Here is a 72,089-nt window from a genome sequence, read left to right on the forward strand (position 1 = left end):
GTTCCCCACCTCTTCGCCAAAAAAAAAAAAAAGCACTGCACAAGCATGAGGCAGCCAGCCAGGCAAGATGTCAGAAAACACATATTCTGCCCTATTCTGCAACATTTGGGGTGGGTGGGATAAAAAAGAAATGTGGAATGAGTGGCTGCAGTTGTTCCCTCCACAAACCCCACATGCATGAGGTGCACAGCCTGGCAAGTGAAGGACAAAGCTCCCCCTTATCCCTACTCTCCCATTCTGCCATAAGAAAAACCCTTAAAAAAGGAAGAGGCAAAATGGAAACAGTGGCCTTAAAGGGGTTGCCAGACAGCTGGTAGCCTGCATTCAGCTTGATGGGTCGTAAGTTGGGGAGGCTTAGTCTAAATGATTTTCCCAGTACAGATATTGCACTGGACAGTAACAAGACACAGGACTTCACAAGGACTTCATTCATCCATTCCTACCTTCTGGGGAACTGCTTGGAAACAGTCCCAGAAATCCATAGTAGTGGCCAAAGTATCCCACCATTTGAAGCTACTGAAATATGTAAGTCAATCAAAGCAATAAAAAGCCATACAGTAGCCCAAGACAAGCCCATTTGAAACAGGACAAAAGGAGAACCTGAAAGCAGATTAACAACATGAAGTGATATCCCAACAAGCTGGAAGGTAGAAAGTCCAAAAAGTCATTGTTATGCTGCTCCTAAACCAAAAGTAATTCTTCATTCAAAACTGTTCAGAATTGTTATATGCTTTGTGCAATCTCCAAAAAAGAATTCTCTTTAATGGAAATACTACAAATCAAGCTACAGTTACTACAAAATTATATCCTTGAAATTTATTTGAAAAATCTTATTAAAAGTGATACAAGTTAATATATGATAAAAATTACTGCAAGAAAACATTTCTGGCAGGTACTGTTGTGCTTCACCTTTTTGTTTTTAGGCATACTAAATGTAGCTCAATTGCTTTATCTACTAAAATAAGATCATGCCCATAGCAACTCTTCCCATGCCAGATGTGCAAGTGTTTTTCAGAATAGTACAATAATACTTGCATATAAAGTAATGAATTACAGTCCCAACTGATTATTTACATATTTTTCAGTGCTGGAAAATGAATCGCTCATGTACAGGATGTACATTAAAGTAAAAGTACTAATTATTACTAATTACAACTTGTGAAAATGAACATAAATAGCAAAAGTACATACTTTATTTTAAAGTATCCCAGTGTACCAAGAACATTTCTGTACAATTCATACAGAAGGGATTTTTTCCCCCAAAGTTACAGGAAGTAGTACAGCGCTCTCTAAAATTGGGAGACTTCAATTCATGACAATTCTTTACCTGCAGCTAATTACCTTGATTAGACCAATACTTGAAGTAATAAGTCTTTCATATGCCTTCCATGTTTGCAATACAATGAAACCACAAATTGTGTCTTGCCAACCCCTACTTAAAATATTAAGGGAAATGTAGGATGAGCTTATTCTACAGATCTTTTTGTATATCTCAGCATCAAGCTTGAAAAAGTTCCTCTTAACTTCAGAGTTTTCAAGTCATTTTTGGAAGCAAAATGGCAGAGAAAAATGGGCTCTTAATCACCACCAGTATTTAAAATGGATATCTATAAGCTATGCAAGAAGACAGGCTGATCGGTAACATGTGAAAAATACTGTTCTCTTAAATTGTGTATCTATGCAAAGACTATAGAGAACAAATACCAGCCCAATTCTTCATACAGAAGGAGTTCTGCTTTATACTGATGGACACTTTGTTGTATTAAGGTAAGCAATCTGTACTGAGGATGAAAAAGAATACATGATCCAAAAACAATCACCAGAGTTCCTTTCAGTATTATTCACTGATGCCAGATTTATCAATACTTTGAATATTGACTATTATTTAGCTATGTTCTAAACTAAGATTGCTCCAGGCAGGAGGAATTACATAGTGAAAGATAAATAGACTAAAAATGACACAATATACATTGATTTTTAAAGTCTGGCTGTCACCAAAAGTTAGTATTAATCTTACATGCCCTCATATTAGGTTAAAAACCTGCAACATAAGAAGAGTGTGCACACGCTCATTGCTCGTGGCAAATGTGCACATCATATAAAAGGCAAAGGAAATTACTAGTTCAGTAAACTCAGATCACACTGCTTTTAAAAAATGTAATCATTGGTAATTTTTAATGATGGCATAGCTTCATTAACATTTTGATCTAAACGATGATATCCAACTGTTCTGGAACAAAGTCCATCTCGCCATCTTCTGCTCTGGACCAACAAGATAATCTGGAAAGAAAGCAACAGTTAACTAACTACAAAGAAATACTAATGTGGTTTAAAAAAGAATTTTTTATTAATTTTATTTTCCACATTTGTCAGTCTTTGGAAATCATCACAACAACTGCCTTCACCAAATGTTCATACTAACATCTAACCTTGCCCAAACTACACCTTTGCAGCTTTTTGCCTACAATTATAAAATAAGTAGCAAATTGCCTGTCATTGGTTGTATCCAAAGTTAGTCCTACTCCAAGTAGACCCAGTGAAATTAATGGACATTACTAACTTAGGTATGAGGTTATCATACTTTGGAAACATAATGAGAAGACATGATTCACTAGAAAAGATAATAATGTTGGGGGAAACAGAAGGGAGTAGAAAAAGAGGAAGGCCAAACAAGAGATGGCTTGATTCCATAAAGGAAGCCACAGACCTGAACTTACAAGATCTGAACAGGGTGGTTCATGACAGATGCTCTTGGAGGTCGCTGATTCATAGGGTCACCGTAAGTCGTAACTGACTTGAAGGTATACAACAACAAAACTTAGGCTCATCGATTTCAGTGGGTCCAGTTGAGTTGGACTAACCTTGGATACAACCTATTGTCACTGACTGTGTTTAGTTTTTCCTAAAGAACTCAGTGGCAGCCACACACTTCTATTGCAGAAACTAAAGAGCTTTTTAATTTCAGACATAGTTGAGACAGCATCAAAACCTGATCCGTGATCTGACTGAGTGTAACCTGAAACCCCAGAAAGATTTCTGTCATGCTGGGCTTCTAGTTCATACTCCTTATAGAAGAGAATAATACACTGCAATGGAAAACCAAGCACATTCATGTAAAAGAAAATGAGTGGGCAGTATGAGAATGAATTTTGGTACCTTATGTGAGCAGTCTCGCTGCCACATTTTGCACCAGCTGCGGCTTCTGGACCAATGCCAAGTGTAGTCCCACATAAAGTGCACTACAGTAATCCAATCTGGAGGTTACCAATGCACAGACAATAGTGGTCAGGCTATCCCGGTCCAGAAATGGCCACTGCCTTACCAGCTGAAGCTGGTGAAAGATATTCCCAGGGGACTCTCGCAACGAAGATGGATCCAGGAGCACCCCCAGACTAGGGACCTGCTCTTTCAGAGGGAGTATGACCCCATCCAAAGCAGGCAACTGACCAATTATTTGAACTGGGGAACTACCAACCCACAGTGTCTCCATCTTGGTAGGACTGAGAGTTTATTGGCCCTCAACCAGCCCACCACTAAGTCCAGGCAGTGGTCCAGGGCTTGCACGGCTTCTCCCAATTCAGATGTTACAGAGAAATAGAGCTGGATATCATCAGTGTACTGCTGACACCTTGCCCCAAATCTCCTGATGACTGCTCCCAAGGGCTTCATATAGATGTTAAACAGCATGGGAGACAAGATGGTACACTGCAGCACAACTGCCAGGGAGCCAAAATACAATCACCGAATGCTATTCTCTGAAAATGACCCTGGAGATAGGATCGGAACCACTGTAAAACAGTGCCTCCAACACCCATCTCACCAAGTCGGCCCAGAAGGATACCATGGTCAATGGTATCAAAAGCAGCCAAGAGATCAAGTAAGAATAACAGGGTCACACTCCCCCTGTCCTTCCCCCGAAAAAGGTCATCCATTAGAGAGACTAAGGCCAATTCAGTCCCATAACCAGGCCTGAATCCAGACTGGAATGGGTCAAGATAATCTGTTTCATCCAAGAGTACTTGCAACTGCTGCACCACACCCTCTCAATCACCTTCCGTAAGAAGAGGGTATTTGCGACTGGGCAGTAGTTGTCGCAAACCAATGGGTCCAGGGTGGGCTTCTATAGGAACGGGCGAATCACCGCCTCTTTCAGGGTGAATGGAACCACTCCCTCCCGCAACGATACGTTAACCACACCCTGGATCCACTCGGTCAAATCCCCTCAGCAAGCTTTAATAAGCCAAGATGGGCAAGGGTCGAGAGGGCATGTTGTGGTCGCATCGTTGCAAGCACCTTGTCCACATCATCAGGCTGCATCATCTGAAACCATTCCCAAGAAGTTGCAGCAGATGTTGCACTGGACATCTCATTGGAGACTACAGCAGATGTGGATGAAGCATCAAGTTTGCTACAGAGGCAAGCAACTTTACCCTCAAAGGGCCTTGCAAACAATTCACAGTGGGCCTCTGAAGGGTCTAAGACTCCATTTCCTGGAGTTGATGTCAACAGACCCCTGAGAACGGAAAAGCTCCACTGGACAGCTACTTGAGGATGCAATGGAGGCAGAGAAGTGGGCCTTCTTTGCCACCCTCACCGCCTCACAATAGGCATGGTTATATTTTACTCATGCCCGATCAGCCTCAAGCACATATTTCGCCACTTGTGCTCTAGCCGTCATCCAGCCTGTTTCATTGTCCTTAGCTCACTGGTGTACCAGGGTGCAAAGCAGGCTCCACAATGCCGGAGAGGGCACTCGGGGACAACCGTGTCAAGAGCCTGACACGCCTCGCTGTTCCACAGCGTGACAAGGGCTTCAACAGGGTCACCTGCTCTATCTACTGGGAACTCCCCCAGGGCATTCAGGAATCCAGTGGATTCCATTAATCTCCAGGGATGGACCATCTTAATCTGACCACCACCCCTGCAGGGATCAGCGCCATAAGTCTAAACTTCACCAGGAAGTGGTCTGACCATGACAATGGGGTGACATCCACACACACCCTATCTCCACACCACCCATCTGGAGCAAAAACCAAGTAGAGGGTGTGCCCTGGCCTATGTGTTGGGCCGGTGACAAGACAGCCCCACGGTCATCATGGAGGCCATGAAGTCCCAAGCCAAAACACAACAGGCAGCCTCAGCATGGACACTGAAATCACCGAGGACTATTGTTCCGGGCTCCTCCAATACCACAGCCAAGACGGCCTCCACCAGCTTGGTCACAGAAGCTGCCAGGCAGCAGGGTGGATGGTACACCAGCAGCAATCCTAGTTTACTGTCTCCTTGGCTCAACACCAGGTACAGGCCCTCACAGCCAGCTCCAAGACAGAGTGGTTTCCTGATGACAGAGATGGAAGTTCTGTAGACCACAGCAACTCCTCCCCCTTCCCCCCCATCCTTGCAGCCTGTGCTGGTGTTGTACCGAGTATCCAGGTGGGCAAAGCTGGGTCAGATCAACTCCTCCCAGCTCACCCACCCAGTTCTCGGTAATGCACACCAAATCGGCACCTTCATCCATGATCAAATCACGGATGAGTGTAATCTTATTGTGTACCGATCTAGCATTAAACAACAGCACACACATGCCAGTAGGCACAGCAGATGAGCAACAAGGAACCCGTCCATGAGAGGATGGAAGCAGAGAACTCTAGAAGAAAGTAGTGTCACCTCAGTCGTATTACATTAGATAAGGAATCCAATGAAGACAATAAGGGGAAAATAAATTAAAAGAACAAATTTCCACACAGTGTGTGGAAGAGAAGATATTTACATTCTTCAGAACATTAAGCATTTTTATGACTGAATAAAATGCACTAGCACATCTACTGCTATGTGTGTTTTATTCAGTCTTACGTCATTCTTTTCCGTTTACTTACACTGTCAAATCTGCTTTGCAATTTTTGTAAAACTTATCATAAGTGTCATGTCACAAAGGGTTAATTATGGGCAGATTAACATCTGCTTATATTTACAAATCCAGGAGTCAACTTAATTATCTCAATATTCTGCACTGGACTCCATCTTCATTTGAGATTCTCATCTTTGCAACCCTACATTTCCAAAGGAGCTGTATTCATTCTGCCTAGCACTTACCTCCAAGCACCATCAAGAATATAAAAAGATTTCTGATGCTATTCAAATATTACCTTTGTTATTTGCAAAATAAAGTATAAATGCCAGCATAATGGTATAGTCCACATTGTTTTAACAGTTTTAAACACAGCCTACCTTTCTTTTATTGTGATATGTGATGTAAACAACAGCTACCAAAAAGGCAACAATAACCAGGTGAAAAAAGAAATGGCTATCTTCTTCCGATTCTGAGACAGTGGTATCCATCTCATCAGGAAATGATTTCTTATTTTCATAACTGTGCATATTTGCCACCTTTTCCGTAAATTCTGAAATGGTTTGATCATCTTGGTCTTCAGATGACATTCCATATGGTCCATAATATTCACCAGGTTCTATAGTTCCTTTCACTATTGGTAGGAAACTAGACAGTATGCCTTTGTCCGTAATGCCATCTTCATTAATATTTGTGTCTTCTGAAGCATCAATAACTATTTGTGAAGTAGGAGTCACAGAAGCTGGTACAGAAGATGAAGCTAGCTTATCTTTTGCTATGGTCGGCCCAGGTGCTACAGAAACATTGATTTTCAGAGATGTTGAGGGTATATCTTCTTTTGTTGTATTTGTCATACCGGCTTTTTGAATAACGGATGTTACATTATGAGTTTCAGAGTTATCAGTTATTTTCTCAGTTGGATCAGTCTCAAGCGTAGTGCCTAAGAAGAGGCAATAAAATCAGAATAATATGAAGTTTTCAACAAATATTCTTGCTGTATATCTTGATTTTATAAAGACTGCCAATAATAACATAGTATAAGGCTGTGGGCAAAACCCATCACCAATTATTACTTCAAATGTTGATATAATACACTGGGCAATGTTTAATTATGCCTGCCCACTTGCACAACAGAAATCCACTTCAGCAACAAGACTTTCAGTTTCTCTTCCCCTCCAGTCCCCTTGTGTGCTCCCAGAATCTGTTCCAGAGGGTATCCCAACTCTCCAGAGCAGATTTTGGGAGGGGAGGGGGGGTGCAGTGGGAAGAAGAGGAAAGAGAAGCTCGGTTGCACAAGTGGACACCTGCTCATGCCACACTAGATATCACTCTTTGGGGAGGAACAAAACAGAATCAACAAACTATTTTTCTTCACAAACATTTTGAAAATAAGGCCCTGTATCAAAACACAAGGTCTGGAAATTTTAAACTTCAGAACCTTGTAAAGTTCTTTTAAAAGGTTTTTTTTACAATGGAAATATATGTAGAGATCATGAAACATATTTCCAGCAATCCAGTGGCACACTAATTTGTGAGATGAATATACAAGGCAATATCTGTTGCTGCACAATCCTGATTTTTGCACACAGCATTCCAATAACTTTCAGTACAGGACAAGCCAAGACAGTAGCTCTGTTACTGTCCACATTGGGTAATATCCAATTGTGGTAGCCCACTCATGCAACAGCCATTCCGCTATCATAAACCTCATTCTTAATGTGATACAACAGCCAAATGCAATGGAAAGCTTGTGCCTGAAAAAGATGTTGCACAACTAGAGTGCAACTGCTATTATTATTCACAAATAGGCAAAATCCTTGAGGTTTAAGAACATACCTATAGCCAACACATATTTCTATCAAACTTTAATAAGCAGAGAAATTGGGCGGCTATAGAGAATGCCCTAGGGGAGCAGGAGACCTGACCTCCTCTCTGATATATTGGACTGCCCTACAAATTTGTCAAAATGCAAACACAATTTGGGTTGGTCTTTCACAGTCCAATCCACTTGTTGTGTAGCTTGGAAGAATTTGGTAACATGTGCCTCTGAGCATATGGTGCGAGGTGGCAACACCTGCCATCTCCAAAGATGGAGAATTACATTTTTATATGTTTGTTGGTGTTCTTCCTTTGCTTCTATTCTGTTACTACTCTTTCTACAGAGAATCTAACCTAGAAAATTATATTTCTCTCATTATTCATCCTAGAAATCTGTGTCAAATTTATTTTTATTAATTTCAAAGCCTTTTTATTGGTCAGTGTCATATGATGGTGAAGACAGCCTTTTGTGTTTCAAACTGGAGGTTATGCTCTATTTCTATTTTGGGTGCCTTAACAGTGGAATCTTAACCTGCAGTTTGATGTAAAATCAGACTGATTACAATATGTTGCTACTTAAGCAATGACTCTAGCTGTTGGAAAAAACAAACTTGGCTTGCCCAAGGTGCATGTTTTCAGATTGCTATGCTTAAACCACTCCACTTAAGGAAAGGTGGGCATGGTCAATTAAAAACATAGAGCACACCTAGAATTTTGCTAGAATATATTTCATCTCCCACTGTTTTATTTTGTGCAAATTGAGACATTCCTCATGTCCATTGGAAACTATTATGCAGAACAGTCGGTGCCATTATTCCACAATTGTTTTTGGAGCTTTTTTTTAGTGTTGCAAAGTGTTGCTGTACTTTACGTATTCACAGAAACAGAAGCTAAAGGGAATGATTTACTACAGGAAACTTCACTAAAATTGTAAATTAAATCAAACATATTTAAAGTGACTATCTGAACTATAGAGATTGTTTTAATATTGTTGCTTCCTCTCTGCTAAAACAAGATCAGCACAGCACATGCCTTGTTTCTGTTATTTGGGCTGATTGCAGATGTTTGTCATACCCCCTTCAGATGAGTCCTCAGAGGAGGAACAGGAGGAAGACTGGAGGGCAGCAGACCCAGGAGAGGGAACAAGCGAATCTCCGAGGATGCATCTCCAGCTCTCCCTCATCTGGAGAGTGTAAGTCCCTCAGTCAGATTCAGGGAGTGAACAGGAGGCTCCCCTCCCCCCTGCGGAGTGAAGATGCCCGCAAGTAATGCAACAACACTGCCAGTCTACCATTTAAGACAGCAAGCTCTTGGGAGCTGGAGGGCTGATTACCTACACCTGTCCTAGGGAGTGGGATTTAAAAGGCAGCTCTTGACTTCAGTGGGCTGCTGACTATGTCGGCTGTAACATCCACACTACACCCAGATTTCAGAACCCAGCCCCCTGGAGTGATCTCTTGTCTAACTGGATCCGGAATTCCCCCCGTGACTTTGCTTCTTGGACACTGACTCGGTATGTGCACTTGGAAAGACTCCTCTGATCTTCCTTCATCTCGTCTCTGTTATCTTCCTGGCCTTGGCAGATTTACAACCCAGCGAGCTGCCGGCTAATGACTTTATGGCTCAGCTTTCACCCTGTCGAAGCTGATGATGTTGCCACCACTCACCATATGCTCAGAGGCACATGTTACCAAATTCTTCCTAACTACACAGCAAGTGGATTGGACTGTGAAAGACCAACCCAAATTGTGTTTGCATTTTGACAAATTTGTAAGGCAGTCCAATATCTCAGAGAGGAGGTCAGGTCTCCTGCTCCCCTGGGGCATTCACTGTAGTTGCCCAATTTCCCTGCTTTTTAACTTTTGATAGAAATATGTGTTGGCTATAGGTACATTCTTAAACCGCAAGGGTTTTTGTCTACTAGTGAATTTCTCTGCTTTTTAATCTGGGAGGTAAGAAATGGAGTCCTGTGCAAGTTTGCTGAAAATGGATTGATCATTTGTATGCTTTTTGGGTTAACTGGGATTTACTCCTATGCAATCATGCTTAGGATAGGTAAAATTGACGATGGGGAGGGAGGCCTGGAGTGGGCAGGGGAAGAGGAAGAAGGAAGAGGGGAGGAGAGGAGAGGAAGAAGGGAGGAGAAGGGTGAAGAGAGGGGAAGGAGGGAAAAGACAGGTCTGATCATTTGCATGCTTACTGAGTTCAGTGGGATTTACTCCTGTGCAATCGTGGCTAGGATAGGTAAAACTGACCATGGGGGAGGAGGAGGGGGAAGAGTAGAGGAAAGGAAGAAGGGGGGAGAGGGGAACAGAAGTAGTGGGACGGGATTGGAAGAGAGGATTGGAAGGGGAGGGGTGAAAGAAGGGGGAGGGAAGCTGCAAAAGAAAGGTGGTGGGAGGGCAGAGGAGGAGAACGCAGGTTTGATCATTTGCATGCTTATAGAGTTCAATGGGATTTACTCCCATGCAATTATTCTTTAAAATGAAATGGACTGCCTTCAAGTCAATTCCAACTTATGGCGAGCCTATGAATAGGGTTTTCATGGTAAGTGGTATTCAGAGGTGGTTTTACCATTGCCTTCCTCTGAGGCTGAGAGGCAGAGACTGGCCCAAGGTCACCCAGTGAGCTTCATGGCTGTATGGGGATTTGGACCCTGGTCTCCCAGGTCATAGTCCTAGGATGGGTAAAACTGACCATGGGGGAGGAGGAAGGGGAGTGGGGAGGGGGAGTGGGGAGGGGAAGTGAGGAATGAAAGAAGGGGAAGGGGAAAGAGGAAGGGGATAGGGAGGAGGGGAGGGCAAGTTTGATCATTTGCATGCTTTTTGAGTTCAGTGGGATTTACTCCTGTGCAATCATGGATAGGTGAAACTGACCTGGGGGAGGGCAGGAGGAGGATGGCAGGAAGGGGAGGGGGAAGAGATTGGGTGGGTGGGCACTGGGCAGGGGAAGCCCCTTTCCTTTCCAAAAGGAAAATATTGTGAACAGTATCATTCTTTTTCAGAGTTTCCCCCAGTAGAAAAATTCTAAGGCAGGCACATGTAGCCTCTCACTCAAATTTAAACCAAAGCAGTCACTGGCCACATCCACACCACAGCTTTATTTCACTTTAGACAGTCATGGCTTCTCTCAAAGAATCCTGGGAAGTGTAGCTACTGAAGGGTGGTGAGAGTTGCTAGGAGATGCCCTGTTCCCCTCACAGAGCTTCAGTCAGAGCGGCGGACTGTTAAACCACTCTGGCCACTGGAGCTCTGTCAGGGGAATAAGAGTCTCCTCTCAGCACCCTTCCCACTTCCCACTATTCTTTGAGGGAAGCCATGACTATCTCAAGTCTGGTGTGGGTGTGGCCCCGATTAAGCAAGCCCAGCAGCTGTGAGTCTGGCTTTTAGAACACTGACAGTTGGTTTTTACTGAGCATGCCCAACATTATCATTGAGTTCAGGCCAAAATTTCTTAAATGAATTAAAAATCAGACAGGAATTTTTTAAACTTTTAAACTGCAGAAAATGAAGGTCAGACTATGGGACAAGGTCAGTAATAGGATTACAGGTACTCTGTGAACATGGCTGATTTTTAATTAATTTGAATAGATTATGAGAACTCTGACAGAAAAAAGTGCAAAAGGGGTCTGGTTTTCTCTCTCTCTTTTTACACTTTGAACTCTTGGTTCTCTCTGCCTGTTTTGTGTATCACCATGAAGATTGAAAGGGTTGTTAAGCAAGCGTTTCTGAGTTCAGGACTATAAGTTTTGTAAGGTTTTGTTTTGAAATGAGCTTATGGGAAGCATCAGAATGGCATGGGGTGTATTTTCAATTTAACACTGCAGAATGCAAAAAATCCATGCTGACTATAGTATACAGCCACTCTCATGGCTGTATAATACTTGGCAACACTGGTTGGGTGCCACTGGCCTGCACAGCATCAACTCTTAAAGTTATGATGGACCTCACAAGCACCTGATATACCGATGAGATAAAGGTTAAGAATAGTAAAATATTTCATTATCAAATTTATTGAAAACTTTAACAATTACCAATATGTTATGCAAAAAGCAGCAAATTATCTTGATATTCTCTATTCAAGACTTTTTAAAAAAAAAAAAGTTTTGCTAACCATGTTATTGACAACTTGCAAGCCACAATGAAACCAAAAGATGGCCTTAAATGTTAACAGTGGTGAAAGCATACTAGCCAAATGTGTTTTGACTTCAGTCTTGTGTAACATAGAATAGTAATCTGACTTCCACCAAGTCCACAGGTTTGAATAATTTTGCATGGTGGCAGGAGAACAAGGGATGAAGGAAAGGAAGGCACCAGAGCCTACTCCAGCTGAATTGTCCCCTTTCCCCTCACACAGCCCGCCAATACCCAGTGTCCCTGTGGGAAGGAACATCAGATAACATCTCCTGCTCCTGTGGGGTTAGTTTTTAATTTCAGTGTGTGGTTCAAGAATGTGTGTATCCACTGTATTTTATTAATGTTGTCAGCTGAGTACTCTAATCAAAAACTGGAATATAAATCTAGTAAAATATAAATAAATAATGGGTCCTCGGATCAAGAAAGCATTTAAGCAAATATGAAGCCTTTGCAATAGTTCTACTTACTGCACTTATGATCTGACTACATATATATAAATGCAAACTTTTGGACTATCCATTTTCTCAGTGAATGTAAACATTTCCTCTCAGACTCTTTCACATGAAGCATATCTAGGAAATCTGGCTACCAGGTATTTCAGGACAGTTATTACTACAGATACAATGTTCAATCCAGGCTTCCACATAAATCAACAGTGCATATACAAAGAGATCCATAGATGGAATTGCCAACTCCACTGAAGTAATGAGAGCTTGGCAGATACATGATGTGCTTCAGTTTGTTTACAAACAAGGTCCAAGTTCACACATCACATTAAACCACAGTTAAAATAAACTATAATTTAATGTGAATCTGCGGCATGCTCATGCACACTGCTGAAATCGTAGGCAATTTACTTCTTCCTCACTGCTGCTGCTGATAAACAAGCTATGGTCTGGTGCATCTTTATATATGAACCCCAGCTTGTGGTTTCTTTCCTGCAAACAAACAAGTGGGAACCAAGGCTCTTGATTTACCACTCCTGGTTTGGAGAAAAGCAAATCAGGAGTCTGGGTTTTGACATGAGAAGTCAGACCATGGCTTGTTTCCTGACAGCAAGGAAGGAACAGGGGAGAAGTAACTGCGATTTCATTGCATGTACTAGCACACTGCATGTTCACATTAAGTCATTATTTATTTTAACTATGGTTTTATGTGATGTGCAAGCCAGGTCAAGAAGTCACTGAACATGGACAGTTGTTACGAAGTGCTTGATACAAACAGGATAACAGCTGAAGCCTCTTTGTCAAGCGAAAAAATAATGCAGAACTTGGTGAGACAAACGATGTAACAAATGGATAAGAGTATGACAGTGTGTTTCAACACTGTGAAATGAGATGCCAAGATCAACATGGTCAGTCTGCTGCTCTGACACGTTTTCCAATAATGATCAACTGAACATATGACTATAAACCTAGGAAGTAGTACCGTACAGACTGAGACAAATAACATGCAGAAAAATAATGTTAACTATGAAAAAATTGAAAATTTTAACTGAGGTGTGGTGAAGTTGGCTGAGTAGCCATGATGTAAGCAAGAGAAGTCCCATGGACTTGTTGCCCAAGTTCCTAAAAACCCAATGATTCTCCCACCCCCAGCCTGCTCCAAGTTTATGCACATCTGCCACCTGAAAAGTTAGTGATGGTTCCCAGGCAGTAACAGCAGGCGGAACTCTGTAGTTGACCTGGATTCCCAATGCCACGCATTGCTGCCAGTTACTAAGAGGAAGAGAGGCAAGGCAGTGGGTAACTTGATGTGGGCACAGCAGGGGATTGGCTCCATTGCTGCACCTGTACCACACCAAGTTCCCTGCTGCCTTATCCTCCTCCTCTCGGTAACCAGCAGTGGTGTGCGGCATTGAGAAGCCAGGTCAGCAACACAGCCTCACCCACCTGCTACTATTTCTGGGTATTTGAAATAGTTTTTTCTTAGGCTGCAACGAGAAAGACAAACCATGTATCCTCTTTTCTTTATAAGAAAGCAAGCAACACCCATGAAAAATTCTCAAATCCAAGCAAAAGTCACAATGTGGCAATCCAATTTAGCAATGCCACGCAAGTCATTCTTGTAACAAAGGAGACAGAACAGCATGATCTGGTGGCATTGCACTTATGGATTACAAAATCAGGAAGAACAAGTCACAAGAAAACAGGATAGCATGAGCAAAACCTGCTGCGTCTCACTCACACTCCTTTGGCTAAGCCAATCAATATGTAAATACATTAGCAAAATATAACTTGAACAGATTTTCAAAGACACGTTCTTTAAGGCAAGCTCCAAGTGAATTAAAGAAAACATTTTATATATTAAAAATGTATGAGGCAAAAATGGACTAACAACATTACCACTTATTATAGCAATCTGATGTCCGATATAGACACACTGGAAAACTATGGGTTTTGGCATTCAAAGTATTGAGGAGTGGTGCACAGAAAAATATTTGCTTACTTCTAAGTGCCTGGGAATAAAAATGTTAAATAGGTGGAGACAATCAAGCCATTCATGGTATATCAAACTAACAGTGGAACAGACTCTTCCTTGTTTATATAACACTTATTTTCCTATGTGAAGCAGAATTTAGAATTTAACAAAAATTCCAAGTCACACTGATATTAAACAAACTGTATGTAATACTCTTAGGGAAAAGAGATTGTGTGTCCTGGAATTTTTGATATTAAGAAAAGTTTAAGGTGAGTATAGCAAATTCAGGAACCCTTTTTGATAAGACTACAAGAAATGATTCTATGCCCAGCTAAACATTGCTAAAAATGTTGAAGTGTACCAGATCCTGGACAGAGCATGGGGAAAGAAGTCCAAGATGGGTGGGAGTTGTTGAAGAAATAGAGTTACTAAAGGCATCAGAAGCAAAAAAAAATGGGACAATTAACAAAGCTAACATAGCAGCACAAAGTTTGGTTGAGCTGAAAATAAAATGGGACTCTCATAAGACATGGAAGGAAGAACAGATCACCTTGGATGAGTACAGACAAGTAGCCTTGACTTCTAAGGACAGTGTCAAGAAAGCTAAAGCTCAAAACAAGCTAGGGATGGTGAGGGATACGAAGAGCAACAAAAAGTGCTTTTTCAGGTATGCTTTGAATTAAGAGGAAGGCAGCAGTAGACCCACTGGTCAGTAAGGATGGTGAAATTAACATTGGTCACTAAGATGGACCAGCTCAAATTCTACTTTGCTACAATCTTGTTCCAGAAGGGGAACTTCGTGCAGCCTCACAAATGGAGCATGAATGGTGAGAAGATAGGATTACAGATCAAGATTGGTAAGAAGTTGGTCAGGAAATATTTAGCTACCTTAAATGAGTTCAAGTTTAATAAACTTGCTGATGTACTCTTAGAACCTATTCCTATTATTACCTTTGAGAAATCCTAGCAAACACGTGAAGTGCTGCAAGATGAGATAGCCAAATGCCCCAATCTTCAAAAAGTAGAAAGAAGATCTAGGAAACTACAAATCAGTCACTCTGACTTTGATATCAAGGAAAATACAAGAACATATTATAATGCAGTGTAAGAATATTGATACCAATGCAGTGATTCATAAAAACTAGAATTGATTTATCAAGAATAAATCCTGTGAAATGAAATCTTATCTCTTTTTTTCCTGGTTACCATGTTAGTGGCTCATAAATTATGTTCACAGCATTTTTTATCTTGATTTCAGCAAAATATCTGACAACGTTCCCCATAATGTTTTGGTTAGCAAACTCATTAAATATGTAGGCTCTATGATAGCACCATCAAGTGGATTCAAAGCTGGTTGGAAAACTGTGAGAATTGTTTTTTTTTTTTTACAATAATTTTTATTCAAATTTTCATAAAACATACAAAACAAAATCATAAAACATTCAAAGACAAAATACAAAACAAAACAAAAATGATTAAACAAAAAAATAAAATGTTGACTTCCCATTTGTCGCAGATCAAATCAGTTGTAGGTCTACAATATATAACAATCCTGTCTCTTAAATTATATTATAAAATCACTTTCCTCCAGTAGTTATCTTAATTAATCATCAAATCTCATAAACATTACTTTATTCTTTCCACAAAAAGTCAAAGAGAGGTTTCAATTCTTTAAGAAATATATCTATCAATTTTTCTCCAAATAAACATGTTGATTAATCCATCTCGTTAATAATAATAATAATCTTATTGTCACAACCATAGTCCAAATAAATATATCGATCAATCCATCTCATCAAAATCTGTTAGGTCCAATAATTTCAATAGCCATTATTCCATTATCCATATTAATTCCATCTTCCATCTTCAATAGTCCTGTTAAGTCCAGTAATTTCAGTGTCCAATCTTCCATTATCAGTATTCCATAATAATCTTGCTGTCATAGCCATAGTCATATAATAAGAGTCTGATGGGAATTTCCTCTATCCCAAATATTTTCTTGCCATCAATTCTGAATAAGTTGCTGAAATATTGTTGTAAAGTCATATCTGTGTTCTTCTTTTTTACAAAATGCACTGGCTCATCTCTTGAGAGTTTTTCCATTGTCACATGGCTGCAGTTAATTCCATAGATTTTCTCTATATCAAGCTCCATCACGTCATTCCAGTCCAGAAGATTATCCAAGCCATTGATAACTTTATCTCTAATATCTTCATTAATTTCTTCAGAGATAACGTTAAATTCCAAACAGTAGATTTTATTTCTAATATCCATAAACTCCAGATCTTTTTCCAATTCCACATTTGTTCCAATCTCCAGGGCTTGTATCTTCCCTTTATTTTTTCTTTTCTCATCTCTGATCTCATTCTCCTCTCTCACAGGATCCCCTATTTCTTTAAGCTCCTGCGTCATTTTGCTCAGTTCAATTTTCAGCTCCTTACTGCCCTGTCGCAGGGTTTGTTTCGTTATCTCAATCTCATCCATTATTTTCTGAAACATAATTACTTCCAGATTCTCAGCCACTTTCTTGATTGCCATTTTTAAAACCACGAAAACAAAACAAAACAAAAATAAAGAAGAACCACTTCTTATTTCAGCAACAATTGGGTTAATATTCCAGGCTTGATGACATCACAGTATAAACAGAGCAGCCTGCCTTATCTCTCTATGTTCAAGAACACAAAACAAATTTAGTTCCCAGCATCAAAACAGTTAGTGGCGTCGTGAAGAAGCAGATTCGTCAAAATAAAATAGACCAAAAAGAGAATAGTCCCAGACAATATAATGTTCCTCGGAATAGAAATCCCTCTTCTGTTTATATCTTTAGAATGCACATCCAGGACAGCTTTTTGCAATAGAAACAGAGATAAGCTGTTAATTTCGTGAATAACAGAGAAGAGTTAGAGCTCACCCAGAAGTTCTTTAAAGCTGATTCATTTGACAAATCTCTTTTTACTGCAACAATTTAAACCAAGTAAAAAAAATAATAGAAAGAAGGGTGCTTGCCTGTTAGTCCGTTTTCTCTTTGAAGAAAAGATAAACGTATCGCATTAATCAGATAGAGCTTGTTCGGAAGTCTGTCCGGCATTGCTGGCTGGGCCTTTTCTCATAAATTAATGAAATCCAGTCCTCCCAACAAAAACAGGCTTTAGAGGTTGATCTCTACGTTTCTCCCTGCCCGGGAGAAATTTCATCAGTCAAAAAAAAATGTTCTGACTGATTTATATCTGAATAAGCTTCTTTTGAGGCGGGAGCCCGTCTCAAAAGCAGGCACAAGCGAAGTCACCCTTCCCGGAAGTCGAAAACTGTGAGAATTGTTGAGAGTCCCTTTTTAAATCTAACAGACAACTGATTAGACAAAAAGGTACTATAGAACTGTGTCAGCCTGCAAGTATAACCATTGTTCTCTTCTCTCCCCTGCAGTGTCCTGTGTATCGCCCAAATATGCTCCAAAGGGTTGGGGAATAACATTTTATACAACCAAAATGATTAATTTTCTTATGTCGCTAACCACATAATCCTATCGTTTTTAGGTTTATCAGAAGTAAGCCGCGTTGTATTCAAGTCTTAAGGTTTTGGTTTTTGCAGTGGCATTGTGTGTAGTAAATCCAAATAGGATAAAGGCCTGCATATAAATATTTTAAATAAAACAAATAAACAGATGAGGCTGCAACTGGCTACTCTGTTGAGAGAGAGAATTATTAAGGGCAGCTGATAACTCTAAAGTGGGTGGAGAGAGATAATATAGTCAGGTTGGCGACAGTGAATGAAGAGGCAGCCTCGCACTTGTCCCGAGAAGCCCTCCTCGTGATTGCCTGCAGGGCCTCCTTCCTATACAAAATAACTCAGATGGGCACCAGAGGAGAAAAGGGGAAGAGGCGAAGGAGAAACGGTCAGAGATCAAGAACGCGAAGCATAAGGAGAGGAGAGAATGAGGAGGGCAGTAAAACCTTCAGGCCGGGCAAAGGAAAGATTTACGCGGAACCCACGACTCGCATGGCTCTCTCCGGGTATGCTGCAGGGCTCACTGCCGTTTATCAACCTAGGGCACGCTGCCGGCCGCGCCCAGCTTACCTTCCTGAAACTGGCCCCGGACCGGCAGGGCCAAGTCCAGCAGCACAAACGAAAGAAAGAGAACAGCCCGACCCAACAGCGACGACGTCTCTCGTGCCCCGGCGCCTCCCCTCATCTTTCGTCCGGAGGCAGCCATGTTTGCTGACAACCGGCAGCAGCCGTCGAAGACGTGGCGATCCGCCCACTACCCTCCACGCGCTGCTAGGCAACGACGCTCCGCAGGACTTGGGCACGTAGAGTTACAGTCTTCGCCCCGCCCTCTCAGAGTCTTACAGAGAAACGAAAAATGAAGTTCTAACTTCATTTCCCTCTGAAGTCATCATTGTATTCAGTTCTTCTCCACTCCAGCCGCGCGCGCGTGTGTGTAATATATGCTTGCCAATTTAGGATTTCTCTTCATACATCTGATGGAAGCCGACTGTGCTCTCCATGAAAGCTTGTACGGCCACAACAACTTTGTTAGGCTTTACGATTCCACAAGACTCTGCTGGGTTTCCTGTACAGAATAACACACCTACTCTTCTGGAAAAAATATAATAATGTCGCGTCTTATTATCGGCATATAGAATTTCCGGATTTACACTGGAGAAAAGGTCCATTATTGCAACAGGAAATTCAAACTGCATCACCCTCCCTCTCTTATATTTTTTTTACCCCATCTCTGAGGAACTTCCAATTAAGAAAGCGAAAGCTGCCATTGACCATGGAGGAAAAGCTGTAGCTCTTCCCCAGCGTAGAGCTGAGAGAAAAACCGTAAAGAGGTGCTACCAGCCAGTACGGAAGGCACTAAGCTAGATAGGCCAATAGTTTGATCCGGTATAAGGCTTCCTATGTTCCTCTACCAGAGGCATAGTCGCTCTGTGGCCCTCTCAGTGGTGAAATCCCTTATATACTTTGCTCTGAAAGTTAAGAGCGGAAATTCAATACACTCTTAGACCGGAAGTACCTACAATTATGCTTTAACGGGCTGCACCTTCCGTAAAGCCGGGCGCAACAACTGCGCAGGACTGACAAAAAGCAGGAAGCTGAACTGAGCATGCATCCTCCTCCTCCCCGCGGAAAGACAAGACTGCGCATGCGCAGCAGGGCGTAATTCCCTGCCTGATTACCGTCCTCGGGAAAATCTCCCTCACTTCCGATTCCGTCTCTCTGACCATAAGTGGGAATTTGGCTAGGATTTCCTCAGTTTGGGTGCAAAATAAGAAGGAACCTGAAGAATTCTGGTTCCACATCACAGGGCAATCTTATTTGAACTTGAAGCTATAAGAAAACAAGAATAACCTTCAAACATCCTAAATTCTGATTCTTCATCAAACTCGTGCCCTTCCACACATGTTGAATACAGTATAAGCAACGTAAGTGGCTGAGATAACTCAGAGGTAGCAGCTCATTCGCAAACGGGTAAACTCCACTAGGCATTGTTTTACTAGTGGTACAGCAGAAAGTTTTCCCGACGTTACTATACTTTTTTTTTTTAAGATCCCTGCATGACTTTCCTTGCTTGATCTTTACACAAATCCAGTTCTGGCTTTTATCATCCAGTACTCTTTTCTTACACCTCAGAAATGTAAAGGAGAAGAAGAGCAGAGTCATCAGCCTGTTGCTTACAATGTACTCCAAAACTCCGGATAATCCCACTCAGTGGTTTCATGTAGCATGGGGGATAAGATTGAACCTTGCAGAATGCCACACTGAAGGTTCCACTGGGCTGAACAACATTCCCCAAGCACCACCCTCTGAAGATGACCATCCAAGTAGGCCTGGAAACACTGCAAAGCAGTACACCTTCCCTCAACTCGAACAGCGCTCCAGAAGAATACCATGGTCAATGGCATCAAACTCCACTGAGAGATCAAGGAGAATTAACAAGAATACAGTCCCCCATCTCTCTCGATGTAGGTCATCATACAAGGCAACCAAGGCAGTTTCCCTGCTGAAACCCCCTTTGAAATGTATCTAGAAAATGTTGTATCCAAGAGAACTTGTATCTGATCCACAACCACACACTCAAGATCCTTGCCCAAAAAGGGGAATTAGTATGGAATTATTAGAAGAAATTGCCTTTTTTGCTAACTTGAATGACTTTATATATTATATGAATAATCAAAATGCACTGCAGTATTTATCAGCCTCGTACCTCCAGATATGGACAATGGATTACAGGCATACCCTGCTTAACGTCACTTCACTTAATGTCGCCTCCATACCCCGTTTAACGTACCCGTGCTTCGTATTATGGACACTTAATGGCATGACGCCGCTGTCATCTGGTGGCGATTGCCATGCAGTACATGCATAGATAATTCTTTCACTTTAAGTACATTTTCACTTTACATACACGCTCTGGTCCCATTGCGTATGTTAAAGCGGGGTATGCCTGTAGTTACTCCATTGATAATACATGGAAAGTTGACATATCATATCTGAATCCTTCAAAGTTTCCAAGGACTGTCAGTGACTTTCAGTCCTGATAATTTATTTAAAGACAAACGCTGTGATAATATTGTTAATTTTGTTATTTAATAAAATTAGATGTTATATGTGTTTCAAAAATATTTTGTATTATAATAAAAAGTTAACCAATATAGGTAAGATTTTTAAAAAGCCATGGGTCACTTTAAAACATACAACACAAATTTGTAAGGATATGGCACAATATACATTACATGCTGAAAGCATCACTATTTTTCTTTAGTTTAAGAAAATGTTCTCTCCGATGTCACGATTTGGACAGAGATAACATGTTAATCAGATTGGCAAATGCAAAACATCAAGAACAGGAACACTAATAAACCTTGACAGATTCTGTTGTACATAGCATCAAGAATCAATGACAGAAGATTGTCAAGGTCAATCTGCTGATAAACATAAACGAAGCCCAAGGAATGTATATTTTTTATCATATAAGTTGCTTACCCACTATAATTGTAGCGCAGGGAAAATAGTAATCTCTCAGACTTAATACCACAGTAACAAATCTCAATGCAGAGTCTAAAACAGAGTCTTTTCTCATTCAAGCTCCCTTTCCTTACCTCACTCCCTCTTCCACAATGTCTAAATCGTAAGTCCCTCTAGACAAGGACCTATCTTTTTTGTTTATTCTAAGCTCCATGTACACGGGGCACTAAACTGTGGGACACTAAAGAAAAAAAGCAACTTCAAGTTTGCTCTGGATTTGTGTTTTATGTTCTATCTGCATGATCAGCTTTTGAACTGAATCCTGCATCTGTTCACATTTCTCTCTGCTTCAAATGGCAAGGAACAGCACTAAGATGTCCTTGGACTGGTTACAAACACTTGCCAAAGGAGAAATCAAACAATGAAGATATGGATTTGCATGGTTTTACCTATAAGAGGCAGTCTGTATTTACATGCCAACATGATTGGAACCAAAGCAGGGCCACTTAGAAAAAATGAGAAATACCAGCATGCTTTGGGGGGATCCCAAAGTTTGCAGAAGTTTTTTTAAAAATCCATAAAAGGACAAAAAATCCCCAAACAAAAAAAACAGCCAAATGAGGGAGGATCGTGCTCAGTAGCCATGGAATGCTGAGTGTCAATTGGAAAAGAAACTATAGGAACAGTGGGGAGAAATGAAGTGTCTTGGAGAAGGGCATGGCTAGCTAGCACTCTTGTTAGAAAGGGAGGATATGCTACAACGTTATGGGTCTCACTTATTTCTATTATAACGGCGCTTTGATATTGAAGAGTTTCCCAGGATTTTGATTGGTCTATTTGTTCAGTTGTAACCACATGGAAAAAGCACACCTGTTAATTGTCAAGAGAAATGAAACAATCAGTTTTGTTTGAACCAGGCCTGGTTTTGGCAGGGAAACTGCCACTAAGCTATATAGGAATACAGACACAATTAGAGATGAAGTTTCAATGTTTTATTCACGTTGGGGTTGTTTTCCCCCCCTCATTTTAAGTGGTGTCCAGTACAGCATTTGGGGGTCTAGTTCCACACACACACAAATTGGAAGACTGAAGATGTACCCATTAAACTGCTAAAAAAAAAGTGGTAAAACAAAATCCATCTTGTTTAATGCAGTGCCACTAGGGGATTACAATTACAAAAGACTTCCCTGCTTATGGCTCTGTTGTACAAGCATTTCCATAATTAGGGCAAGGGAAAGAACCACAACACAGGGTGTGTGTTTTTTTTAAGTAGTATTGGCTGAGTCACATCAAACTTTCTACACGCCAAAGTTATACAAAGTGAACACTCTAAAGCACTCCAAGGACAAGCTGTTGGTGTTAAGAGAGCTGTAGGTGTAGGAAGGAGAACTAGGTAAGACTTAAAACGTGTATGATGCATCTGCCTTAGCAGCCCCTTATCAAACAAATTTGAACACTCCACCATAAAATGAAAGCCTGTTAATTCAGTGACAGGAAATTGAGCTTCCAAGACACTCTGATGGACTGACATTCTCACAGCATGAACTTCAAATATTTCTGCCATTACAGGAGCCGTGATCTTAAGAAAAGGTTGAAGACAGAATCAGACCTTCATATAATAGTTGGCAAGCATGGAGTTCTAATAAGCAACATTCCCCAGAGGCCTGCAAGTGGAGAAAGTATTCTTGTCCTTCTCTGAAAACACACACTTTGAAGCTTAGCCTTCTTCAGTCGGGTTTGACATGACTGACACACAGCAATAATTGCATCCCAGACATAAAACATTGAAAAGTACACTAAATTCAGAAGGTAGCTATGCTGTATAGTATTTCAGAATTAATTATGGTACAGCTCCTTTGTTCATGCCTCAAATTCCAGTCCTAGACCTAGTTTGTGGCCACCTGCATTGACATTCTTCCCATCCAACAAAGCTGACAATGTCAATTTAATACCTGCATAGCAAACAACAAGAGACAATATATAAGCATTCATACTTAGGAATGCAAGGACAATACATGCAATTTGATCAGGAAGTGCTTTGACAGTTGTATAATCACTGGATATATAAATGGGCACAGATGGTGAATTATTACTTTCCTGATACAGGATAGTGGTTCCAACAAGTTTAATAAGACTACTAAAAATACCTTTGGTCAATAAGATATTTACCCCCCATATTTTGGGATATCAACATTAGCAAAACTGTCCCTTTGAATGAAGTATTTTAGATTTGATCCAAGCAAATGACTACAATAAAGCTTGATCAATTACCCATAATTCTTAACATAGAAGACAGGTCAGTTTTACCTATCAAATTAGATTTAATGTTATCGATAATGGCAATAATTTATCCGAGGTAGTGCAGCAAGAAGCATCATGAATCCAGAAGGAGTGACACAAGGTGGCCTTCACAAAGTGCCGATGGAACTTAAGTTTAGATAAAATAAATAGGTCAGTAAGCAAAGACACAGGAGAAGTGTAACAATCTTGAGTACCCTGGATGCATTTTGAGCCAGGTCAGACACAGCAGTCTGTATCTGTGCAACTCTGTTAAAACTGCGTATGTGTGAAGCTTCCCAATGAGTGAATTTTACATCCCAAGCAAAGTTTTTTCGGGCCAATTTACAGGATCTCAACCCTTTTTCACGTTACTTGCTTGTAGAAGTGAATGTGGTGAAAGGGGCTACAAGGCCCAAGGTTAGCCCTGCCCTCAACGTCATGCTGCTCCTCTTGTCCCCACCATAGCTGGTTGATCACACATCTGTAGCTGAGAGCTTTTTCTATGCATACAGCAGGATTGGGGAACCGTCAGCTTACAGGCCTCCCCATTTGGCCTGTGAGGCCATTTTGGCCAAGCCACACCAACCTGCTCTACATTTGGCATCACATTTGACATCAGGTGAGGGGCAGGTAAGGCAGGGCTTGGCTGAAAGGATCTTTGCAGGCACCGCTGATTGGCAGTGCCTGCAAAGCCCCTTAACTCAGTGTTTCTCAAGCACCCAACAACGCACTGATTGTCAGATGCTTTAGAAGTGCTGTGCAAAACCCTTTGAAAGCTTTGTGTTTGGTTCTTCCCAACCACAGGGCTTGCAAAGCACTTAGCGCAACACTTCTGAGGTACACAACAATCAGCTTGTTGTCTGGCGCTTGGGAAGAGCAGCGCAAGAGGCCGCATTTTGATAGTGTTAATCACCTGAGATTTATTTATTTAACGGAATTTATAGACTGCTTGATTGTAGAAAACCTCTAAGTAGTTTACAAGAAACATCAGATGATTAACTGGTTGGTGGCCCTGCCCACCTGTCCAAGTGGGGGTGAGGTGGGGATAAAGATCTGACCAGCCAAGCCAAAATGGTTTCCTGTGCTATTTAGAACTCTACATCAGAGAAGACTTCTCACTGCAGGAAGGAGAAAGGTTGCTGGGGATGGAACCAGAAGTGCGGCTTTTCAGCCTCTTTGATCATGCTTGCCTTCTTCATGCAAGTAATACAGGAAGAGAGCACAATCATATTGTATGGCAATATACCTGAATGTAGGTATTCTCTGTGGAGAAAGGTATGTTTTCTACAAGCAAGCATGGTTACCTTAGGTGAAAGAGGCAATTTGTTATTACTAACATCCCTGCTTTTGAAGGAAAATGGAATCCGCCACCTGACTTTGGCACTCTTACTATGGCAAGCTAACCATTTTCAAAGAGTAGGCAAACTCCATCCAAAAGTTAAGATCTTATGAGAATCGTACTAGTGAAAGCATTGGCTGTACATGGTGGGGTTTTTACAAAGGTGTTCCGTTTGCCCAGCTGATGTCACTTGCCACTATAACAAAGAATTGCCATCTGTCAGAAACTGGCACAGTTAAGGATTATTGTATTTCTTACAATAAGAAAAAAATGTTCCTCCACATTCTAAGCATTGTGGCTTAATTATTTCTAATTAGGGTTGTGTAACATATGTGATAGAATATGAGAAAATCAGAACCTGAAAGAATTGGTCACTAGGTTTAAAAATAATCAAACTTTCCATATAGCACAGGCATACAATAAAATCTCATGTTATTTTCTCCAGTAAGTGTTTGGGCTGAAAAGGTCAGTTCAATCAAAAACAATTCTTTTCCACACATACCTGGCTTCAGAGTCTGAGTATATCCTAAACCAATCAGACTGGAATTATTCACTTTAGCCTGCAAAACAGTAAGAGTATCTTTTAAAGAACATAAACAGAATTGTGGCAAAGATAATTGACAGTTTATTTGTTCAAAGGAAGGAAATGGGGAATTTGTAACACATGTAGCTCCTTCCTACAGATGTTTATTTGAACAGTATAGTTGCACTGTGTTCAGTGAGTTTACTCCCAGGTAAGAGTACAGAAGACTGCAGCCTTAAGTGATATCTCCGCATTTCCCAACTAACTCTTTACTTCAGCTAAGCCAAAGTTTTCTCCAGGCGACTAGTAGAATATTGCAGCTTACAGTTCAAATGGCACAAGCAGAATGAACCTAGGATGTTGGTTTGCTTCCAGTGTAAAAAGAAAACAAATAAAACTTATATCCCATTGCATTTGAACCTCTCTTTTCTAAACTTTAACTAGTAACCCAAGGGTCAAAGGAAAGATGAGGAAATTGCTCATACAAGTGTCAATAGTATATCCTTGCATTAGTATAGGGCACAGCTATGGCAGTTGTATGCACACATCTCTACCCAGCAGCAGCAAGGATGCACATGGAGCTGATAGTTATTCTCTATTGGCAACTAGGCAACGTGCTAAATCTACAAGGGTGTATTACTCCCTGATACAACATGGGCATTTCAAAGAGAAATAAGGAAGCAGTTTGTTAGACCCAACATATATAATTGCATCTGAATAACAAGGGAAAATAAATGTAGAAAGGTAACACCAAGTGGGAAGCAAATGGAAAAGGAACAAAAGTAGCATTCTAAGAATCAGTATGAAGGACTATTACGATACAAGTTTCTCCTTTCTGCCAATCCGGATTTCCTGCTTACACCTCACCTGATAAAGAACCAGTTCTGCGAAGCAGAAGGAACCAGGGATCACTAAATATTTTAGTTGAATTGAAAACCAACTGTTTAAGCCTCCAAGTGGTCTTGGAGTTTCAGAAGAGTTGAGCAGTCAAACTCTGTAACAGAATCAATATCAAAGAAAATGAGTGTCCATGTGTTACTCACAGAGAAAGATGCATCTGGGTCGATTTGATATTTGGCAGCTATCCCAAAGCGGGTGTTGCTATTTCCAGCTGTCCAAGCAAGATTGACAGCCGTTTCCAATTTATCATTCACCTTCTGATAAATGGAACCTCCAAATTCTGTACCATCATTCCTGTAACGACAACAAAGGGTAAAAGTTCATGAGAATCTTACCAGTGAAAGCTTCTTCATAATGTGCCATTGCTATTTCTATCAGGTAGTCATTCCCAACACACCATTTTATTAATCTGTTAGGATATTTTTAAGTATTTAGAATGCTACCCAACATGCAAGGATAGGGGCACTAATGCAGCCTTTTAAAAACAAAAAAATGACAAGCATCCGGCATGTGCACCATCTCTCTATAATAGTGCACTACTATTTCATGAACATTCTGCTTATTTTGTTGCATGGTGTAGGCATCCCCTCTCCATTACTGCTGTGGGGTCCCAATTTCACTGAACTGGGCCCCACCCACAATGCTCACGTTAGGAATAGATGTCTGCATGAACAGCCTTTCCCTATGTTTTGAAACTCTGTGTGAATGCGATTCCAAAGTGAGGGCAAAGCCCGCATTTACAGGTTTTCCCTTGCAGACACATCTGTCTAACACACGGACATCAGAGGTGTGGCCAGCAGGGAGGGGGAGAGAGAGGACTCTCTTTCCCCACTCTATCTGCGAAGGTGACTAGAGCTTATCATTTTGCTCTTGCAGTTTAGAACCTCTTGAAAAGCACTCTGTGAGGGCATTTATGCTTCCTAAAACAGGCATGTGTAGAATGGTGAAAGACAAATCAAAGTCTATCAAGAAAGAACAGCTCGTGAAAGAAAGCTTGAAGCCAGTACATGAAATATAATGCTAAGCATGTCTGCAATAGGACCTACTATCCAGTAAGCATGTATAGGATTGAAGCCTAACAGTGCAATCTTAACCATGGCTGCATTCAGACAGTAGTTTATTTCTGTTTCCCCAAAGTTTCCTTAGCTGATAATTTCCTCATTTTATTTCATCTTTCACATGCCATAAAAGTCAATCCTGGAAATCTAGTGGAAAATAGTGGAAGTTTAGTGCTCATTCCCATGTCAATTGCTTCCAGAAAAAAATCCATTTGCAAACCCATTAACCCAGAAAATCACAGTAGAAAAGTGACGAAATCTGGGGTGGTATACCAGCATACAGCTCTTTCCTGCCATTTTCATGGGTGAGTCATGGGGGACCAAAGTGTGCATGTGCAGAAAGGGTGAGGAAGTAGTGGCATGTCCAAATATGTCCATTGTTGTGTCATACCACACCCACTGGTGTGAATGAAATTTAGCCCGACACAGTGGCAGATTGGTAAAAAAGCCACAGTTCCATAATGTAACAGGGACTACAGTGTGAAAGGAATGTTAGAAATCAGGTCAGAAGCTCCACCGTTATAATCAGTTAAACTAATGCAATAAACCATGTCTGAATGCAACTCATGTCTACTCAGAAGTAAGTTCTACCAAATTCAGTGGGGTTTTCACCCAGGTAAGTAGGCTTAGTTTGGATCCAACGCATTCCATCAGCGCAAACATTTACATTTCTGCAAGGGAACTCCCCCATTCTCCCCCCTAAATTTGTTGTGGGTTTTCCCCCAACCCTCTGGCATGGATCTGGGAAGGGCATAGGATGGGGAGAGGAGGAGGAGTAAGTTCCATTGTACAAGCAGAAATCCTTGCACTGACAGAACAAGTTAGTTGGATACCACTGATAGCCTTTCTAAGAATACAAAGAAAATGGTGCAACATAGAAAGAAAGAATGGAAAATAAGAATATTCAGATTTCTAGAACTGCTTTCATATTCTCATTTTTAAAAGATAGCTAACATATTTAGATTATCATAATGAAAGGAAGGAAGGCACCGAAATATAGTAAAGAACTAGGGCTGCTGTGAAATTTAATTGATCTGCTTCATCACTTTGTTTTTACTTTTTCAAAAAAAGCGTATCCCACTTTCACAGCCCACTGTGTGTCCAAAGTGGTTAACAGCAAGTAAAATCATACAACAATAAATGCACAGTAAAGTCTGCAATGTCAAGTCGGCTAATGAAAAAGCATAACCTATGCATTAAAACATTAAAAATACAGCAAAACCAGTTTCATTCTGCCTGAAGAGACATCTCTTGGGGAATGGATGCCAGAAGGAGGGTACCCTCACTGAAAAGGTTCCAGCTCTATGACCCTCATCCATGACTATGCAAATGAGGAGAGACACAGCAGCAGAGCATAATCTGGAATTCTTAAAATTTGGTGAGGAGTGTATGAGACTCAGACCATTTAGGGCAGCCTTCCTCAACCTGATGCCCTCCAGATGTTTGGACTACCAACTTTCATCATCCCTGACCATTCGGCCATGTTGACCGGGACTAATGGGAGTTGGAGTCCAAAGGCTGATTTAGGGCCTTAAAAGTACAAAATGGTACTGTGAATTGGGCCTGGAAACAAATTGGCTAGTAGTATAGATAAATGTAATATGATTCCTTCAACTAGCATCCATCAAGAGTTTACTGGTGCAATGTACAGGCATCTGTCACAGGCAGTCCCATGTATAGCTTATATGGTCATGATGGTATGTATTATGGTGGCCAGAGCACTGCTCCCAAGAAAGGATGTGACTCTCTGTGCTTCAGTACAAACAGAGCTTATGTATACCATTAGGCTGCATACAAGGATCTCTGTATTCTCACCTCACCAAAGAGATGGTTAGAAAGCAGTTTGAAGGGAGTCTGAACATAAGGGGGAAGAGAGGAGTTCAATGAACTAGAATCCCATTGCCTCTCTAGGATGAAAGGAAAAGGAGAGATGCATGTAGGCAGGAGTAGTTAGTGAGCAGGAGTGGGGCCACATACCTGGCCTCCCAGCAGTGAAGTTACTATTGCTTACCGGAAAGGAGAGGGGGAGCTGGGGAGGTGGCAAGCCCTGTGTGAGTGCCCAACTGGCTCCACTGACACACTTGCACAGTGCCAACCTCACCTTCCTCTTCAGGTAAGCAGTTGCGACCGCTCCTGCAAATAGGCGTCACCAGCATATGTCACACCAGATCTTTTTGTTCTCCCTTTGCTACCTGCAGAGGAGGCCTTTCTGTCAGTGGGTATGGCCCACATACAGTGACTTGGGTTATGACGCTCTCTGTGCTGGCACCTAATTTGTGGAACACCCTCCCTTGTACTTCATCCCTTTGGAGTTACAGGTGATGATTTTTCAGTGTCTGCTTAAAACATATCTTTTCACACACGCATGTGGGGGGGGGAGTGTTAAGCCTAGGTATGGTTTTGTTTCTAGTTGCCGCTGAACTATTTTAATGGTTGGATGCTGTGCTTTTATTCTTGTTAAATGTTTATATCATTGTTTAGCTTTCGTTATTTGTTCACTGCCCTGGGATCCTACAGGATGAAGAGCAGTCTAAAAGTACAATCAAGCATACAGCCTTCTACATAGCGCTTTTAAAACAATCATGAAGCAAAGATATTAACATGATCTTTTTACAGATTTTATTTCTTCAGCATGCCTATTTTTAATAAGCCAGCGTGAACACCAGCCCATCATTCATTCGGGATCATTTCTTAATCTAGATCTCCAAAAATCTTCATTTCCTTCCTCATAAAGAAGAGCTATACATTCAAATAAATATAAATTCCAATGAATGAAAATACACACTTCCCCCTACCAAAGCACATACTGATACTAAAGGCATCCAAGTTATCGGTGAAGAATCTATGTAAGCAATATCACCTTATTTTTCACCAACTTGACAGGCTTCTTCCTTTCTTTACAATACCTTCCCAATGCAATCTTGCCAGTACTTACACATTGGTGTGAAGCTGAAATTCATCCGTCTTATAACCAACAGCAAAGTTGCTCTGTGTTATTCTGGATTTAGTCGTCTCAAAATTCATTTGGTAACCAGCCAGCCAACCTTCATAGCCAAAGACAAAGGCACCACGTATTGAAGGACCAGCAATGTCAAAATCCATGTCACAACCCAAGTTGATATGTTCCCGCTTGTATCCAGACTTGACCTTAGCATTCTTCTTTCTAAAAGGAAAACAATATTTTATATTACTCTTTTTAAATTATTCATTCTAAAGTCTTTTTTGTTGGAAGTGGGGCAAGAGCAATTCCTGTTTTGTTCTTTTGTTTATGCTCCAGAAGGGAGATAGAGCTAGGGTCCTCCAGATGGATAGGCTTGTTTACCTTTACCTGTGATGCTCTGACTGACTTCCTTCTGTCGCTAGACTGTTACGTCTTTAGGAAAGCTTACCTGCCCCTCCTCCTTCTGCCCTTTCCACTCCTTTCTTCTCCGGCTGTCCAGGAGAGAGGAGACATTCCTTTGTCTCTGCTCTCTCCAAGCATGGGGCTAACTCCCACACCTGGGCGTTATGCCTCCAACTTAGCTAGGTATGCTTTTCTATCTACAATGTACTTCTATAAATAAAGTAGCTTTTCTTATTTTACTCTCAAGTCTCAGTGATGCTGATGCAGGGTAAAAGCCTGCTTTCTTAGGCAAACACAAGCACATGCTGGCACACTCGCATTTCAACATCTGCTGTTACTCTGCTGCTGTGGTGCTGCTTTTAAACGAAATTAAGCAGAGTGGTAAGCAGCGGTAACGCAGCCGAAGCTCTGCTCACAGCCAGAGTTCGATTCCAACGGAAGGAGGAAGTCGAATCTCCGGTAAAAGGGGTCGAGGTCCACTCAGCCTTCCATCCATCCGTGGTCGGTAAAATGAGTACCCGGCATATGCTGGGGGGTAAAGAAAGGCCGGGGAAGGAACTGGCAATCCCACCCCATATATACGGTCTGCCTAGTAAACGTCGCAAGAAGTCACCCTAAGAGTCAGAAACGACTCGCACTATAAGTGCGGGGACACCTTTTTTAAGCAACACAATTACACACAGCACAACATTTTTCTCCCCTCACTGCTTTGCCCCAGTGCCATGCACTCTACCTTTAGCAGCTTCAACATAGGCAAAAAAAATTGGTGCAGTTGCCCCAGCGTGCATAGGTTGTGAGGGGGAAAAGCTGGACCTGTTGAAGGAATCTGTTGCTCAGCAATCAAGAACAGAGCATTTCTATCTCAAAAAAAATGTAGCCTATTGAAAATATATAGTACTTTACTGTTGCAAGATGCTATCAACATGCTACAGCTACAGGAAATGTTCCCTTGGCTGGTTTGCTCATTAGAACATACCAAGTCCACTGTCCCATCTTGTCTACGTCGCACTAGACACCTCTCAACTGTCCTAGCACCTGGTCAACAAAACTATGTACTGGAGACAGCAACCCATTTATATGTACTTAGGAGCTGCTTGAAGGCTTCCTGTAGGCATCTGGTTGGCCACTGTAAGAACAAGATTCTGGACTAGATGGGCCTTTGGCCTCATGCATCAGGGCTTTTCTTATGTTCTTATACAGTAAGACCAGTCTGTATGTTATAGCCACCATATATGTTATAGCTGAGGTGTGGGGAGCCTTTAGCTAAAATGATGGGAGTTGTAGTTCAATAACATCTGGAAGGCCAACGTTTCCCTGCTCCTGCTGTAGCTGGTGGAAACAGTTATTCAATGCAGAAACCCCTATATTGTATTTTGTTTGCAGCCTCTGACACAGATTGACTGAGCTGATGTAATGACTTCAACCATTCCAGCTACTTATTCACTGGATTGCAGCTTGAGATTGATAGACAAACGGTCAAGAAATAACTAATTACTTTGAATGAGTTCAAATCTCTAGGGCCTGTTGAACTGCATCTTTAAGTAATGAAGGAACTGGCTAAAGAACTCTCAGAACCACTATCTATTATCTTTGTGAAATCATGGATGAAGTACCGGATGACTGGAAGAGAGCTAATGTTGACCCTCTCTTCAAAAAGGGTAAAAAGGAGGAACCTGGGAACTACAGACTAGTCAGCCTGACATCAATCCCTGGGAAAATCCTGGAGCAGATTACAAAGCGGTCAATCTGTAAGAACCTTGAAAACAATGCAGTGATTACTAGAAGTCAACATGGATTAGTTAAGAACAAATCACCAGAAACCTTTAGCAGTAGCGTGGATACAGTCAACACAATGTGTTTAATCTACATGGCAAGCCACTTTACATGCTGTTGTCATCACACATAAACTAGCTCAAGAGGCAATCTGAAGTCTGAAGTCCCTATTCTGGCAGCTGAAACAAGTAAACCAATTTTTAATCATCTTCTTCGTTATTAGAGGTTTTTAACCAAAAGCCGGATGGCCACTTATCAGGAATCTACAACAAGAAATCTCTTGCATTTGTATTAAGAGCATAGGAAGCTGGACTAGATTACCTTTGAGGTACCTTCCACCTCTATGATTCTAACAAGCAACCAGTCCTGTTTTGAGCCAACAAACCTGTTAAAGACTTTGTATAATCTCAATACAGGGAGATAATTATTGATACTGTATATTAAGGAAAGTTTTTGGAAAATTCTCTGCAACCAGTGACTAAAAACTAATAGCTTGTAAACATTTTATTTACAATGCCTTTATCACCAGACACTCTTTGACATGAGACAGTTAAATTAAGGAGCTACTTTTTATACATTATTAATTAACCATACTGTTTCCTTTTAATTCATGCAACCTTATTTTAACCTGGATTTTTACACTGAAGCTAAGTAGAACAAGGTTAGACAATATAAGACCAGATCCACTTGTGTAACAGCTGTAGTACTCTGCAGTAGAGAAATGGCCTGGAAAAAGACTGGAAAATTTCTGAGGAAATAAACAGGATTTTTCCTTTTTTTTAAAAAAAAGTATTTTGTTTTTTAAAAAAACTGGGGAGGAGAAAATGGAAAATTGGGGGGAACCCACTTTTTCTTTTTCTGGGCCTTCGCATCTCCGCTCTACACTACACAGGACAAATGCAGCCCTCTTTCATTTCATTTACTCGAGTTTGGAGAAGAGCGAAATCTCACAGCCCTCTTAAGAGCTCACAATTCAAGATTCATCACAGTCAAGTGCTATCAGGAACACACACTGTGGTGCATCAGTACTTATCAAGCAACACTTTCACTGCTTCACTTAAACAAATGGTGCCACTAAGCCACATAATTAATTCAAGAGTCAATGGCTTGCCTCCAGTTTCCCTGTGATGAAGTGAGAGGACATGCTTATCTGACCCAGCTAAACATTTGTGACTCCTGAACAGAGCTTTTCTAAAAATAGCTTATATACATAGGAACCTTCCTAATATTAGGCTAGACTTATTTGTCCATCTAGCCTAGAATTGTACACACTGACTGGCAAAAGCTGTCCCAGCTCTCAGGCAGGTTTTCCCATTACCTGCAACCAGATCTCCTACTTGGAGATGGCCAGAGATTCGACCTGGCATCTTCTGCATGCAAGGCATGTGCTGGGAACATAGGAACCGGCTTTATAGCAATCCAGACCATTGGTCCATCTAGCTTAGTATTGCTGACACTGACTAGCAGTGCTTTCCAGCGTTTTAGACATGGAGTTTTTCCCAGCCCTACCTGGAGATGCCAGATAGGACCTGGGGCATCTGCATACAGGTACATGCTCTACCACTGAGCTATATTCCCTCTGTAAAGGATACTTGTACAACACTGGTGGAGAGGGGAACAGTTATGGACAGTCCACCAGCATGTCATGAAAGCTACCACCTGTCTTTCTTCTTCTCACCCTGCCCTCCCTGCCATCATGCTTGGGAACAGCAGGGAAAACCTCCTTGGTGATTTCCCTTTTCCTTTCCAGCTCCCAGTCATGCCACTCATGCTTTCGTCCCACTGCCAGACTCCAACAAGGGCCCTGGGAACATGGAAGTGTGTCCCAGGTGCCCCAACAACCAGGCCTCCGCCACTGAAGCCAGTGGATATGCTAGAACAGCCTTTCCCAACTAGTGGGCCACCAGATGTTGTTGGACCACAATTCCCATCTTTCCTGACCACTGGCAATGCTGGCTGAGGCTGATGGGAGTTGTGGTCCAACAACATCTGGTGGCCCACTAGTTGGGAAAGGCTGTGCTAGAACAAGCAGGAAACCATTCTCCTCTACACAGCTCTGCGGCAGCCCTTCCTGGCTCTTCTTCAAAATCGGAAACAGGCAATCTCACCTGCTTCTACTGCCACCTCGAGGAAGGTGCCCTCAACACCTCCCCAGCCTACCCAATGCCTTGTATGGCTGATAGCAGCCATGCAGAGGAGAATTTTCATTAGGATCGTGTTGGGGGAGGAAGGAGTTAAGCCACTCCTTCTTATGTGCCACTGTTACAATGAAAATCACACACAAACACCTGCCATAAGCAATTTAAAAACAAAACACACCACAGCAAGTAATGCGTTTAACACAATGTCTAGTTTGGCCCTAATAAAGAACAGATTCCTGTATGTTGACATTTTAAAAAAAACACCAATGAAGAAAAGGACCTATTAAATTGAATTATTTTAATGGCTCTTTGATCAGGAGCTTCACTTCTATTCCAAGGAAGATGCAGCACTAAACATAGGCACTTTACCATGTTTATTTCCATCAAAGTAACAATTGCTAATAAAATCTGAGGTTATAATGGTGCTGCAAAGCCAAACGTGAAGGCTCTAGAGAGGATATCCTGCAATCTGAGGGTGGACATCCGCAATTTAGGAAAGAGACAACATACACAATAGACACAGCCCTAGTTACTGGAAATGCAATGTGCTTCTTTTAGCTGTGTGTTATTCTGATATCAGAAGCATTTAGAAAGGGTAATAAAAATGAAGATACACATACCCCTCAAATCCATATAATCTCCCAGCTGCTTAATCCTTGCAGTCCACATAACATGCAGGAAACAACTACAGCATCAAAACCTTTCATCCTACCAAGCACATATAGCACTACAGTATGTAAGAATTTAGATTAGAAATCTAGATTAAAAAGAGAGAGACGTCCCATATAGTACAACTGAGCTATAAAGAGTGGGATAATAACTGATATGTAGTATTAATTCAACCTTGCACAGCTGACTGTTGAAACTTCTATTTTGTCATATGTGTATCTTAGGCGAAATCAGTAACAGTTCTGACAATAAGCTCCAATTTTAACTATTTTAAATAGCATTACACTTTTTAAAGATTGCAAAAATGTAATTCAGGTTGGAAAGGTTAGGAGAACTAAGCAGACAAATAAAAGCAGCAAAAAAGTTGTACCACGATACAAATTTACTCACTCCTTACCCAGTGTTAGGAGAGAATGAGGAGTCAAAGGTCAGCTTCAGTCCATGTGTAAGCTGAACAGAAAAAGAAATTCACCAGTTGCATTTATTGTTTGAAAAGACAACTGCTCAAAGATTTGAAAAACTGCCATCTTTCAATTTGACACTCACCTGATCTTCTAAAGTTATCTCTGTGCCTAGTGTATTGTCAGTGTTCCACTTCTCTGTGAATGTCAAGCCATATTCTGTCCACCTGTACTTGGTTTCCAAACTTCCAGTAACTTTGCTTGTTTCTGTATTTGCTGAACCTGAGCTTGTAAATTCCTAAGGACAAAATCCAGGGTGAAATTATTCATTATTCATAATGCCATTTTACATAATTTCAAAGGCAAAAATAGGCATATCCCTGCCCCATGGAGATTTCAGTTTTTAATGGAGGCAATATTCTCCAAAAGCTCACATAATTCTGACACAGTTAAAAATGACAAACACTGGCCATTATACATATGAAGCCCTCCCCCCTCCTTGAAAAATTAGGGAACACCTGTGGTTCCCCCCAGATTTTCCACTGAAAACTTTCCACTTTCTTTCAAAACCCAACGTGCAATACTTTTTTAAAAATAGTATTTTAAAAGAATATTCTTACAGCCTGTGTTCTTACACTTGTGGCAAATCTCCTAGATCAAAGATTTAAAGGCAGTAATGGTAACAATGCTACTGTGTTTTAATAACTACACATGTAACCCTCTTAAAGCTTGCAGCTGGAGAAGCACTTTCAAAAGGTGCAGAATACAGAACATCTTCAGATATGTAGCCTGCCAGGCTATGGCAGCCTTTGAACTCTCTTGATTCTCACTTGCCTTAGACTCCTCCATCTTCTGCATCAAGTGGAAAAAACTCTTGCATGTTTGAAAATACACACAAACTAGTTCACATGAAAGAGATGACAAGCTTCTTTCAATTTATGCAAACCTTTCCTGCTCTGATGCCCATGAAACTCAATGAACCTTCAACATCTGACCCTATGGATCTTTCAGACACCAATTACAAAAATAAATTTGAGTTATGATGGTATTTTCAAAGGTATATTACACACAGCAATGGGACAGAAATAAAGAAAAAGATGGGTTCAGGATAGTTATTTTCTCTGTGGTCACTTTGAAGCCTGCTCCTATACCTGTTTACCCTGAAGCAAGTCCAACTGAGTTCAGTGGGCTTTCTCCCTTTTAAGTGTGGATTGCACTGCAGCTTCATAGTGAATAATGATATACCATCACACAATTAAATTACATAATTAACTATATGAATGTTTATTTTTTTAGCTTTCCCCTCCTGAAAATACAAATTTATTCTGTTTTAACATAGTGAGTTCTATATACCATTTCTAAAAGCAGACAGTATGTGGAATTCCCTCCCCTTAAATATTAGGCAGGTGCCATCTCTGTTATCTTTTCGGTGCCTTTTGAAGACTTTCCTCTTTCAACAAGCCTTTTAAGTTGAGACCTATCCCAGTCTGCATCTGTGTTGGAATTGCTTTTTAATATTTTTTTTTTTACTTTTTTTTAAACAATATGTTTTTTAACCCTTTTTTTAAGAGTCTTTAAAGCTTTTTTAAAACAATGTTTTTAAAGTTGTTTTGTTTTAATGTATTTTAAGGTCTGTTTTCATGATGTTTTAAAGTGTTTTTAGTGCTTTTGTTTGCCGCCCTAGGATCCTGCTGGGAGGAAGGGCGGGATATAAATCAAATAAATAATAAATAAATTTTTCCACTTTCATTTTAATTCTTTCCTATTTTCCCAAATGAAAAAAACTAAAATAACTCTTACACTGGGTATATTTGTAATCACAATTTGAATAAAACTAAGATGTTAAAAATGGAAATGGACTGCCTTCAAGTTGATCCCGACTTATGACAACCCTATGAATAGGGTTTTCATGGTAAGCGGTATTCAGAGGAGGTTTATCATTGCCTTCCTCTGAGGCTGAGAGGCAGTGATTGGCCCAAAGTCACCCAGTGAGCTTCATGGCTGTGTGGGGATTCTCCCAGGTCATAGTCCACCACCTTAACCACTATACCACACTGGCTCTCAAGATGTTAGAAGTGCATTTAAATTTCACAAACATACTAAAAGGTACAATTTGAAATGCTAACTATGATAGACATGGAACATTTCATGTTATTAGAGTAGTAATGCAAATTTGAAAATGAAATGAACTGCCTTCAAGTCGATCCCAACTTATGGCGACCCTATGAATAGGGTTTTCATGGTAAGCAATATTCAGAGGGGATTTTCCATTGCCTTCCTCTGAGGCTGAGAGGCAGTGACTGGCCCAAGGTCACCCAGTGAGCTTCATGGCTGTGTGGGGATTCGAACCCTGGTCTCCCAGGTTGTAGTCCAACACTCAAACCACTACACTGGTTTGATTTAAAAAAACAAGGACTGCATATAAATTAATATTCTCCCAAATTGACATATGTTCAGGAGAGGGGAGCTGTGACTCAAGCATGGCTCCAAATTTTCAAAATTTGCAGCTCTACTTGGCACAGAGCTTGCACTTGCAGCTCTCAAAGAAATAATTTCAACTTTCAGCTGGAACTGCAATCCAACCCCTCTTTGCGCAGGGCTGGGGGAGGTGGGGGTTGGATTGGGAGGAGGTATCCCTCCACCCAGTCCTGCTGGTCTTCCCTGTGAGCAGGCAATGTAAGCATTATTCCACTGGTGAAGAACAGAAATGGCTGGACGGAAGTGCTGCCAGCAGGATTCCCACCAGTGCCAGTCCAAATGGGGCAGGACAGCACATGTACTATTTCCTGCCCCCCGACTATCCATCCCCAGTAAGAATACATTTTGGGAAAGTTGGAGGCTTACTGACAAGGTAGCTGTTTAATAAGCTGAAATTTCTACATGCTCCATTCAAAATGGTAAGACAGAGATGAGATTCAGGCTGCAACCCTATGCAACTTACCTGGGAGTATGATCCATTGAACACAGTGTGATTTACTTCCAAGTAGACAGACATAGGTTTGCACAGTCAAACTTGCATTTTAGAAGTGTCAATTAAAACAATATGCAAAATCATGCTCATGCTTTCTCTACTCACCAGTCCATTTTCAGATTTTGTTTTCAAATCCAACTTTATTAAGCCAAATCCTAAGAAAATAAAAATAAGGCAGAATGATTAAGTACCAACTCGGGGGGAGGAGCAGCATTTCTGATTTAACTTTCATAAAACATGAGGTTTTTTTATGCTAGAAAAATAGAAATCAAGAAACTACATCCATATTTGTGGCTTGGGGAGAGGGGGAGGTGTTCAGGCTATCTCCCTTTATTCACATAACAGATTTCCTTGCTGCAGAACAATGAGCAGAGACTTTATAAAATATATACTTTGTGGCACTATATTCACACCAGGTGGTCTACACTGAAACAAATATAACTATTTGCAGCATAGGAAAGTGGTTTCAGACTTCAGACCTTGAACAACGAACAGCAAAAAGTTCCACAGCAGGCTGTAATCCATCCTTCCCCAATCTGCTGCCCCAGATGTTTTAAGTTACGTAACTCCCATCAGCCTCAGCCGCTGCTGGCTGAAGCTGATGGGAGTAGTGGTCCTAAACATCTGGATGGCTTGGGGAAGGCTATTCTAATTGTTCCCTCCCCCAGAAACAGAAGCTACCACTATGGGCTGAGTAGGAAGGATTCATAATACAAAGCTCACATCCCCAACAAAAAAATAAAGGCTGGATTTTACCACTGCATGGACTGAAACGGTAAGAATGACAAGGGCACTTCTTTGTGAGCAGTGAAAGACAAGTTGCCAGGTAGAACTCTAAACATAAAGAGCATGTCTTTTCATGCCTAGCCAGACTCGCACAGGAAGAGATCACTTGAACTAGCAGTTGGCGATAAGTGAAGGGGACAGGAGGGCTGGAAACCTTTTACTATATTAGAGTAAAAGGAATGTTACTTACACAAGCTTCCCATTAATTGACTATGGCTGCAATCCTAACCCCACGCACCTGGGAGTAAGCCCCACTGAACTGAATGGAGTTTCCTTCCAATTACATACTGTTAATATTACACTGTTAATCGGCAGTGAGGTTATAAGAAGCTTTATCGATCAATATCAAGTTACAGGTTGTCCATCAATGAGAACTGAATCCCAGACCAACAACACAAATAACAAATCCAGCCTATATTTAATAATTTACAGTTTTCTTGGTAGAATCAGGACATGTGTTGCTGAAGTAAAAACGCAAAAGAAAGCCTCAAATGCACAACACAATCTTTAGTACACAAATTCAGTTGTAGCTGGATCTCTCTCCAAATTTCTTCTGCACCACAGGTTGCAGAGTGAGGCGACAGGGCTGATTACTGAGGCTGGCAGCACCTGCTTGGATAAAACTGTTAAGTGAGTCTGAGAAACCAACCAAAATTATCCTAATGGTATCTGTTTATGATTTTTCTATAAGCAATTTTAAGAGCTAAATGTGGCATACAGATTCTCTACATTTAATCATGAAAGATGAAAATATCAATACAAATAACTTGAAAACTGAATAAAAACATAGAAAAAACAATACAGTATCCATATTCCCCTTATTTCTGCCACAGAAAACCAGCTTAAAATGAAAGTCCAACAATTGCCTCCAGATATATAGCAAGACTGGGGCCTAGGCAGGCCTTTATAACTTGGGAGTCCCATCTGATAACAGTCCTTTGCATTATCTCTCCTGCAATTTACACCTTAAAGGACATAAGCTATACTCACAAATACTAATTGGCAGCACAACCCTATACATCTTTAGTGAGAAGCAAATCTTACTGTGTTCAATGGGTCTTACTCCCATTGGGCTGCAATGTTGACCAGAAGCATATGCATACAGACTTGGAAAGACCTATTCAAGGGGCAGAGCTTGACTGCGCACTATAACATACACAACTGGCCAGGAGCTGCAATTACACTTCTATCAAATCCTAGAAATCTACAACCCAGACAACCAGTGAAAGATCATTTCCTCATGGCTGTATTTACCATATCCCTTGGTGAAGATATCTCGAGCAGATTTTCCTAGGTCAGCATAAGCAGGGGGAACAGCCATTTTCTGAAAGAAAAAAATACTTGAATAACTGTTTTGCACATAATCCAAACATCACAGTGTCAGCCACCAATTAACCACAAAGCGTTTCATAACACCTTTTTAATGCTATGGTATTGATATTCACCCTCACTGTTTACAATAAAAACAAACCCCACCACTGAGAGCAGAGTTAAGCTGTTATTTATGCGCTGTTATTTGTAATGTTGAATCAACCATCACCAAAAAAGACACATTAAAGAAAATCAAGACAAGATGAAAAACACTGGGGCTTTGATTTATGTGTTGATCCTTAACACCAGCAGTGCTTCCACATTAACAGATCACAAGAACTGAGCTGCCCGGTGCATCCAGGTGCATGTGCCACATGTCCACATGAATCTGCTGAATCACCTTCTCATTCCATATAGTGCTCACAGTTTGTTTTCCCTTTTTCTCAAATCTTCCCACAAAGGAAGGATGCAATATTTATTTAAGCATTTTTATTCTGCTTTTCTAGCTAGTCTGGAAGTACAAAGCATCTATTATAAAAAGTCAACAAAAATAAAGAAAGCCATCAAAGCCATGTAATCCTACGATCAGATCCAACAACTTGTTAAATATCACTACATTAATGTCATTCCAAAAACAGTAATTATTTTAAAATAGGATGCACATAGACCGATTTCACAGCAATCATGACTATGACCACATGCAATTAACAAATAAATGAGCTCAGTGAAATAACATTTTAAAAGGTCTCTGCTCTTCTCCTGAATGTCCGGTGTGTCACGGTTAGGTGGACTTGCCTTGAGTGGATTCCAAATCTGGGGTGCAATAGTCAAAAAGGGCCTAACTCATAAGCCTTTAAATATTTCACTGTTCAGGAAGATGAATATAGAATAGGGTCTTACTAGCTTATCGCACTCATTACACATAGTGCAGGATAGTTTATTGGAAGCACTGAAGATTTCACCCTCATTTCTTTAATGGACTGGCAATCCATTAGTAAATCCACCAACTCTACTCAGTAGACTAGAAATAAGCAACAGATGTTGAGGATGCATTTCATATTTCAGGGGTCTTATCATATATGGCATGAATTCCCATAATTTCTCTAAACAAGAAAACAAACAAAATGTAGCAATAAGGATATGCAAATAAATGTGAGCATTCCCAAAAGCAAACTGCAGTACCTCAACTACAAATGGCACATGTCCCTAATCATCTTTAGAACAACCATCACTGACTAAATTACTGCTTATTTTGGCTCCAGACCAGAAACAATTTGTTTTTACAAGAGCGATACCAAACCATAGATGCCAGATGGATACTTTAACAGCCATCTGAAGCCTGAAGGCACTAAGTGCAACAAGATGTTGCATGCCAGAGCTGGAGTCTCTCTTCTGGCTTGACCTGAACTACCACCTCGAGTGTATCTATCAAACAAGCTACAAAAATCATTGTAGGGCTACTGTCGTTGTCAAGGCTCCTGATAGTACATTAGATGTACCTCAAGCGATACTAGCTTGACTATTCTGTGACCATTTCTTTCAGGGTACTCATGGTGCTCCAAGCCTCTCGCCCCCACCCCAGTTAGAAAGGAAGATTGGAGGGCTAGACAAATTCATGCATCCAACATGATGGGCCTTGTGTCTCTCCAAGAACCCTACACTAAACACATCTGAAAGACTGAAAGAAGATTCATATGCTTAATGTACAAGACCATGAAAAGTAAAGAGATATCACTAAGGGACACAGGAACACTATGTTACAGAAGGGGCCTCTCATGCATCTTCCCATGTGGCCAACCACTGAACTGTCGGGGACTGCCTTCCCAGAGTAGGCAGCCTCCTCTTGTCATATGGCTGATTTAGCTCTTGTATCAATCCCATCTTATGCAATTACTGAAATCAGGAATATTAAACACTAATCCTGTATCTAATGAGAATTGAGTGTTAAGACAACTCCCAGCTTCACAGGGGAACAGGTGTCTGAAACAGACAATAGTGCAGTGTTTCTTCTATGGTAAACCTCGATGATATGAATCATGAGAGGGGGGTTATTTGCTTCCTCTTTGCAAGAACTGATCAATCATCTTAGACCTGCTGTAGGTCATCACCCTTCACAAGTTGCAAGATCAATATGCTTAATGAGTGGGTGGAAGGGGAGTCTTAATGGGGCAGGTATACTGAGCAAATGCCCTCATGTATCAGTTCTGGGATTTCAGAATGTGAACTCTAACTGGGTCATAAGTGAAATTGAATGTAAGTGCCTTATCCCAGCCTTGAAGATGATAAAGCTATCACATGACTCAATCCTTGTTCAAGGGTAGCCAAGACTGAAATCACAGGATGAAATGCAAATCAGTGTTAAGAACTCCTGACATAGCAACACTAAAGTCTTACATCCGTTTTACTCAAACCACCACCTCCTCATGATTCTGAAATTCATAGGAGTTTAACATTTATCAATCAATTAATCATTTATTATTATGGTCAAAGACCAGCACTATAAAAAATTAAAACTATAAAATGATAAAACATATAAATATTATACAGAGAAGGAAACAAGCACCAGCCGCATGAGATAATATGGCACTAATAGTGTTGAATAAATACATCAATGTGCAATAGCCTGTCTACGACCATACTACCCTGAACACACCCAATCTCGTCTGATCTCAGAAGCTAAGCAGGGCAGGCCTGGTTAGTACTTGGATGGGAGAACACCTGGGAATACCAGGTGCCGTAGGCTAAAGAAAGCCTAAGGTGTTTAACATTTTAGAAATTATGTTATGGAAAGCAAAGCCATATAAACTTGGGCCACATCTACACCATACATTTAAAGCAGTATCATACCATTTTAAAGAGTCATGAGTTCCACCGAAGAATCCCGGGAACCATTTGTTAAGGGTACTGAGAGTTGTTAGGAGACTCCCATTCCTGTCAAATTTCCAGAATCCCATGGAAAGAGGGATTGATTGTTAAACCACTCTGGCAATTGTAGCTCTGTGAGGAGAATAGGAGTTTCTTAACAACTCTCAGCACCCTTAACAATATAGTTCCCAGGATTCTTTGGTGGAAGCCATGAACGTTTAAGTGGCATGATACCACTTTAAATGTATAGCGCAGACAGGGCCTTGGTCCCAGATATTTCCCTACAATTATTCATTCAGCTTTTAGTTTATAGGTCAGTTTAGAATAGCCCATTATATAGTCAGCCACAGAGGGAAACAAATGTAAAGTTGCTTCACCCAACAATCACAGGAACACACCCCATAAAAGCAGAATGTACAAATATAATGGGTGAATACAAGATGTTATGCAGACACATGCATCATCCACCACATAGGTATATTAGCTGGAGAAAATAAAACAGCTCATAGTCGTGTTCATGAATTGACATATTAATGTTTATATTTATTCTTTTTTGTAAGCTGCTCTGGGACATATTGTTAAAGAGAAGGATATAAATAAATACTAAATAATAAAAATGGCAGGAGCAGCTGTGACTCTCTTTAGAGCAACCTTCGCCAACCTGGCACCTTCCAGATGTTTTGGACTTCAACTCCCAGCTCAGCCAATGGCAGCAGTAGTCCAACACATCAGGCGGGCACCAGGTTGGTGAAGGCTACTTTAGAGTGTATTCTTCAGGCAAACACAAGCTGGTTGCCACATGGCATGTGAAACAATCCTTACTGTGAACGTGTTCAGTCAGTGTCTCAAACACAGATGTCTGAACAGCACACATACACACAAAAGTAACTTTCTCTCCTTTACCTTCCAGAATTGCTACAACTCTCCCTAGTGTACAATGGATACTACGTATGTGAAGAGAGAAACTAAATGTCAAAGACCAAAATATAAACACATAAAAGTCTCAGCAAAATGCAAAAACCCAGAGATGCTGCTTTTGGTGGACTCCAGTCCCCAGTTTGAATACAGACAGTGTTTCAAGGGAGCATTTTTTTTAAAAAAAAGCTTGATGTGGCATTTACTAACAGGGAAATTTGACAACTTCCAAACAGGGATCTTTTCAAAGCATGTGACAACAAGAAAAGGCAACAGCTCCTTCAGACTCAGATTAATAAATCTTCCTGACTTCCGGGAAGGGTTGCTTTGCCTGTGCTGCCTCTGAGACGAGCTCTTGTCTCAGAAGAAGCTTTTTCAGCTTTAAAATCAGTCACAACACTCTTTTTGACTGATTTTCTCCCGGTCAGGGAGAAACGTAGAGATTAACCATAAAGCCTGTTTTTGTGGGGAGGACTGGATTTCATTTATTTATGAGAGAAGGTTCAAACTGCAATGCCGGACGGACTTTCATCAAGCTCTTGCTGATTACAGCAACACGTTTATCTTTTCTTTAAAGAAAAATGGACTTCAACAGGCAGATAAGCATCCTTCTTTCTATTTTCTTTTTTTACTTGGTTTAAATTGGTGTAGCAAAAAAGAGATTTGTCAATGAATCAGCTGTGAAGAACTTCTAGGTGAGATTATGGCTTTTCTCTTTCACTAACGAAATTAAGGAGGAAAGAAATCGAAAAAGCTTATTTTTGTTTTTATCGCAAAAAGCTGTCCTGGAGGTGCATTCTAAAGATACCAATGGAAGAGGGATTTCTATTTCGAGGAGGGGGAACAAAAACTTTTTTTTTTGGTCTATTTCATTTTGATGAATCTGCTTATTCACGACGCCACTAATTGTTTTGATGTTGGGAACTAAGTTTGTTTTTGTATTCCTGAATACATAGAGATAAGGCAGGCTGTATTGTCTACACTGATATAAGCAAGCCTGGAACATTAACCCAATTGTGGCTGAAATAATTTTTGTTTCTGTGGTTTTAAGAAAGACAACCAGGAAAGTGATTGAGACCATGGAAGAAATTATGTTTCAGAAAATAATGGGTGAGATTGAGATAACGAAACAAACCCTGAGACAGGGTAGACAGGAGATGAAAATTGAACTTAACAAAATGACGCAGGAGCTTAAAGAAACAATGGATTTTGTGAGAGAGGAGTTTGATGGGATAGGGAAGCTACAAGCCCTGGAGATTGGAACAAATGTGAAATTGGAAAAAGATTTGGAGTTTATGGATGTTAGAAATAAGGTTTACTGTTTGGAATTCAACGTTGTCTCTGAAGAAATTAATGAAGATTTTGGTTGTAAAGTTATCAATGTCTTGGATAATTTTCTGGACTGGAATGATTTGATGGAGCTTAACATAGAAAAAATCTATGGAGTTGGCTACAGATATGTGACAGTGGAGAAACTCTTAAGAAATGAGCCAGTGCATTTTGTAAAAAAAGAAGAACAGAGATATGACTTTGCAGCAATATTTTAGCAACATATTCAGAATTCTTGACTGGAATTATGTGATGGGGCTTGACACAGAAAAAAGTTATGGAATTAACTACAAATATGTGCCAGAGCAGAGATGCACCCAGAGCAGAAATGTGACTTTACAACAATATTTCAACAACATATTCAGAATTGATGGCAAGGACATATTTGTGATGGGGGAAATTCCCATCAGACTCTTGTTATATGACTATGGCTATGACCGCAAGATCATCATGGGATACTGATAATGGATGAATGGATACTGAAACCACTGGATTTAACAGGACTATTGAAGATGGAAGATGGAATTAATATTGATAATGGAAGAATGGTTATGGAAATTATTGGACTTAACAGATTTGACGAGATGGATTAATTGATATGTTTACTTGGACTATGGCTATGATAACAAGATTATTATGGGATACTGATAACGGAAGAATGGCTACTGAAATTACTGGACTTAACAGGATTATTGAAGATGGAAGATGGAATTAATATAGATAATGGAAGAATGGCTATTGAAATTATTGGGCCTAACAGATTTGAATTAGATGGATTAAGCGATATGTTTATTTGGAGAAAAACTGAAAGATATATCTCTCAAGGAATTGAAACCTCTCTTGGACTTTTTGTGGAAAGAATAAAATAATGTTTATGAGATTTGATGATTAATTAAGATACTACTGGAGGAAAGTGATTTTATAATATAATTTTAGAGATAGGATTGTTATATATTGTAGACCTATAACTGATCTGCGACAAATCGGAAGTCATTTTATTTTATTGTTTGGTTGTTTTTGTTTTGTTTTGTTTCTTGACTTTGAAAATTTGAATAAAAATTAATGATAAAAAAAGATTAATAAATCTTCCTGTAACAACAAAGTTCATTATATATCCCATCAACAAAGGCTGAAAATTCAAAGGCTTAAGAACTTTCCCTTAAATATAACCCTGCATAGCCATAAAGGTATGATATACTGAAACTGTTCTGGACCCTTGGACATTTAATTTTCTAAACCAAAAAGAATGTTTTGCAGTTTGAAAAATAACACTTAAAAAGAACGTAACAGCCCTGCCGGATCAGACCAAAGGCCCACCTAGTCCAGCATCCCGTTCTCACAGTGGTCAGCCAGATGCCCATGGGAACCCTGCAAGCAGAACTTGAGTACAACTCTTTCCACTTGCAATTCCCAGCAACTGGTTTGCAAAGTCATACTGTCTCTGATTAAGTGGCAGTGGCTGTATTAGAGGTATAAATCTCTCCGTCTGCCCTATGAAACCAGCTCCCTGTAGCTCTGCTTTAGGCAGTTTTAGTTCAAGCTTTGGTGAACCTCTGTCTTGGTGCCTGTCTCCATTCCTCCTGCAGCTCCTGCCCAGTCTCCCTGGGCTTTAGTGCCTCTCCAGCATCAGTACACCCAGGTGTGGCTCTTGCTTCTGTGCCAGCCACGCCCTTGCTTCTCCTGCAGCCCCAAGTCGCTTGCCACCACCTCCCCTGGCAAGGCTTCAGGAATGGGCTTTGGACACCCATCCAAATTTAAGAGTAGCAAATAAAGTATGTTTTTTACGGAGTCTGGAAACTGTGACAGAATTCCAGCAACCACAAAATGTCAGGCTATTATGCCCAGGCAATTCCAATAGGAGGAGGGTAAAGCTAGCAACTATGTATGAAAAAGTGTTCATGTTGATTTTCATCACATAGTCTGGTATGTAATTTAGCTTTCCTTGCTGCACTTGATCACCTTCTGGCTGGCTGCTGGTTAGCAGTATAGCCCAGAACAGGAAGCAGCATACACAAAGGTGATTCAAGAGTCTAAGATTTGTCCTGACTTCCTGTTCCACATCAAGCTCCAGCTCTAGTCCCCACAGTCGGCAGAGACTGCAGGGTCATATTGACTAAAGTGGCACTTTACATAGGACAAGACCTGCTCGCACAGAAGAGCTGGTAAAAGAAGATCTTGCTACTTATTTGCTAAGCATATTTTTGCATTTTAGCGACTCTCAAATTAGATACATGACCCTCAGCAGAAGAAACTCTACATCAGCTAACTTGGCCCAGACATTCCAGTGGGGCCCAAGCAATTGTTCACACTGTATGTACGGGGTTCTGTTCAGTCACCTGAAAGTGTTTCCTTTTGCAGACGTATCCGATAATTTCTCCAGGCTATTATACACCACAGTTCAATATTACATACAGAACAGAGAGTGGTATTACAGGGCCACACAGGCCACTTAGAATTGCAGAAGTGGGAAGCCACCAGCTCTTCTGACAGGGATCAGTGGGTGAAAGACCTCTTAGATGTTGCATCTCACAAGCAACAATTGTTTATATTAAAAGACAGATGGAAGATAAATTTCAAGACATCTGGTAGAATTTCTTAGAACCTTCTGCAGACTGAGTAGAAGATGGAGCTTGCCCCTTGCACTACTCTCCCCTCTGCTCCACCAATCCTATTCTCTCTCTCTTTCATTTTCTTCACATTTGAAAATATTAATGACCAGAATAGCCAAACAACATATGTGGCAACTGTAAATTGTGTAATGATGCACAGAACTTTTCACCTCAATGACCTGAAAGGAGTGGGGGAGGAAATTAAAGGCTTAATGTTACATCCTGTATCAGGGCTGTGGAGTCAGAGTTGGGGTCGTGGAGTTGGAGTCGGGAGCAATTTTGGGTGGAGTCGGAGTCGGTAGAAATGTACCAACTCCGACTCCTTCATAAATGGCAAATGTATATTAACTAGTAATAACAAATTTACTGTAGTAAAATGGTAGCACAAGGCATTTCATCATCACCACGTGAATCCAGAGCTTAGAAAAGTTACTTTTTTAAACTACAACTCCCACGAGCCCAATCCCTGGGGCTGATGGGAGTTGTAGTTTAAAAAAGTAACTTTTCCAAGCTCTGGATTCATGTGGTGGTGATGAAATGCCCTGTGCTACCATTTTACTACAGTAATTTTGTTATTACTTGTTAATATACATTTGCCATTTATGAAGGAGTCGGAGTTGGTCAGTAGAAAAATAGAGGAGTCGGAGTCGAAGGTCTGGCGTACCGACTAAACAGCCCTGTCCTGTATCATTCACTATATTCACTAAGAGGCAAAAAACCTTGTGGTTTAAGAACGTACCTATAGCCAACAGATATTTCTATCAAACTTTAAAAAGCAGGGAAATTGGGCAGCTATAGTGAATGCACTTGGGGAGCAGGAGACCTGACCTCCTCTCTGAGATATTGTGCTGCCCTACAAATTTATCAAAATGCAAACACAATTTGGGTTGGTCTTTCACAATCCACTTCCTGTGTAGCTTGGAAGAATTTGGTAACTTGTGCCTCTGAGAAAGTTTGCTGAGAATGGATTGATCATTTCCATGCTTATTGAGTTCAGTGGGATTTACTCCCCTGCAATCATTGTTAGGATAGGTAAAACTGACCATGGGGAGGAGTGGGGAGGTGAGGGTAGAGTGAAGGAGGAAGGAGGAGAGGGGAGCAGAAGGAGGGGGAGGGGAAAGGATGGGATTGGAAGGAGAGTGGGAGGGATGAAGGAAGGAGGAGGGAAGGGGCAAAAGGGAGGTGGTAGGAGGAAGGGGGAGGGGAGGGGAGGACAGGTTTGATAATTTGCATACTTATTGAGTTTAATGGGATTTACTCCCATGCAATCATACTTGAAAATGAAATGGACTGCCTTCAAGTAGATTCTGACTTATGGCAACCCTGTGAATAGGGTTTTCATGGTAAGCGGTATTCAGAGGTGGCTTACCATTGGTCACCCAGTGAGCTTCATGGCTGTGTGGAGATTCAAACTCTGGTCTCCCAGGTCGTAGTACTAGGATAAGTAAAACTGACTGAGGGGGAGGGCGGAGGGGAGGGCGGGAGGAGGGGGAGAAAGAGATTAGAAGGGGAGGGGAAGGGAGGGGTGAAGGAAGGGGGAGGGAAGGGGCAAGAGGGAGGAGATCGGAGGAAGGGGAGAGCAGGTTTGATCATTTGCATGCTTTTTGAGTTCAGTGGGATTTACTCCTGTACAATGATGCTTAGGATAGGTGAAACTGACATGGGGGAGGAAGGGGGAGGGGAGGGGATTGGATGGGTGGGTACTGAGCAGGGGGGAAGCCCCTTTCTATTCCAACAAGAAAATATTGTGAACAGTATCATTCTTATTCAGAGTTTCCCCCACCTTTTTTATTCTACAGCAGGCACATGTAGCCTCCCACCCAAATTTAAACCAAAGCTGTTCCTAGCTACATCCACACCAGAACTTTATTTCCCTTCAGATAGCCATGGATTCTCCCAAAGAATCCTGGGAAGTGTAGTTAGTGAAGGGTGCTGAGAGTTGCTAGGAGATGCCTTGTTTCCCTCACAGAGCTTCAATCAGAGTGGCTGACTGTTAAACCACACTGGCCATTGGAGCTCTGTCAGGGGAATAGAAGTCTTCTCTCAGCACCCTTCACAAACTACACTTCCCAGGATTCATGACTGTCTCAAGTGGAATAAAGGTCTGGTGTGGATGCGGCCCCCTGATTAATCAAGCCAAACAGCTGTGAGTCTGGCTTTTAGAACACTGACGGTTGGTTCTTATGGAGCATGCCCGACTTTATCATTCAGTTCAATGCTAAATTTCTTAAATTATTTAAAATCAGCCTGGCATTTTTTAAACTGGAGAAGATTACAGGCAGAGTATGGGGCAAAGTCAGTAATAGAATTACAGGTACTCTATGAAGATGGCTATAAATTAATTTCAACAGATTGAGAACTCTGACAGAAAAAAGTCCAAAAGGGGTCTGGTTTTTCTCTCTCTCTTTTTACACTTACATTTCTCTCTGACTGTTTTGTGTATCACCATGAAAATTTAGAGGTTTATTAAGCAAGCATTTCTGAGTTATACGTTTTGTAAGGTCTTGTTTTGAAATGAGCTTATGGGAAGCATCAGAATGGCATGGGGTGTATTTTCGATTTAACATTGCTGAATGCAAAATATCCATGCTGAATATAGTATACAGCCACTCTTGTGGCTATATAATCATTGGGAAGTGAGGGAGGGATCTTTTATTGTATCTTTTAAAAACATTTCAGTAAACACAACAAACCACTTTCCTCTCTATTTCTCAAGCCACTATTTCCCCCACCCCATACTTATATCACACACACACACACACATAATTGTTCCTTGAGACCCATTCCTAGCAATACTAGCCTTGTCTTACCTCCACCTCCTCCATTGTCACCTAGCTCCTGCCTATCTCATCTTTACTGCCCACAGTCAATCTTTAATCCCTACCCATCCCTGCCTTGTCCATCTAATGTTCCCTGGTGTGGAACAGTTTGCCCCCAGGTCCTGTTTTCTATAAGTGTTCAAAGAACCAGTGAGTGCACAGTTCTCTAGCTCTGTACTTTAATATAAAACTCTTGTTATTCATTTTAATATTTTCTTTGCCTTCTCTCTCGATACTATGAATTCCACCCTGTAGTAGCGATGTAGCATTCAGATACCCATTAACAAAATCTGAGCACAGGATTGTAAGCACTCAGTTCTGACTCCACCCCTAGCTGGATGGAGATGTGGGAGGAGAACATGAGTTATCCCAGTCTGTATCTGTGTTGGAATTGCTTTTTAATATATTTTAACCTTTCTTTTTTAAAATGTTTTTAAAACTTTTTTAAAATGTTTTGTTTTAATACGTTTTTAACAGTTGTTATTTTAAAGTCTGTTTTTATGATGTTTTAAAGTGTTTTTAGTGCTTTTGTTTGCTGCCCTGGGCTCCTACTGAGAGAAAGGACAGGATATAACTCAAATAAATAAATAATAATAATAAATTACAGAAGTTCTCAAACACAGTATTTCTCAAACAAAGAAAGTATGTGCAGACCTTTGTTTTGAAAATGTCTCTTCCTCCAGATCAACAACATTTAATCGCAATGAACTGATATGGAACTTGTTTGCAGAATCACCATGGGGTTTTAATTTTTATTAAGAAAACTATTTACACTAGAAACTCGTGGCCTTCCAGATGTTGCTGGATTACAACTTCAGTCATTCTTGACCATTGGCCACGCTGGCTGGAGGTGATGGGAGTTGGAGTCAAACAACATCTGGAGGGTGCCAGGTTCCCCCAGCCCTGATGTAAGCAGATTTCCCTATCTATACTTCTAAGAACCATACCAAGTTAACTCAATAAAATATGCACCAAATTGAGGCTGCTATGCTAAATACACTTACTAGCAAGGAAGTCCTGTTCAACTATTGGATTGCAGCTTTAATAATGTCTGTTAACTTCAATGAGTCTACTCTGAGTAGGACTAGCATTGAATATCACCCTTTCTCTTAGCAATCCTATTGACTTTATGCAGCCAAGGACAGCAAATACAATCTACATCCAGCCATAATTGCTGGTGTCCACACAAATCAACTGCAAAATAGGTCACATTCAGAAAATTCAAAATATAGTCACTATCCAAAAAACAAAACAAAACAACAACAACACTTTAGAAATACCCCAACCAGAATCAAACCATTTTGGAATCCACTGAAATCAGTCTGAGAATTAAGGACATGGTTCAGTCTTTCCCATGAAAGTCAGTGGAATTTTAAGAGACTGAGCTTTATCATGCTCCTTGAATACTGAACCTTTGCTATTTATATTTTAAGTGACATGCTAAAGACTTAGGGCACAATCCAGCCAACACTAAGTACTTTTAAATCCCAGTTACCTGAATGGGATTTATTTAATTATGTTTATGACTCTCCCAATTGAAATCAGTAGGCCAACAAAAACAATGGTTGACTACACTGTGCCCTTGGATTTTATTAGAAAATGTAGTTCCAATTTTTCTCCAGACATGTAGCTTTCCTCAATGCTGCATAATGCTCTAAATCCACCTGAAGACATTCAAATACATGCAACTGATTTGGGCAAAACCTCAAGACTTCATGTTCTCCACCCATCAACCTTTTGCCTTTTTCTAACAGATGCAAGGACAAGCAAGGGCATTAAGGGCATTTACAGGTCAAGGGCAAGCTGAAGATGGGAAACTGGGGGAAAGCATTACAAACTAAAACCTAACAGAAAAGACTACAACACTGTTACCAGTGTACTTGCCTCTAGACGTTGCAAAACACTTTTCGTTTTCGGTGGCCTACCACAGGGTTACAGGGTCTTGCACCCCTGTTCTTTGGGTATGTGCTATCCGTAAGTGCAGTCAGCATTCAGCTAGAGGCCTTCACAGCGAGACAGCCAGAAAGAGCACATGGAGTCAAATAACGGCGCGAAGCAGGCTTCGCCCATAGGGAAGGTCACCTACAGCTTTGTGCAGCTGAGCGCATTGAGAAAGGAAGCAACAGATCTCGTCGCGAAAATCCCTCCCCGTATTCCCAGAGCTGCAGGCGGGGACAGGCAGGCAAACAGATGGCGCTGCTTAAAATAGGAGCCAAACGGGCAGCAAAGCACCTCTGGAAGAAAAACCGACGACGGAGGCGCGGCTTGGGGAGGAAGGATGAAGAGAGAAAAGATGTTTTACAGGGATTTAATGCAAACCTTCAGGAAACAACTGCGCGCGGAGAGAGTCACGCAAACGAGCTTCTCCCGTTTCCTTCAAACATCTTGATGATGCTGATACAGCCTCGAGGGCTTTCTGGGACCTGCGGCATGCCGATCAGGCAGCATGCGCGGCTTTGAAATAGAAAGGGTAAGACGATTTTTCCTCGCTAGAATCCAAATTGCCATCTCCACACTCAAAACCTTCTCCTCCCTCAGCATCCCTGTCCTTCGGCGGGCTGTTGCTGTTTCATTGCGCGAAGGCAACAAAGCCAGCCTACACCGGCTCGATGACAGCCACCCGGCATCCCTGAAATGACCCTCCTTCGTCTACCTTCCTGATCCCTGCAGCAGGCCCAGGGCTGCTCTACCGCGATGCCATGGAAGCAGCAACTTTGCCTTACCGTGCTCTCCCGGTCTTTGCCGTGGCTGCAGCAAGGCTTCTGATGAGTGACAGCAGAAGAGGCGGCGGAGACGGAATGGAACGGGGCGGATCTTCCTTGCGCGGAGGCCAGCATAGCGAGAGAGCCACGAATTCCGGGCACTGGCACACAGACGGACGGACTGACCCGCCCTGGCAGGCAGAAGGACGTGACTGCGCCGCAGTCGGAAGCTCGCCTGCCCCAGGCTGCGGATAGGCTGAACGCCGGCGGGGGGGGGGGAATACAAGCGAGGCAGGACTTTTTGTGGAAAGGGAGCGGCTCCGCCAATGAGCCAAGGGCGTCTTTTCTTGCGTCTTAACACAGCCGAGAGAGCGATGTTGGTTGAGAAGCGTGGAGCTTTAGGCTGCAGCGCAGGGTACTGCCGGATTGTTTAGCTGTACGCGTCACAGTCGTCAGCCGGTCCGGTGCTGCAGTTCTCGAGGTGGTGGTGTTTTAAATGTCTCCTCTCCAGCGCTCTTTACAGCCCGATCTGTACTTCCTTGGAAGTGGGGTGAATGGAAATCGGTGGCACTTCCTTCCAAGTAAAATGAGGTGCTGGAGCTCAAACTCAAGATCGTTATTATTAGTGGTATTTATCCGTTGCCTTGCACAAAAACAAATGCCTCAAAGCGATTCCATAAAAGACTAAGCAGCTTTTTTTAAAAAAAAAAACACTTCTCTTTTAACGTCTTTAATCAACTCCTATATCATGAGGGTGGTTGACAAAGGGTGATTTTTTCCACCAGGTGAAGTTAGTTCAAGATAAAAAAGAATGACAAGAAAGTCCACTGAAAACAATGGTACCTATGAAGGACTTGAAGATAATGGAAGCCCTGCAAAGAATGGATCTAGGGGAAATGGAATTTATTATTATTATTATTATATATCCCACCCTTGTTATGTTATGTTTTATTTCTAGGCCGCCTTTTGGCCAAAAAGGCCCCCAAGGCAGCTTACATACGAATAGAAAAACACAAATACAAAATACAAATAAAAGTACAATTTACAAAAATGCAAGACAACAAAATCCTAGAATTTCTAAAAAGCAACAACAGCTGAAAACCAAAAACATTCATCTTCCTGGTAAAGGACAGTCCCCAGAAAAATGTCACTAATAGCAGGGGTGAGGGGGCAAAGCAGGTTTCCCCTTGATGGTCCCAGTACAGTCTCACCCCTGCAGCAGTACTTCCCAGTCTGCAGCTCCTCCTGATGTCCAGGCCCAAAGAAGCCCAGGGCAGCAAACAACAAGTGATAAAACAATAGATGTAAATGGACTGCCTTCAATACTGTCCAAAAGTTCGTTTGCGTCAAGGTACCCTTAAAATGTTCCTGTCACTCTTAAGGGAGGCACACATATAAATAAGGAGCTAGGATTTAGGTAGGCCTGCATCTACAGACCCTCCAAGGTGCCAAAATCAGCAGAGGGAGGCCCTCTTGGTCATTCTGCCACCCTCAGAGGTTTGAGGGATGCCCGCCTGGGAGACAGCATTCTCTGCAGTAGCCCTAAAACTGGAATTCCCTCCCTATATAGAGGTGTACCTAGCATACACCCTTCAGTGTATGCTGAAGATGCACCTTTACCCTGACCTTTGACAACTGATATCGGGTTCTAGTCAACTAAGTCTTATTTAGAGTAAATCTATTGAAATTAATGAACCTACATTAGTCATATTTATTAACTTCAATGGATCTGCTCATAGTAGGACTAGCATTTAATATCACCCATTGTTTTTATGACCTACCTGGAAATTGTTAATTAATGTATGACTATTTTGGGTAGTTGATTTTATTTGGTTTTTAGATTGTATTATTTATATTGTTGAAACACACCCTGGGATTTTATTATCAAGGGCAGCAAAGGAATCCAATAAACAAATAAATAAAGCATATTGTGGACTACCATAGATCATATCTGGATATCTAGGGAATAGTTCCCTTGAGCTCCCGCATGCTAAGTCCTGATCCAAAAATTTGCGTGTGCATAGCTTGCATGCAACTCTGGCTACATTTACTATCCAAACTGAGGAGGAGTTAGTACATTTCTGAGCATGACCTTATCACAAAATATTATCTATCATCATAACTCTTGGACCAGCAAAGTACAGAGTTTATATGCAACCACTTGTGTGGATACAGAGAATTTCACCCAGTCTACTTTCGCTATCCAACCTCTGAAAGGGTTAGTGGTACAAGTGGCAGATACTGAGATCCTAACAACATGTTACATGCATAAGCATAGATTTTTATTATTTAAACATAACACCCCTGGTTTTTTAAAATCCCAAGATCATAATAATAAATGGGGGAAAAGTTGCTTTGGGAGAAGGAGGATATTTAGAATAGATAAATGATACTGGGTAGGGGATGCTTAACCTTTTTCCTGCCTCCCAATTCTGTGCTCCACTTCCACTTTACCGTTGCAGGGCTCTAAATAGAAAAGGGGAATCTTTGTCTATCCAGAAGTTCTGCAACAAACTTCTGACAGCTGCATTATTGTTGTTTTTTAATGCTACTAATCAGATTTTGCTACTCTTGAATTAGGAAAGGAAATAAAGGTAGGTCTAGGTGAGAAAGCAATTTCTAGGCATCAGTCTGGCACAAGCAGTTTGTGTCTGTTTTAGCTATCTTGAGAAGCAGCTAGTGGTTCTATACCCAGGAGAGAGCTCTGTTTAGCAACTGCGCTCCCAATATATTCAGAGCCCCAAACTCTTTAAAATGTATTTCCACAAGTTTTCTTATTCCATTTCCAAAACTGCATTAAGAAAAACATTTGAAGTGCCCTGCTAGATCACACCAAATGTACACCAAGTCCAGCATCCTATTTCTTATGACAGCCAATCAGTTAAGTCTGGAAAGCCCACAGCAGGGCATGAAGGCAGTATAGCCCTCTCTGCCACTGTTGCATTTACCTGAATTGTAACATATTTAGATTTCAATATATAAACATTGTCATCAAAAAGCATTATTTTAATCCTTAAACACAAGCACAGATTTTATTATTTATATTGCATTGTCATTGCACCCGAAAAAACCCAACAATAGATAGACAGTTCCCTTCCCCAAAGAGCTTACAATCTAACATTTGACACAAGGGAAGACTGTGATGTTCCTGTATTAATGTATATATGGTAAGTGCTGTTTGTATAGAAGATACATGGTAAGTGGAATGAAAGAGGAGGGGGGAGTAAATGAGCAGTAGAATGCTGGATGATTGGCTGAGTGTTTGGATGGCTGAGAGTATAAATGGAAGGATGACAGTTGAATCTGGGTGGACGTGAGTGGGTTGTTTGAGAGGTGTTTGGTGGACGTTAGTGGGTTGTTTTGGTGGAGTTTGGAGGTGGGTGTGGGTTGGTGTATGTCAGGAGAGTGTGGAGAAAGAGGGAGGTGGAGTTCGGATTAGTAATAAGTCAAATATCACAGTAATAGATGAAACCATAAGCTTGTAGATCATTATCAAAGTTATCTTGTTATTAATGTTATTTAATAAATACTATTTTGGTTTACCGAAGGCCTGATCCTTGGCTGGGGTTTCACAGACCAGAAGGGAGGGTAAGGTAATAACCAAGGCTGAAGGGAAACAGTAACAAATGGTGGCAGCGGTGAAGAAGAGGAGAAGATAACATTATAAGTATCCAGAGCAACCCCGAGTTATGAGTTATCTGCATTGATACAAGGGGGTTGGGAACAGCATAGGCACGCAGTCACGAATGTAACCGGATAGAGAGACTCAGGCAAGGTCTCTGGGAACATTGGTTGTAGAATGTGACAGGTGGTGCTGCCTAGCAGGAGGATCTATTGAGATCTGTGCTAGAGCAGAGAGAGAAACCATAAAAAAGGACAGTCCGGACTGGTGGAGTCCCTGGTGGTGCCTAGTGAAAGGCAGTAGCCACGAGCAGGTAGGGACCTGACAGGGAGAGCCAGGGAAGGGCGTCACAAAGACGACAAGGAGGGGAAGAAGATGGGGGTATGAGGGGAACAATCTATTCAATTCAGGGCTAAAGGAGACATAACATGGAGTTCCATGTCACTTTTCACTTATTGTTTGTGTTTGTTCTGAAAAGCTGCCTTGGAAGCTGCAGATGAAAGTAGAATAAGGGGAGGGCCTGTTGAGCCTTTCCATTCATGCTGTTTTGTCCTTTCAAAATCATAGACCCAGGTTCTCATAACTTCCCCACCCTCCCTGAGGCAGGAGAAAGGCAGCTTGATTAGTTATTTTTATTTGGTTTAAAATGAAATACAAACAGTTCAGTAGTTCTGTTTCTTAGCAGAGTATATATTTTGCAAAGCGGAATGAGAATTAACCAGCCCACCTTCCCCTCATACAGACTAGCTGAATGAAAACAACAGAGACAGTCTTCTTTGGTAAAAAGTATTAAGAATGTTTAATCACGACCTTTCATATGTTCAGGAAACATAAGCGCTAGCTTGCAGAGAAAAAATTGTAGGTAGTAGATTTAGTCCATAATTGGGATCATCTGGCAGAGAAGCCTGCAGAGGTTTCTCTCTTGTGTGGCTTAATGGAGAATTATGCTAATAAGAGAACAACATCTCTTCACAAAGAAGAGGAAGAGAAGAAGGGAAATAACACCTATCAAGCCTTCCCTGGCAGCCTGGTTGCTGTTAGAAACAGGATACAGGCCAAGATGGACTCTTCTGCCTAATCTAGCAGGACTCAAGAATGCAGTCAAAACCTCATCACTTCCAGACAACCTGTTTTTTGAGCATTCATCATTATTTGTTTGCACAAAGTTTGTGGAGAGGTTATATAATTCCCGCTGTTTATTGAGCATGCATTGTGATTTGTTTGTATCATGTCTTCTCTTCTTCCAGGCATATTAGGATGTATTTTTAAATTGTTTTTTTTAAGTGTTTTTAAATTTGTATATTTGTTTTTAATGTTTTTAATTGTTGTAAACCGCCCAGAGAGCTTTGGCTATGTGGCGGTATACAAATGTAATGAAGAAGAAGAAGAAGTTACATCACAGTGAACAAGCATAGAGATGTTCCCAAATTCTGGCTAGAAGGGACATCTCCCTATTAAAAGCATGCAAGCTTGCTTATCCCAACAATTTTGAATTAGAAAATTATAGGAGGGGAAGGGGTTAAGGAACGTCTCCCCTCACCACCCTTTCTCTTCTTAGAGTGGTGGCCTAAGTCATATATTTAAAAACAACATCAAAGGAATAGTAACATGCACAGACACGTTACTGTCTTACTGTCAGTGTCTTATTTTGACCCTCAGTTAAGCAGGCTTTGTTTCAGTAGGGCAAGGGTGAGGAACCTGTGGCCCTCTAAATGTTGTTGGACTACATCTCCCATCATCCCTGACTATTGGTCATGTTGGTTCAGGCTGATGGGAGCTAGAATCTAAGAATATCTGGAGGGCCACCCCTGGAGCTTTCCCACCCCACAAAGTCAAAGAAGGGTAAGTCAACGCTTTACAAAAGAGATTTTTTTTAGGAGGAGTTTGAAAGAAACCAGAGGCGCCATCAGAGTTCTGCAAGGGGAGCTGGGGGAGTTTCAAGCATAAGACAGCAAGGGAGAAAGGCCATAGTTATTTCAGGAAGTAAGAAAACTTTAGATGGTTTTTAACCTTTGTGGAGTTATGAACTCTTTTGAAAATCTGATTAAAGCTATGGACCGCCATAAATAAATATATAAAAACGATTAATTTTATTGCATTGGATTTGGGAGGGGGGCAGGGCGCCTGGTTTACCAAAGTGCACTGAGCCCTGTGGGTACCCCACTCATTACCTCCCTCCAGTTTGAGAAGGAACAATTGATAAGCACTCTGAGTACGACTCTGTAGCCAGCTGTGGATCCACCTGATTCACTGCTGATTGCACTTTTCTTTATAGGCCCAGCTAGCCCAAAATGGCAATGATGACAGAGGAAAAGCCCTTGATTGTTTTTTTCTTTAATGTTAATTGTATTCATGTAAAACATGTAAATATAACAACACTATGACTTAAGAGGTCGTAAGTCTAAAGATACTAGGAGTATCACAATGTGAAACAACTAAGCCCTATGGGGTTTACTATTTTACACCTTGCTTTACACAGATGTTATCTGTGCTACTTTATATTGTATTGCTTTCCTTTCAGTCATGACAAAGCATAAATTGTGAACAAGAATTTTATGAATCCAACCTAATGAAAAACAAAGGAGTTGACAGCAAGGAATAGGGTTGCCAGGTCAGAAGCTTCCCAAACCCTGAGATTTCAGTGGCGGGCCCTAGTGATATCATAGGGGCGGGACCTTCACAGGCAGTAGCCTGAGAACAAAAGCAATTGCAGCCACACTTCCCAATATGTGAATTGTATTTTACCGCTATTGGGCAAGAAACAAACTGTCATACAAACAACACAGTGCATCAACAGTGGGTTTAAGGGGGTTGAGCTGAGCACATGGAATCACTGTCAGGGGTCAGAGGTAAATGAAATGCAAAAAGAAAAAGAAAAGACAGTGATGATTTCCTAAATGCAATACCATACCAACTACAAGAAGATTCCTATGAGTAAGACAGAAAACTTGATCCTGCAACCAGATTCCTAACAAAAAACCAAAACTAAAAAAAACACTGGCAGCCAGTCAGCGAAGATCACTGAAATCTCCATGAAGCACAACCGGCCCCGGGGGCTGGAGTTAGTGTACAATGCTGCTGCATGATTGCTGACATGAGTGAGACCCTGCCAGCACTTAACCTCTGCTCTGAAATCTGCACTAGTCGATTTGCTACCAGGCCAAGCTCAAGATGTGCTTTCGATGTTACGGGTGTGACTTAGTACTTGTTCTGCTCTTATAAAAAATCAATCCTTTAGTGTGGCAGCACCTACAGTTTGGAACTCCCTGCCTAATGACATCAAGCAGGTTCCTTCATTGTACACAAATAGACAAATAGTGGTAACGAGAGAGGTAACGAGGGAGGAAGTTCTAGGCTTAATGGACAATATAAAAACTGACAAATCACCGGGCCCGGATGGCATCCACCCGAGAGTTCTCAAAGAACTCAAATGTGAAATTGCTGATCTGCTAACTAAAATATGTAACTTGTCCCTCGGGTCCTCCTCTGTGCCTGAGGACTGGAAAGTGGCAAATGTAACGCCAATCTTCAAAAAGGGATCCAGAGGGGATCCCGGAAATTACAGGCCAGTTAAATTAACTTCTGCCCCTGGGAAACTGGTAGAAAGTATTATTAAAGCTAGATTAACTAAGCACATAGAAGAACAAGCACATAGAAGAACAAGCCTTGCTGAAACAGAGCCAGCATGGCTTCTGCAAGGGAAAGTCCTGTCTCAGTAACCTACTAGAATTCTTTGAGAGTGTCAACAAGCATATAGATAGAGGTGATCCAGTGGACATAGTGTACTTAGACTTTCAAAAAGCATTTGACAAGGTACCTCACCAAAGACTTCTGAGGAAGCTTAGAAGTCATGGAATAAGAGGAGAGGTCCTCTTGTGGATAAGGGATTGGTTAAGAAGCAGAAAGCAGAGAGTAGGAATAAACGGACAGTTCTCCCAATGGAGGGCTGTAGAAAGTGGAGTCCCTCAAGGATTGGTATTGGGACCTGTACTTTTCAACTTGTTCATTAATGACCTAGAATTAGGAGTGAGCAGTGAAGTGGCCAAGTTTGCTGACGACACTAAATTGTTCAGGGTTGTTAAAACAAAAAGGGATTGCGAAGAGCTCCAAAAAGACCTCTCCAAACTGAGTGAATGGGCGGAAAAATGGCAAATGCAATTCAATATAAACAAGTGTAAAATTAAGCATATTGGAGCAAAAAATCTGAATTTCACATATACGCTCATGGGGTCTGAACTGGGGGTGACCGACCAGGAGAGAGACCTCGGGGTTGTAGTGGACAGCACGATGAAAATGTCGACCCAGTGTGCGGCAGCTGTGAAAAAGGCAAATTCCATGCTAGCGATAATTAGGAAAGGTATGGAAAATAAAACAGCCGATATCATAATGCCGTTGTATAAATCTATGGTGCGGCCGCATTTGGAATACTGTGTACAGTTCTGGTCGCCTCATCTCACAAAGGATATTCTAGAGTTGAAAAAGGTTCAGAAGAGGGCAACCAGAATGATCAAGGGGATGGAGCGACTCCCTTACGAGGAAAGGTTGCAGCATTTGGGGCTTTTTAGTTTAGAGAAAAGGCGGGTCAGAGGAGACATGATAGAAGTGTATAAAATTATGCATGGCATTGAGAAAGTGGATAGAGAAAAGTTCTTCTCCCTCTCTCATAATACTAGAACTCGTGGACATTCAAAGAAGCTGAATGTTGGAAGATTCAGGACAGACAAAAGGAAGTACTTCTTTACTCAGCGCATAGTTAAACTATGGAATTTGCTCCCACAAGATGCAGTAATGGCCACCAGCTTGGATGGCTTTAAAAGAAGATTAGACAAATTCATGGAGGACGGGGCTATCAATGGCTACTAACCATGATGGCTGTGCTCTGCCACCCTAGTCAGAGGCAGCATGCTTCTGAAAACCATTTGTCAGAAGCCTCAGGAGGGGAGAGTGTTCTTGCACTCGGGTCATGCTTGCGGGCTTCCCCCAGGCACCTGGTTGCCCACTGTGAGAACAGGATGCTGGACTAGATGGGCCACTGGCCTGATCCAGCAGGCTCTTCTTATGTTCTTATGTTCTTATGTACTCTTTTTGGTGTCGTGCTGTGCGGAATTCAGCCAGACCCACTGCTCGGCATAAAGCACCAGCCTGAGGCTTGGATGTCAGAAACAAGACAGGTTCAGATGCAAAAAGTATTAAGAGTCTTTATTGCACCTAGTCTGTGCATTACACGGTTTTCCAGCTCCTTCCAGACTTCTCTCAATCCAACTCCCACCGAGTTCTACTGCACCCCCACAGTTTGCTTTCGGTTTTCCACAGCATTATATCACTCACAGTGCCCTTGGCAGCCTCATCTGCTGTCTGACCTTGGCACGTCTTCATTGCCAGCCTAACTGGCTTTAACTCAATAATTGCTGTTTCTCAACTGTCTTTGTGGAAACACTCACTAAACTCCTGAGTGGCCAACAGCCCCCACCTCCAGAAAGACAGTTACATTTAATTTTCTGTTAAACATTATCACCTTTCAATACATTTCATTACAGAGTATTTTACATTTTCAGCATCTTTTACATTTACATTTTCAGTGTTCCTTTTTCTTTATTTATACACAAGAGGTTTCATACATGTTAGGTACAGTGTTTCACCATCTGTTGCTTTGTCTGTGCATGAGTCTTGGCTTTTGACATTGCCCACTCTGAAACGATCTGGAGGCTGTCCCAAATTAGCCCTTTCAGAGCGTCTTAATGGTATAGTAGGCACTGCTTCCCCTGTGCCACTACTACCAGGCATTTCATCTTTCACCTCTTGTGGTGTGTGTGTGTTTTGTGAACCACTCAATTCAACACTTCTGTTTTGTTCCCATTCCTGACCTGGAAACTTTATGCTTCTACTAAGCACTACCTGCCTTTGCTCAGGCACCCACACTCTGTAATATGCGTTTTGAAATCCAAGCACATTTCCCTGTTGTGCCCTTGGAGCCAGTTTCCCTGTCCTTTTTCCTTTAGGAACGTGCACCCAGCACCTTGCCCCAAACTGTACAATGTGAGTCAATTGTGGCTTCTTTCCTGTCAACTTCTCATAAGGTGACATACCGAGGGCCCTATGCAACAACCTGTTCTGTATATATGCTGCGTACAGGATGCATTCTCCCCAAAAAGCGTTTGTCAATTCTGAGTCATTAAGCATGGCTCTCGTACCCTCTTGCAGTGACATACTTCTCATCTTTGAGGTCCCATTCTGAACCGGTGTACCTGGGGCAGTAAAGCTTTGCTCAATGCCTTTACTCTCCAGGTATTCACGCAACGCTTTGCTTGTGAATTCACCCCCCTGATCAGAATGTATTCGCTTTATTGTGACTCCATGTTGCACTTTCACTTTCTCAATAAACAAACACAGTTTCTTCTCTGCCTCATCTTTGCTCTTAAGCAAATAAACAGTGCTAAACCTCGTGTAATCATCAACTATGACCATAAAGTACTTTGCACCTCCTTTCGAACTTTGCAATGGTCCTGACAAATCAATGTGAATTAATTGATATGGTGCGTCTGTAGTGCATTCTGCCTCTTTGTTTATAGGAGCTACTGTGGCTTTTGCTTTGTTGCATGCATCACATTCCAGAAACTGCCCACACTCCTTTAACTTCATATCCTCACTATGTTTTGGAGTTTTCATTACAGTTTCCACATTAACATGTCCCAGATTTCTGTGCCATTTATGCACGCAGCTTTCATGTGTCTGTCTGTTTGCATTTAGTGTAGCACATCCTGCGTGTTTGCTTTGAATGACAAATAGAGCATCTTTCAGGCACCCCTGGATATAGACCTCTTCACCCTTTGTCACAGTACACTTCCCATTTTCAAACGTAACAGTGTATCCCATGTCATTCAATTTCTTAACTGACAAAATATTACATTCTAACTGTGGCACATACAAGACATCAGTAATAATGGTTTGCAGCTTACATATTTTCACAGTTCCATGTCCCAGAACGTCCCGTTTGGATCCATCAGCCAAAATCACAGTCTCTGTCACAGGTTTCGAAGTGTTAAACAAGTTTAAGTCTCTTACCAGACAATGAGTCACTCCACTATCTATTACCCAATCTGAACAAACAGATTTATGAGTCCCTGCACTCACTAATTTCATGCTTGATTGCTGCCAGCCTCGTCCTCTCCGCTTGGCTGCACAGTCTCTGCATAAGTGTGTTGTCTCACCACAGGAATAACAGGCTTTGAGTCCATTAGCTGTCTCTTTGAAGTACTTCTCCGTCTTACTTCTTCTCGACTCTATCTTTTTGGCTTCTTCTCTTCTTTCCCATTCCTGAATAAGTTTCCCAGTAACATACTGTTCCGTTAAATCCGCGTCACGCATAGCCTCCATTGAGGTTACAAGAGAATTCCACGTGTCATCCAGGGAGGACAGGATGATATACACTCTTTGGATTTCTGTGTATTCCACTTGTCTCTCCCGCAATTCAGCAAACAGCCGCCTAAATTCCATCAAATGCTCAGACATGCTTCGCTCAGCCAGTCTCATTTGATACAGTTTTCTCACCAGAAATATTTTACTTCCCGCTGTTTGTCTAATATGGACCCCATTCAACACTGTCCACATTCTTCTCGCTGTTGGTTCATTTTGAACATACAACAACTGGGAGTCAGACAACGACAATATAATATACGCTCTTACCTTTTCATCTCTTCTTGTCCACGCTATCTGCGGAGCCGTGGGGGGGGCCGCCTCAATTACTTCCCAGAGGTCTTCCTTAGTTAAGAACGCTTGCATACGAAGTCTCCAGCTGGCATAATTCTTCTCTGTGAGCCGTTCCAGAGGCATCCCTGCTGATAACACAACCGCCATTCTCAGCAGCAATCTTTTCCTCACCTCTCCAACACACGGCCACGTCTCCAACCGTCTCCTTTGCTTGCTTCTGCACTTTCTCTGGTACTGGCAGGTAGGCTGTGTAGGCTGGGCCCATAACCCCTGTCGTGCTGTGCGGAATTCAGCCAGACCCACTGCTCGGCATAAAGCACCAGCCTGAGTCTTGGATGTCAGAAACAAGACAGGTTCAGATGCAAAAAGTATTAAGAGTCTTTATTGCACCTAGTCTGTGCATTACACGGTTTTCCAGCTCCTTCCAGACTTCTCTCAATCCAACTCCCACCGAGTTCTACTGCACCCCCACAGTTTGCTTTCGGTTTTCCACAGCATTATATCACTCACAGTGCCCTTGGCAGCCTCATCTGCTGTCTGACCTTGGCACATCTTCATTGCCAGCCTAACTGGCTTTAACTCAATAATTGCTGTTTCTCAACTGTCTTTAACACCCGCTATAAACATTTTTGTTTAGGCAAGCCTACCCAGGCATGTAGAAACTACTATGCTTTTAATCTGTTTTTAGCTCATTGTTGGTTTTATTATTCTGAATGTTTTCAAGTACTTATCTTTAACTGTTTTGCCAATAATTTTATTGTTTTAATTCCTTCTGTAAACCCCTTTGAGTTTTTTTACAATAAAGTGGTATATATAAATATTGTAAATAAAATACATAAATAAATTTTGGAGTCACTGCAGCCCTTGGGTCTCTTTCCTGTTTTAGGAACAAAGGAATCTGACTTATACCAACTCATGCCATTTGGTACCATGTAGCTCAGTACTGATCACATGGACTAGCATTGGCTCTCCAGGATTCCAGGCAATAGTCGTTTCCAAAGATTGAATTTTGGACCTTTGCATGCAAAGCATGTGCCGTAACACTGATCGACAACCCTTCCCCTGTTTAAAATTATCTTTTAAAATTGTTCTTTTCAGTTCACTAATGAATGCACAACATACTGAGGGCAGATCCGCACCATGCATTTAAAGCACATTCCACATACATTTGAAGCACATGAGTCCCACCACAGAATCATGGGAACTGTAGTTTGGTTTAGGGTGGTGGGAACTATAACTGTGAAAGGGAAACTACACTTCCCAGGATACTTTGGGGGAAGTCATGTGCTTTAAATGCAAGTTGGATGTGCTTTAAATGTATTCTGTGGGTCTTTATTACTTCATAAACTTTGCCTGCATATAAATCATTTTAATTATTTTTTAAAATGGAAATCAGCTACAAAGTTTACTTGGTGACCACGGGCTACTCACCATCTCTCAGCCTAATCTGCACCTCAGAATGAAAACAATAGAGGAGGACCATGACCACCCCAAGCAAGAAGGGCACACTTAAAATGCAGAGGAAATAATAATGTACAGCCATAGTGTGAAATCAGAAACATATTGAGACTTAGTATGAAGAAATATATATATAAGAATGCATGTCAAAGATGTTTATTATTTACACAACATGTAAAGATTTTTATAGTTCAATCTTATGGATGTTTACTCAGAAAAAAGTCCCAATGTATTCGTTGGGACTTACTCAAACAGGAAAGCATGCATAAGACTGCAATCTCAAATGATAAGGAACTTCACTCACCCAACCCAAAATTCAGAATTATGCCACTTTAAGCTGTTTTGCAACTGTTTTATGGTTATTGGATTTTAAATGGCTTTATTTCTTGTTGTGACCTGCCTTGTTTTCCAACCCTACCTCACAGGGCTGTTGGAAAGATTCCACATACACACATACTGGAGATACAACCTATATAATAGTTTATTGTCAAAACCAGTTGGTCATTGCAGAACTTTAAAAAAAAATCAGTATTAGTTTCCACCAAATAAAAGCATTGGCCTTTGGGTGAAAGGTGGGTAATAAACTCTAATTCTAATAACAATTCTAAATAAGCCCTACCTAGTTGCTTTAAAAAAAAAAGGATTGGAGGAGAAGAGAAAGGTTTACAACACAATCCTATGTTCATTCAAAAGTCCCATTGATTTACAGCACAATCTTCACCATGTCTACTCAAAAGTAAGTCCTACTGAATTCAATGGGATTTACTCCCAGTTATGTGGGATTAGCATTGCAGCTTTACTCCCAGAAAAGTGGGTTTAGGATGAAAGCTTCATAATGGGAAGGTTTTCAAAACAGTCTGTGAATTAGACAAATAAACAGCCCCCTTCAACAGTCCAGTAACATTTATACTTGTTTGACTCATAAAAGAATAACATATTGTAATGGCATCGTTAGCTGCAGAATGTACACTTTTTCAAATTTCTGTTCAAAAATTATTTGAAAGATAAAATGCATAATATGCTATTTTTGCAAGTAATTAAAAAAACCCTGCATGTACACTTCATAACAACTGCCATTGTTTACTGTGTATGCCTACCAAGATCCTGCTGTGATCTTCAGTTCTAGATTTCCTAGTATGCTATTGTAGAAAGGCAATATTGCTACTGCTCAAAATTACACACTCAACTTCTGATGAGCAGACAAACAGAAAAAGGAAACTGTTTTCAAGATTTGCAATGGGTTCTAGCCATTGCCTGGAGGTCAGCAAATCTCTCATTAATCACAACCCTGACTTCACTTACTGGCTAAAAACATGACAGGGCAAGGATTAGAACAGCCAACTTCTAACAGAAGTTGCGGAGAGGCAGCTGACATTTTGCTATACATCTCTTGAACCAGACCACCTAGAAACTTTTTTTAAAAAAATAAAAGCTAGAAGTTCAGAGATTGGGGTGACTAACCCTGAGACCCAGAGAGGACCCCCCAAAACCAGCGTTTCCAGGCAAAAAGCAGAGACCAACCCTAGCAAGGAAGTTCCTGAAATCTCACTTCAGCAGGCAACTTACTGGGTGGCCTTGGCAAAACCCTATGCTCTCTCCCCATCGCATAACCCTAGCAATATGGGGGTAATAATACTGATCTATCTTATAGGGCTGATTTATGTTTTCCTGAGCTATTATATATGAAGCACTTTCAGCAGGAAATATGCTACATAAAAGGAAATTATACATAGAACAAGTACGTAAATTTTGGCACCACCATCATCTTTATAACTGATATTCGGCTCATTAGCAACAAGTTCATTTTATTCCATCTTTTAATATCTGCTGTTACTTGTTTCCAGATTCTTCCATAATTTAATTGAAAGGATTTGTTCGTATTTTTTGAAATTTGAACTCCTAAATAGCGGAATGACTTGTGAACTAATGGGATTTTAAGTTGATTAGACATGTCAATTTGATCTTTGGGAGGTATATTGTAACATAACAAATCTGATTTTGTGTAATTGACTTTCAGTCCTGATGCATTTTGGAAATGTTCTAGTTCCTCTTTGATATATCTCATACTTGTTTTTGGATTTTCTAGCATATGTACCATGTCATCAGCATACAAATTTATTAAATGAGTTTGATTTTTAACTGGCACTCCCTTGATATCATTGTTTCTTAATTTGTCTGCTAAAAATTCAATTATCAGATCAAATAATAATGGGGATAAAGGGCATCCTTGTTTGGTACCAGATTGAATTTTAAAGGGGGATGTTTCTGTATTATTAAATCTAATTGTCGCTGACGTTTCGGTGTAAATTGTTTGTAAAATATGTGAAAATTTTGGGCCAAATTTGTATACTTGTGGAATATTTAACAAAAAAATTAGGTTTACACTATCAAAGGCCTTATAGAGGTCTAGAGCCAAGATTGCTAGTGATGTTCTTGATTTTTTTGCATGAGTGATTACACTATATAATCTTCTAACAGGATCTGCTATATGCCTTTTGGGGATAAACCCAAACTGGTCATAAAAAATAAAAGGAAATTATGATGATGACCAAATGCACCACTTGCCAATGTCAATAAAATCACAGAATAGTAGAGTTGGGCCTATAAGGCCATCTATTCCAACCCCCTGCTCCATGCAGGAATCCAACTTAAAGTATACCGGACAGGTGGCTGTCCAGCTGCCTCTTGAATGCCTCCAGTGTTGGAGAGCCAACCATCTCCTTAGGTAATTGGTTCCATTGTAGTATGGCTCTAACAGTTAGGAAGTTTTTTCCTAATGTTCAGGAGAAATCTGGCTTCCTCTAACTTGAGCCCATTATTCTGTGTCCTGCACTCTGGGACGAGCGAGAAGAAATCCTGTGACAGCCTTTCAAGTACTTGAAGAGTGCTATCAAATCTCCCCTCAGTCTTCTCTTCTCAAGGCTGAACATGCCCAGTTCTTTCAGTCTCTCCTCATAGGGCTTTTTTTCCCAGTCCCCTGATCATCCTCGTTGCCCTCCTGTGCACCTGTTTCAGTTTGTCTGCATCCTTGTTAAAGTGCAGTATTTAGAACTGGATGCAGTACTCAAGATGAGGCCTAACCAGTGCCAAATACAGGGGAACTAGTACTTCACATGATTTGGAAATTGTTGTTGTTATGTGCCTTCAAGTCGATTACGACTTATGGCGACCATATGAATCAGCAACCTTCAAGAGCATCTGTCATGAACCACCTGGTTCAGATCTTGTAAGTTCAGGTCTGTGGCTTCCTTTATGGAATCAATCCATCTCTTGTTTGGCCTTCCTCTTTTTCTACTCCCTTCTGTCCTTCCCAGCATTATTGTCTTTTCTAGTGAATCCTGTCTTCTCATGATGTGTCCAAAGTATGATAACCTCAGTTTCATCATTTTAGCTTCTAGTGACAGTTCTGGTTTAATTTGTTCTAACATCCAATTATTTGTCTTTTTTGTGGTCCATAGTATGCGCAAAGCTCTCCTCCAACACCACATTTCAAATGAGTTGATTTTTCTCTTATCCGTCTTTTTCACTGTCCAACTTTCACATCCATACATAGAGATCGGGAATACCATGGTCTGAATGATCTTGACTTTAGTGTTCAGTGATACATCTTTGCATTTGAGGACCTTTTCTAGTTCTCTCACAGCTGCCCTCCCCAGTCCTAGCCTTCTTCTGATTTCTTTACTATTGGCTCCAGTTTGGTTAATGACTGTGCCGAGGTATTGATAATCCTTGACAAGTTCAATGTCCTCATTGTCAACTGTAAAGTTACATAAATCTTCTGTTGTCATTACTTTAGTCTTCTTGACGTTTAGCTGTAGTCCTGCTTTTGTGCTTTCCTCTTTAACTTTCATCAGCATTCATTTCAAATCATTACTGGTTTCTATTAGAGTATGGTATCGTCTGCATATCTTAAATTATTGATGTTTCTCCCTCCAATTTTCACACCTCCTTCATCTTGGTCCAATCCCACTTTCTGTATGATATGATCTGCATACAGATTAAACAAATAGGGTGATAAAATACAACCCTGTCTCACACCCTTTCCGATGGGGAACCAATCATTTTCTCCATATTCTGTCCTTACAGTAGCCTATTGTCCAGAGTATAGGTTGCGCATCAGGACAATCAGATGCTGTGGCACCCCCATTTCTTTTAAAGCATTCCATAGTTTTTCATGATCTACACAGTCAAAGGCTTTGCTCTCGTCTATAAAGCACAGGGTGATTTTCTTCTCAAATTCCTTGCTCCGTTCCATTATCCAATGTATGTTTGCGATATGATCTCTGGTGCCTCTTCCCTTTCTATATCCAGCTTGGACGTCTGGCATTTCTCACTCCATATATGGTAAGAGCCTTTGTTGTAGAAGATTTGGAAATTATACTTCTGTTAATGCAGCCTAATAAGCATTTGCCTTTTTTGCAGCCACATCACACTGTTGGTTCATATTCAGCTTGTGATCAACAACAATTCCAAGATCCTTCTCACAAGTAGCATTGCTGAGACAAGTATCCCCCATCTTATAACTGTGCACTTAGTTTCTTTTTCCTAGGTGTAGCACTTTGCACTTATTCCCTTTAAATTTCACTCTGTTGTTTTCAGCTCAGTGCTCTAGCCCAGCCTTTCCCAACCAGTGTGCCTCCAGATGTTGTTGGACCACAACTCCCCCCATCAGTCTCAGCCAGCATTGTCAATGGTCAGGAAAGATGGGAGTTGTGGTCCAACAACATCTGGAGGCACACTGGTTGGGAAAGGCTGCTCTAGCCTTTCAAGATTCCTTTGAATTTTGTTTCTGTCTTCCAAGGTATTAGCTATCCCTCCCAATTTTGTATCATCTGCAAATTTGATAAGCATTCCCTGCACTTCCTAATCAAGTCATTAATAAAAATGTTGAAGAGCACTGGGCTCAGGACTGAGCCCTTTGGTACCCCAGTCATTACCTCCCTCCACAAACACTCTTTGAGTACAATTCAGTAGCCAACTGTGGATCCACCTAATAGTTGTTCCATCCAGCCCACATCTAGCTAGCTTGCTAATCAGAATATTATGGGGCACTTTGTCAAAAGCTTTGCTGAAGTTGAGATATATTACATCCACAGCATTACCACAGTCTATTAGGGAGGATACTCAATTTAAAAAATGAAATAAGATTAATCTGGCAGGATTTGTTCTTGACAAATTCATGTTGGCTTCTTCTGCAGAATTTTCCCAGGGATTGATGTCAGGCTGACTGGTCTGTAGTTGGTTCCTCCTTTTTGCCCTTTTTGAGGACAGGGACTGTCATGAACCTGTATATGTTCATGAGTTATTAAAATCCATAAAGGGAACATCTTGGTTCAAGCAAAGAACTCTGGGAGTCTAAATGTTAAGAAAGAC

At 41.1% G+C, this 72,089-nt stretch overlaps 2 protein-coding genes and 1 pseudogene across 4 annotated transcripts; 1 reads left to right on the forward strand and 2 right to left on the reverse strand.

The window, feature by feature from the left end:
* Positions 1-801: 801 nt before the first annotated feature.
* Positions 802-19,345, reverse strand: C3H5orf15 (chromosome 3 C5orf15 homolog). Of its 2 annotated transcripts, none has more exons than XM_061621919.1 (3): positions 19,248-19,345; positions 6,229-6,788; positions 802-2,280 (listed from the first exon to the last, which is right to left on the reverse strand). In XM_061621919.1, the coding sequence occupies exons 1-3, from the start codon at positions 19,333-19,335 to the stop codon at positions 2,149-2,151; spliced, it is 780 nt and encodes a 259-aa protein (XP_061477903.1). In that variant the 5' UTR covers positions 19,336-19,345; the 3' UTR covers positions 802-2,148. The 2 variants fall into 2 exon arrangements, with proteins under 2 accessions (XP_061477903.1, XP_061477902.1); XM_061621918.1 differs by lacking the exon at positions 19,248-19,345 and adding an exon at positions 18,298-18,944.
* A 2,827-nt stretch (positions 19,346-22,172) lies between these two features.
* Positions 22,173-54,301, reverse strand: VDAC1 (voltage dependent anion channel 1). 2 transcript variants are annotated; one of them, XM_061617087.1, is made up of 9 exons: positions 53,951-54,301; positions 40,634-40,703; positions 38,699-38,748; positions 35,768-35,920; positions 35,619-35,671; positions 30,231-30,458; positions 26,381-26,531; positions 25,317-25,374; positions 22,173-23,147 (listed from the first exon to the last, which is right to left on the reverse strand). In XM_061617087.1, the coding sequence occupies exons 1-9, from the start codon at positions 54,062-54,064 to the stop codon at positions 23,056-23,058; spliced, it is 969 nt and encodes a 322-aa protein (XP_061473071.1). In that variant the 5' UTR covers positions 54,065-54,301; the 3' UTR covers positions 22,173-23,055. The 2 variants fall into 2 exon arrangements, with proteins under 2 accessions (XP_061473071.1, XP_061473072.1); XM_061617088.1 differs by lacking the exon at positions 53,951-54,301 and adding an exon at positions 53,112-53,333.
* On the forward strand, positions 43,316-43,433 carry LOC133382485 (5S ribosomal RNA; annotated as a pseudogene).
* Positions 54,302-72,089: the final 17,788 nt, after the last annotated feature.

The sequence above is a fragment of the Rhineura floridana genome, chromosome 3 (assembly GCF_030035675.1).
Source record: "Rhineura floridana isolate rRhiFlo1 chromosome 3, rRhiFlo1.hap2, whole genome shotgun sequence".
NCBI classification, from domain to species: domain Eukaryota; kingdom Metazoa; phylum Chordata; class Lepidosauria; order Squamata; family Rhineuridae; genus Rhineura; species Rhineura floridana.

What these genes read in the sequence shown, in the direction of transcription:
- VDAC1 (XM_061617087.1), bottom strand. Translation starts at nt 54,064, where the DNA reads ATGCTGGCCTCCGCGCAAGGAAGATCCGCCCCGTTCCATTCCGTCTCC. An exon ending in AGATAACTTTAGAAGATCAG is followed by an intron (nt 35,672 to 35,767) that starts GTGAGTGTCAAA and finishes TTTTCTGTTCAG; the next exon opens with CTTACACATGGACTGAAGCT. An exon ending in TTTCAGCTTCACACCAATGT is followed by an intron (nt 26,532 to 30,230) that starts GTAAGTACTGGC and finishes TTGTCGTTACAG; the next exon opens with GAATGATGGTACAGAATTTG.
- C3H5orf15 (XM_061621918.1), bottom strand. Translation starts at nt 18,433, where the DNA reads ATGGCTGCCTCCGGACGAAAGATGAGGGGAGGCGCCGGGGCACGAGAG. An exon ending in CCGGGGCCAGTTTCAGGAAG is followed by an intron (nt 6,789 to 18,297) that starts GTAAGCTGGGCG and finishes GCCTCTTCTTAG; the next exon opens with GCACTACGCTTGAGACTGAT. An exon ending in CATATCACAATAAAAGAAAG is followed by an intron (nt 2,281 to 6,228) that starts GTAGGCTGTGTT and finishes CTTTCTTTCCAG; the next exon opens with ATTATCTTGTTGGTCCAGAG.